The sequence below is a fragment of the Mchenga conophoros genome, linkage group LG15 (genome assembly GCF_057382185.1).
Source record: "Mchenga conophoros isolate Kocher_MC1m ecotype Shallow Benthic linkage group LG15, M_conophoros_male_GT1.1, whole genome shotgun sequence".
Lineage (NCBI taxonomy): Eukaryota > Metazoa > Chordata > Actinopteri > Cichliformes > Cichlidae > Mchenga > Mchenga conophoros.
In genome coordinates this window covers 7,501-79,363 of record NC_140540.1, presented here as the reverse complement: position 1 = coordinate 79,363, position 71,863 = coordinate 7,501, and the positions used below count along the sequence as shown (strand labels likewise).

The following is a 71,863-nucleotide window of genomic DNA, read 5'->3' as shown; positions in this document are numbered from 1 at the left end:
GACCAAGGAAGACCAACAGAGGGGCAGCTGCGCCACTGTCCCGGAAAGAGCTGAGGAGAGTCCCAGATGAGGGCTCACTCAGCAGCCGCGGAACAGAAGCCAGGGGGAGTTGCAGTGACGCGCCCGTGAGCTCCGCCGGCAGCCAGCTGCGCCTGAGTGACCGAGCCCCAGGCCGAGAGGCCGGGGGCACCCCACCTCCGAAGTGGCCCGAGCGAGCCCCAGGCTCCAGGCCCCGATAAGCGGCCGCCAAGGAGTGTACCGGTGTGTACCGGTGTGTATGCTAACGTCAAGGATGCATACAGCTCCTCCTCCCTCCCCCCACTTGGTAGGTCAGATCATAACCTGATTCACCTCACCCCCCGCTATGTGCCAATTGTGAGGAGGGAACCTGTGACCACCAGGACTGTCAGGAGGTGGTCAGAGGAGGCCTTAGCAGAACTACAGGGCTGTTTCGAGGTGACCGACTGGGAAACACTCTGTGAGCCTCACGCCGAGGACATCAATGGGCTTACTGAGTGTATCACAGACTACATAACTTTCTGCACCGACTCCATTGTTCCAGCTCAGACTGTTCATTGTTACCCAAATAACAAGCCGTGGGTGACTAAGGACATCAAAGCCCTCCTCAACAACAAGAAGAGGGCTTTCAGAGGGGGCAACAAAGAGGAGGTGAGGAAGATCCAGGTGTTACTAAAGGACAAGATCAGAGAGGCTAAGGACAATTACAGGAGGAAGCTGGAGTGGAAACTCCAGCAGAACAGCATGAGAGAGGTGTGGAGGGGCATGAAGACCATCACTGGATTCAGGCCAACCAACAGCAGGGGAACTGAGGGAGGTGAGAATAGAGCCAATGAGTTGAATCTGTTTTTCAATAGATTCGACACCACAGTGTCTGCTCCTACCCCCACAACCTCACCTGTAGTCAGCCTGGAATCCAGAGCCACACCACTGTGCCAGCCTCTCTCTTCACATGGCGCTGTTGCCTCCTGTGAGATTCCTGACACCCCTCCCCCACCCATCACCTTCACTCAATACCAGGTTGAGATGCAAATGAGGAGACTTCACTCAGGCAAGTCTGCTGGACCAGACGGAGTGAGTCCCCTTGTAAATGGTAAATGGTAAATGGCCTGTATTTATATAGCGCTTTACTAGTCCCTAAGGACCCCAAAGCGCTTTACATATCCAGTCATCCACCCATCCACACACACATTCACACACTGGTGATGGCAAGCTACATTGTAGCCACAGCCACCCTGGGGCGCACTGACAGAGGCGAGGCTGCCGGACACTGGCGCCACCGGGCCCTCTGACCACCACCAGTAGGCAACGGGAGAAGTGTCTTGCCCAAGGACACAACGACCGAGATTGTCCAAGCTGGGGCTCGAACCGGCAACCTTCCGATTACAAGGCGAACTCCCAACTCTTGAGCCACGATCGTCCTCAAGACCTGTGCCCCCCAGCTGTGTGGAGTCTTTCATAAACTGTTTATGCTGAGTCTGAGTCTGCAGAGGGTCCCGGTGATGTGGAAGACATCATGCCTCGTCCCTGTACCAAAGACGCCACGTCCCAGTGGCCCCCAGGATTACAGGCCCGTGGCATTGACCTCCCACATCATGAAGACCCTGGAAAGGCTCATCCTGGACCAGCTGCGACCCATAGTAAGACCACACCTGGATCCCCTTCAGTTTGCTTATCAGCCTTGTCTCGGAACTGAGGACGCCATCATCTACCTGCTCAATCGTGTCTACACCCATCTGGACCAGCCGGCGAGCACTGTGAGGGTCATGTTTTTTGACTTTTCCAGTGCTTTCAACACCATCAGGCCGACCCTCCTGGGTGATAAGTTAGCAGCGATGCAGGTGGATGCTTCTCTGGTGTCCTGGATTGTTGATTACCTGACAGGAAGACCACAATATGTACGTCTCCCACAGTGTGTGTCTGACAAGGTGATCAGCAACACAGGGGCACCACAGGGGACTGTCCTCTCCCCCTTCCTCTTCAACCTCTACACCACAGACTTCAGCCACTGCACAGAGACATGCCATCTTCAGAAGTTTTCTGATGACTCTGCGGTGGTTGGATGCATCAGCAGGGATGATGAGACAGAGTACCGGGCTGTGGTCGACTCCTTTGTCACGTGGTGTGAGCAGAATCATCTGCAGCTCAACGTGGCAAAGACCAAGGAACTGATCGTGGACTTCAGGAAGACCAGGAAACACTTGACCCCTGTTTCAATTCAGGGGGTCAGTGTTGACATTGTGGAGGACTATAAATACCTTGGAGTACACATTGACAATAAACTGGACTGGGCTAAAAACACCACAGCACTTTACAGGAAGGGCCAGAGTCGTCTCTATTTTTTGAGGCGACTGAGGTCCTTCAACATCTGCCAGAAAATGCTGAGGATTTTCTATGAGTCTGTTGTGGCCAGTGCGATCCTCTATGCTGTTGTATGCTGGGGGAGCAGGCTGAGGGTTGCAGATGCCAACAGACTTAATAAACTAATCCGTAAGGCCAGCAATGTTGTGGGGATGGAGCTGGACTCCCTCAAGGTGGTGTCGGAGAGGCGGATGCTGTCCAAGATAAAGACAATGTTGGATAACACCTCCCACCCACTCCATGACATGTTGGTCAGTCACAGGAGCACGTTCAGTGAGAGACTGAGATTACCGAAAAGCACCACTGAACGACACAGGAAATCATTCCTGCCTGTGGCCATCTCCCTGTACAACGCATCCACTTAACACACTGGTTACTGCTACAACTACACATGTTTCTTTTCCAACTATTTATTTATGAGTGACTTATGTATGTATGTATGTATGTATGTATATATATATGTATATATTGTACTATTCTTAGTTAGTGTATTGTCTGTCTTGTCTTAATGTTGGTTTAAAATGGAGCACTGTAACAAAAAATAATTTCCCCCAGGGATCAATAAAGTATTCTGATTCTGATTCTGATACCTGGATGCCCATCCCCGGACACAAAGAACCACCAACGCACCGATGTCTGAGGGGGTCCGCCACTGGCAGGGGAAGTGGTGGTAGGGGGAGATAGGCCTCCAAACCTTGGAGGGCCTGAGATGTCCCCAGAGAGGTGGCGCCTGACACCCAACCTGACATATAGACACAGAAATACAGGCACACACAGACACAAACATCCATTCCCACCCTCATGCTCTCATATGCACTTACTCCACACTCAACCAACGTGGAGACAGACATAAAGAGACGTTGTACACACGATCACACTCCCCAAGCGTACTCTACAAACCGGGTCTAGGTGCCCCTGCCCCTGGAGGGGGGAACTGCACCCAGACCCAGGTGGTGTTTCCCTTTTCCCTGCGGTGGGGGGAGGCAGACCGCCCCGACTCCGCAGCAGCAGGAAGGCTCCACACTCCAGACCGCAGTCGGACGGCCAACTCCTCCTCCTAGTCCTAGCCCCCCTGCTCCAGCAGGTCGCAGAGAATGGGGGTGAGAGAAGACTCCAAACCTCCCTCCACCCGCTCATTGTAGTGTTGATGCATGTGTGTTCTAAGGTGCATTTAAAACCCAGGAGGGCTTGGAGCTACCTGCCAGAGAGCAGCAGGTAAGCGCATGGTCCCTCCTGCTAGCCCTCAATGTCTACGTGTATTTAAAATTCCCAATTGGGAAATAACAGATGATGAAACTGACTCTTCCTGACTCTTGGTGGCGCTGTCACTTGGTGTTCGCTCGCTCTGTGGTAGAGTATCACTTCCTGTTCCTGCTCAAACACAGTGGTGTTTCTGAGTAGCTTATTTGCTTAGCGATTTAATTAACAACTTTTAAATACATTCTTCTTTCATAGTATAATCTTCACGTGCTTCCTCCGAAGCACACTTTCTGTGTACTCACTACCTAATTTATAGCCAAAGTATTCACTCACTGTCTCTGTACTGTCTCGCTAGCCTAGCCTAGCTCGTAGCCGACTCATTAGCACCATGGCTACTTCACCTGTCCCTCCTGCACTTTCTTGCTCATTGTGTCAGATGTTTAGTTACTCCTCGGCCTCCTTTAGCAGTAATGATATCTGTAACAAATGTAGCATATTTGCAGCGCTGGAGGCCAGGATTACTGAATTGGAGACTCGGCTTCGCACCCTTCATTCACCCGCAGCTAGCCAGGCCCCTGTAGCTGGTGCAGCCGAAAATAGCGTAGGCCCCGCTAGCTGTTCCCCGGCAGGTCCCAAGCAGCTGGGGAATCAGGGCGGCTGGGTCACGGTGAGGAGGAAGCATAGTCCTAAACAGAAGCCCCAGGTACACCACCAACCCGTTCATGTGTCTAACCGTTTTTCCCCACTCGGCGACACACCCGCCGGGGGTCAAACTCTGGTAATTGGCGATTCTGTTCTCAGACATGTGAAGCTAGAGACACCGGCAACCATAGTCAATTGTCTTCCAGGGGCCAGAGCAGGCGACATTGAAGGAAATTTAAAACTGCTGGCTAAGGGTAAACGTAAATTCAGTAAAATCATAATTCACGTCGGCAGTAATGACACCCGGTTACGCCAATCGGAGGTCACTAAAATCAATATTGAATCGGTGTGCAACTTTGCCAAAACAATGTCGGACTCTGTAGTTTTCTCTGGTCCCCTCCCCAATCAGACCAGGAGTGACATGTTTAGCCGCATGTTCTCCTTAAATTGCTGGCTGTCTGAGTGGTGTCCCAGAAACGATGTGGGCTTCATAGATAATTGGCAAACCTTCTGGAGGAAACCTGGTCTTGTTAGGAGAGACGGCATCCATCCCACTTTGGATGGAGCAGCTCTCATTTCTAGAAATATGGACAAATTTATTAAACCCCCCAAAATATGACTATCCAGAGTTGGGACCAGGAAGCAGAGTTGCAGTCTTACACGCTTCTCTGCAGCTTCTCTCCTCCTGCTACCCCCCCAAAAACCCATCTCCATAGAGACTGTGTCAGCTTCCAAAAAGACAAAAAACAAACTAAAAACCAGCAACAAACAACTTAAACATAAACAATCACAAAGAAAGAACAATACAGTATCCACATCTGAACCAAAGAGTAAAACAGTGAAATGTGGATTATTAAATATTAGGTCTCTCTCCTCCAAGTCTCTGTTAGTACATGACTTAATAATTGATCAACAAATTGATTTACTCTGCCTTACAGAAACCTGGTTGCAGCAGGATGATTATGTTAGTTTAAATGAATCAACACCCCCGAGCCATTCTAACTACCAGAAATCTCGAAGCACAGGCCGAGGGGGCGGTGTGGCAGCAATTTTTCACACCAGCCTATTAATTAATGAAAGACCAAGACAGACTTTTAATTCATTTGAAAGCCTGATGCTTAACATTGTCCACCCCAGCTGTGAAACTCAGAAACCAGTCTTACTTGTTATCATCTATCGTCCACCTGGGCCTTACACAGAGTTTCTGTCTGATTTCTCAGACTTTATATCTAATTTAGTTCTGAGCTCAGATAAAATAATTATTGTGGGTGATTTTAACATCCATGTAGATGCTAAAAATGACAGCCTCAACATGGCATTTAATCTGTTATTAGACTCAATTGGTTTCTCTCAAAATGTAAAAGAACCCACCCACCACTTTAATCACACTCTAGATCTTGTTTTAACATATGGCATCGAACCTGAACATTTAACAGTGTTTCCTGAAAACCCTCTCCTGTCTGATCATTTCCTGATAACATTTACTTTTACAATAATTGATTACACAGCGGTGAAGAGTAGACTTTATCAAAGTAGATGTCTTTCTGAAAGCACTGTAACTAAGTTTAAGAATATAATCCACCCACTGTTATCATCTCCAATGCCCTGTACCAACACAGAGCAAAGTAGCTATCTGAACGCTACCCCAACAGAGGTCGATTATCTTGTTAATAATTTCACCTCCTCACTACGTACGACTCTGGATACTGTAGCTCCTGTGAAAACTAAGGCCTCAAATCAGAAGTACCTGACTCCGTGGTATAATTCTGAAACACGTACCCTAAAGCAGATGACTCGTAATCTGGAGAGGAAATGGCGTGTCACAAATCTAGAGGATCATCATTTAGCCTGGAGAAATAGTTTGCTGCTTTATAAGAAAGCCCTCCGCAAAGCCAGAACATCTTACTATTCATCACTGATTGAAGAAAATAAGAACAACCCCAGGTTTCTCTTCAGCACTGTAGCCAGGCTGACAAAAAGTCAGAGCTCTTTTGAGCCAACCATCCCTTTAACGTTAACTAGTAATGACTTCATGAACTTCTTCACAAATAAAATTTTTATCATTAGAGAAAAAATTACCAATAATCATCCCACAGATGTAATATTATCTACAGCTACTCTTAGTACCATTGATATTAAGTTAGACTCTTTTTCTCCAATTGATCTTTCTGAGTTAACTTCAATAATTACTTCCTCCAAACCCTCAACGTGTCTTTTAGACCCCATTCCTACAAAACTGCTCAAAGAAGTCCTGCCATTAATTAATTCTTCGATCTTAAATATGATCAACCTATCTCTAATAATCGGCTATGTACCACAGGCTTTCAAGCTGGCTGTAGTTAAACCTTTACTCAAAAAGCCATCTCTAGACCCAGCAGTCTTAGCTAATTATAGGCCAATCTCCAACCTTCCTTTCATATCAAAAATCCTTGAAAGAGTAGTTGTCAAACAGCTAACAGATCATCTGCAGAGGAATGGTTTATTTGAAGAGTTTCAGTCAGGTTTCAGAGCTCAGCACAGCACAGAAACAGCTTTAGTGAAGGTTACAAATGATCTTCTTATGGCCTCTGACAGTGGACTCATCTCTGTGCTTGTCCTGCTAGACCTCAGTGCAGCGTTCGATACTGTTGATCATAATATCCTATTAGAGCGATTAGAACATGCTGTAGGTATTACAAGTACTGCACTGCAGTGGTTTGTATCATATCTATCTAATAGACTCCAATTCGTGCATGTAAATGGAGAGTCCTCTTCACACACTGAGGTTAATTATGGAGTTCCACAGGGTTCAGTGCTAGGACCAATTCTGTTTACATTATACATGCTTCCCTTAGGCAGTATCATTAGAAGACATAGCATACATTTTCACTGCTATGCAGATGACACCCAGCTCTATCTGTCCATGAAGCCAGATAACACACACCAATTAGTTAAACTGCAGGAATGTCTTAAAGACATAAAGACCTGGATGGCCGCTAACTTTCTGCTTCTTAATTCAGATAAAACTGAGGTTATTGTACTCGGCCCTGAAAATCTTAGAAATATGGTATCTAATCAGACTCTTACTCTGGATGGCATTACCTTGGCCTCCAGTAACGCGGTGAGGAACCTTGGAGTCATTTTTGACCAGGACATGTCCTTCAATGCACATATTAAACAAATATGTAAGACTGCTTTCTTCCATTTGCGCAACATCTCTAAAATTAGAAATATCCTGTCTCAGAGTGACGCTGAAAAACTAGTTCATGCATTTATTACTTCCAGGCTGGACTACTGTAATTCATTATTATCAGGATGTCCAAAAAACTCACTGAAAAGCCTTCAGCTAATCCAAAATGCTGCAGCAAGAGTCCTGACAGGGACTAGAAAGAGAGAGCATATTTCTCCTGTTTTGGCTTCCCTTCATTGGCTTCCTGTTAAATCCAGAATTGAATTCAAAATCCTGCTCCTCACATACAAGGTCTTAAATAATCAGGCCCCATCTTATCTTAATGACCTTGTAGTACCATATCACCCTATTAGAGCGCTCCGCTCTCGCTCTGCAGGCCTACTTGTTGTTCCTAGAGTATTTAAAAGTAGAATGGGAGGGAGAGCCTTCAGTTTTCAGGCCCCTCTTCTGTGGAACCAGCTTCCAGTTTGGATTCGGGAGACAGACACTATCTCTACTTTTAAGATTAGGCTTAAAACTTTCCTTTTTTCTAAAGCATATAGTTAGGGCTGGACCAGGTGACCCTGAATCCTCCCTTTGTTATGCTGCAATAGATGTAGGCTGCCGGGGGATTCCCATGATGCATTGAGTTTTTCCTTTCCAGTCACCTTTCTCACTCACTATGTATTAATAGACCTCTCTGCATTGAATCATATCTGTTATTAACCTCTGTCTCTCTTCCACAGCATGTCTTTATCCTGTCTTCCTTCTCTCACCCCAACCGGTCGCAGCAGATGGCCGCCCCTCCCTGAGCCTGGTTCTGCCGGAGGTTTCTTCCTGTTAAAAGGGAGTTTTTCCTTCCCACTGTCGCCAAAGTGCTTGCTCATAGGGGGTCATATGATTGTTGGGTTTTTCTCTGTATCTATGAAGCGCCTTGAGGCGACTTTTGTTGTGATTTGGCGCTATATAAATAAAATTGAATTGAATTGAATAGAGGTGGGCAACGATGCCAGGGGTGGGGTGTACACCCTGATGGTACTTTGGACTCCGTGTATCGTGCCCACCCCCAAGATCCTATATGTATGTGTAATGAGAGTGTGAGTAATGTGAATGTCTAAGTTGTGGGATCTTTCTTCAAGATGGCGCTGGAGTGACGGCAGCCTTTCCAAGTAGCTCTGCAACACCGCACCTTTTTTCTTAACTTTAACTTTTTTAGACTAGGCTTTTCAAAGTTTTTTTCACCTTCCTCTACTTATACCTCTTAGATATAGCGATACAAGATGGATAATGCACTTTTCAAAACTTCTGGAACCAGCTCCTTCATTTATTCGAGAGCGGAGCTGCTGGCACTAAAAACAAAGGGACAGACCGGCATGCGACACAACATCCCGGCCGAGCTAAAGAGGAGCTACAGAGGCTGCAAAGCTGGAGCGAGGAGAGCGGATCACCGGAGGCGATTCAAACCATCAATCCCGACAGTGATCATGGGCAACGTGAACTCGTTACAGAATAAGATTGACGAACTGTGCGCTCTGAACAACCACAGACTATACCGTGAGTGCAGCTTGTTTATCTTCACGGAGACGTGGCTAACCGAGCTAACGCCGCAGGCTAACGTAGACCTATGCGGTTTCACATCCGTGAGAGCCGATAGGGACACGCAGGCCAGCGGAAAAAGCAGAGGTGGGGGACTCATTGTCTACGTTAACAACAGATACTGTAACCCTGGACACGTCTCCGTTAAAGTTTCGGTATGCCGTCCGGACCTGGAGCTGCTAGCTGTTAGCTTGCGGCCATATTATCTACCTCGGGAGTTCAGTCATGTGATCTGTGTGTGTGTTTACATCCCTCCGAGGGCCGACGCAACAGCTGCCTGTGAGAAAATACACACAGTCACAGCAAGACTTCAGACACAAAACCCCGAGGCTTTCATTATTATATCTGGAGACTTTAACCATGCCACACTGGATTCTACTCTGGCTGCTTTTCACCAGTTTGTGAATTGTCCCACAAGGAGCAACAGGACAATTGACCTACTGTATGCTAATGTGAGAGATGCATACAGAGCCACCCCCCTCCCCCCACTAGGGAAGTCAGACCACAACCTGGTTTACCTACAGCCACAATACACACCCCTCGTCCAAAGGCAGCCTGTCACAACGCGCTCCATCTGGAGATGGACCCCAGAAAAGGAGGATGCTCTGAGAGACTGCTATGACACCACAGACTGGGATGTGCTCCTGAGCCCACATGGTGAGGACATAGAGGGGGCGACACACTGTCTTACAGACTACCTCAACTTTTGTGTGGACACAGTCGCCCCTGCTAAGACGGTACGGTGTTATCCTAATAACAAACCGTGGGTAACACAGGAAGTCAAAGCTGTCCTCAACATGAAGAAGAAGGCTTTCAGGAGCAAAGTGAAGGAGGAGATGAAAGCAGCACAGCGGGAGGTGAAACGCTGCCTGAGGGAAGCAAAGGACACCTACAGGAGGAAGGTGGAGCAGAAGTTGTAGAGGAACAATATGAGGGAGGTCTGGAATGGTGTGAAAACCATCACAGGCCACAACACCAAGAAAAGCACAGTGGGGGGGACTGTGGAGAAGGCAAACGAACTCAACAACTCCTTCAACAGGTTTGACCAGCCCACAACCCCCCCACCCTCACCCTCACCTTCACTACAGAGTCCTCTCCCCACTCTCCTGCCTCCCTCGCTTCCCCCCCTTCCTGACACCATGACACCCCCCTCCTCCAATCCCTCTCTCAGCAGCAAGACATCTCCCCCCCTCCCCTCCTCCCAAACATCTCCCAGTGTCACAGTGGATCAGGTCAGGAGGCAACTGAGGAAGCTTCGCCCCAGAAAGGCAGCAGGCCCAGACAAGGTGTGTCCTAGGATGCTAAAGGCGTGTGCTGCTGAACTTGGGGAGCCGCTACAACGAGTCTTCAACCTCAGTCTGCGACTGGGGAGAGTGCCCGCCCTATGGAAGACATCCTGCATCGTCCCGGTCCCTAAAAGGAACCGGCCCAATGAGCTGAATGACTTCCGACCGGTGGCACTGACGTCACATCTTATGAAGACTCTAGAGCGGCTCTTCCTCAACCTCCTCCGACCACAGGTACAACATGCCCAGGACCCACTACAGTTTGCATACAAGGCGGGTGTCGGAGTGGAGGATGCCATCCTGTACCTCCTACACAGAGCCCACTCACACCTGGATGGGGGAAAAGGCACGGTCAGGATCCTGTTTCTTGACTTTTCCAGTGCCTTTAATACCATCCGGCCCTGTATGCTTCAGGAAAAACTGAACAGGATGGAGGTGGACCCCTGCCTGGTGGCTTGGATCTCCGACTACCTCACCAACAGACCACAGTACGTCAGGCTGAAGGACATCAAATGGGACAACAAATTTCCCACGTGTGGGACTAATAAAGGTTATCTTATCTTATCTTATCTTATCACGTCTGACACTGTGGTCAGCAGCACAGGAGCACCACAGGGAACTGTGCTGTCCCCTCTTCTCTTCACCCTGTACACCTCTGACTTCTGCTACAACTCTGAATTATGCCATATTCAGAAGTTTGCAGATGACACGGCCATCATGGGGTGTATCTGGGATGATCAGGAAGAGGAGTACAGAAGTCTGGTGAGGAACTTTGTCGCATGGAGTCACACAAACCACCTGCAACTCAACACCTCAAAGACTAAGGAACTGGTTGTGGACTTCGGGAGGTCCAGAGAAGGTCCACTGCCGGTTCAGATAGAGGGGGAGGAGGTGGAGGTGGTCAACAAGTACAAGTACCTCGGGCTGTGGGTGGACAATAAACTGGACTGGTCATGCAACACAGAGCACCTGTATAAAAAAGCCCAAAGCCGACTGTACTTCCTCAGGAGGCTGAGGTCTTTTAACATCTGCAGGAAGCTCCTGAGGATGTTTTACCAGTCGGTGGTTGCTGGAGTACTTTTCTATGCTGTGGTGTGCTGGGGGAGCAGCACAGCAAAGAGGGACTCATCCAGGCTGGAGAAACTGATCAGGAAGGCTAGCTCTGTGGTCGGCATGAAGCTGGACACTCTGGTGACAGTGGCAGAGAAAAGGACATTAAAGAAACTGCTGGACATTATGAACAATGCTGGGCATCCTCTGCACACGGCCATAAACAATCAGAAGAGTCTGTTCAGTGACAGGTTGCTTCTCCCCAAGACAAGAACTAACAGACTTAAAAACTCCTTTGTCCCACACGCCATCAGGCTGTTTAACTCCTCTCTGGAGGGGAGAGGGAGGGGAGACAGGAGGACAAAGGAGGGGGGAACAACTAAGCTGTAGTGCCTCTTCACCTCACTGTACAATACTTTTGTAAATAGTCAACAGTGCAATAGACTCAATACTTGAAATGTGCAATTCACTTGTATTTTTATTTTTTATTCCTATTTATTCTATTTATCCCCTTTGTATATTTTATTTATATTTGTCTCTGTATTTATATGTGTGTGTGTGTGTGTGTGTGTGTGTGTGTGTATATATAACAATTCTGTAACTGTAACTTCGGTCGTTGCTGTGCTTTTTTTGGAAGTCGAATTTCCCAGAGGAACCCACCCGAGAGATTAATAAAGTTCTATCTTATCTTATCTTATCTTATAAAATTGAGGCAGAGGCAGCCAGAAGGGGACCGGGGGGGGTAGCCTCCTCTGCACCCTGGTAACATACCCCTACTCCAAGGCCCTGCATGTGTGGGTGGTTGTGGTGGAGCGGGAAGAGGGAGGCAGCTGGAGATGGGGAGGGAAGGAAGGGAGGGGCAAGTGACCCCTCCCTGGGGCCAGCTCCCCCGCTGACCCCAGTAGGCACCCCCACACTCCGCGACCCGCCAGGGAAAGGGGGCCCAGGCCCATCCAGACCGGGGCCCAGTGCAGCAGCGCCGCCCGGCCCCACAGAGCCCAGGACAGTCCACCCAACCCCACCACAGAGAAAACTGCACCCACCCCACCATCCACTCATCTTCCAGACTACATAAGACAATAAACACCCAGGCTGAGATCTTCCTCCACCTCTCCTGTATCTCCCCCTCCTGCAGAGGGAGCTCCTGAGGAGAGGAAAGCTCCTGCAAGATGTGACAATCTCCCCCACCAGTTGAAGAGCCCCCCAGGTGGCTCGACGCACCGGCGGCACCCTGCTCCAGGGCTGGGCCCCCATGCACCCACCCGCCCACAACCCCGGCAACACACCAACCAGGACCCAAGCCCCCGAGGCCCGGTCCGGGTCCCAGCCCAGAGACGGAGCGCCCCCAGAACCTCACGCCCATCCCGGACCCACCCAGGGGCAGCCAGGCTACCAGGTCAGTAACCCACGTCCGTCAGCACAGACCCTCCCCTAGCCCCGCTGCACGCAGCCGCGAGGAAACAGTCACCTGAGAGCCAACAGAGCCCCTAACCGGACATGACCGCTACCCCGGGTTGAGCCCCCCAAGGAAGATGCCTCCGGGGAACCCCCCGACGCCCTAAGCCTGTCCCTACCCCCACACCAATCACAACAGTGAAGGCGGGACCAAACTATGACCCCCCACCCCCACTAGGTGATGGAGCTGATCAAAGGAGCCCAGAGCAATTGATCTGATGTGGTGGCAGAGCCTGTATCAAGACTAATGTAATCTAATAGATAATTTCTATATTGGTTAGAATTAAGATTATTTTTATTTTTCCAGTTCATGAGGACTGTTTTCTTGGCTATGCATAGGGCAGTGAAAACCATATGGGCGATATTCTTTTCTGAAGTGACATTATCTAAGCTGCCCAACAAACACACTAAGGGGGAAGTTGGAATGTTACATTTCAGACACTTCGATAAGTCTTCACATATCTCGCACCAAAACTTCTGAACTGGTGGACAGAACCAAAGAGCGTGGATATAATTGTCCGGTGAATTGGTTTGGCAGTGTGAGCAGTTGTTGGTAGACGTAAAGCCCATCTTGAACATCCGATGACCTGTATAGTGCACTCTATGTAATATTTTGTATTGAATTAATTGAAGACTGGGATTTCTAATTAGATGAAAGGTTTTTAAGCAAATCTGAGACCAGAAGTTTAGGTCTAAGTTAACTGATAAATCCGCTTCCCATTTTGCAATAGGAAGTGATATTGATTCATCTGTTTTAGAAAGCATTCTGTATATTTTGGATAGTAATTTGGGGGTTTTAAGAGTAAGAAATTGAACCACACTTGGTGGTGTTTGTAGTTCAACTTGACCCGGTTTAAATTTCTTTTTTACTATGGATTTAATTTGTTGATATTCTAAAAATCTTTTCTTGTTGATCCCATATTGTGTAACTAGTCCGTCAAATGAAATAAATTCTATTCCTTCTAGTATATGTTCTAAATATTTGATTCCTTTATCACTCCAATCTGAAAAGTTTATCATATTATTGTTTTGTAATATGTCAGGGTTGTTCCAGATAGGTGTACGTTTGCATGGGATTAATGAAGACGCCGTCAATTTTAGAAACTCCCACCATGCTGTCAGAGAAGAGCTGATGTTGATGCTTTTAAAGCATTCATGTCGTTGGATGTTTGAGCTGATAAATGGTAGGTCTGAGATCTCTAGATTATTGCAGAGTGCTTGTTCTACATCTAGCCAAGGTTCATCTAAGAGGGTGTGTTTTCGCCATCCTGAGATAAACTGAAGCCTGTTGGCTAAGAAGTAGTGCTGAAAGTTAGGCAGTTCTAGTCCTCCTTTATCCTTGGTCTTTTGTAGTGTTTTTAAGCTTATACGTGGGGGTTTATTTTTCCAAAGGAATTTGGACATACATGAATCTAGAGATCTGAACCAATCTTGTGGCGGTTTAGTTGGGATCATTGAGAATAAATAATTTATTTTTGGTAAGACCATCATTTTTATAGCGGCAACCCTTCCCATGAGTGATATGGGTAGACATTTCCATCTAGCCAGATCATCTTCTACCTTCTTTAAAAGTGGGATATGGTTTAATTTAGTTAGATCTGCAAGCTTGGGAGAAACATTAATACCTAAATATTTTATATTTCCCGATTGCAGTGGTGTAGAAGAGGAATTATGGAAGGAGCAATTAATCGGTAGGACTGTAGATTTTGACCAGTTAATTGAGTAATCTGATATTCTTGCAAAAGAGTTTATCAATTCAATCACCCCAGAGATATTGGTTTGTGAATTTTGGAGAAAGAGTGACACATCATCCGCATAAAGGCTGATTTTATGTTCCACGTTCTTGCATTTTATGCCCTTAATTACTGAATTCTGTCTAATTGCTGCTGCTAGTGGTTCAATAAAAATTGCAAATAGTGAAGGGGAGAGTGGGCATCCCTGCCTGGTGCCCCTCAAGAGACAGAAACTATGTTTCATTGTTAATATCAGTTTACAGGTGGTTATCCTTGCTATTATTAGTTTGAATATGTTAAAGATAAGTTCTAATGTAATTTTGCCTTTGTTTATTTTATTTTTATACTTCTTATATTTATATCTAGTTGGTGGGGTCTGTTTCCAACCTTTTTAAACTACTTTAAACTACTTTAAACTACTTTGATCTCTAGTTTTCCCTTAATAAGGGATTTGTCAGTTGCTGCACTGTAGTGTGACCTGATGCTGATTTTACTATTAAAGTATCTTCTGAGAATTGTACTTCCTGTGGTTTTCTGTTCAAAACGGTTTTACATGCTCCTGTGTCACATAACATCTGCACTGGTTGGCCATTAACATATACTGTCAATGTAGGTTTGCCTTCTACTTCAGAAACTAATTGATGGATATTAAATACTTCTGTGTCACTTTTGTCCTTTTCATTTGGCTTTTTCTCATTTAGTCATTCATTTGAATATTGTCATTTGTCTGTTTTATGTCTGCAATCTCTGGCGAAATGCCCTTCCTTGCCACAGTTCCAGCACGTATTATCTCTTTCTTTACTTCTTTTGCGTAAGTCTGTCTGTCCTACGTATCTCTGGCCCTTTCCTCTAAATCCTCCTCTGTCCCTATCTGTTACCTCTGCCTTTTTCTTTTTCTTTTCTTGTTTCTTTTGTTTATTCTCACATCGTCTATCTGCCTCTCGCTTCCATACTTGGAAATATTCTAATTCTTGCGTGCGTTTTCCTTTTTTCTTTAAATCTTTTGCTTCTCCTACTTCTTTTAGTAGGGCTTCTTTAAGTTGTGTTAGTGCAGATGGGCTACCACTTTCACTACTGCCTGCGATTGGATCCTCCTTTTTATTTCCACACGGCTCATCTCACTCGCCGTGACAGTTTTTGAGGGTTTCCACTGATATCGCACACAAGGTTTTGGGGGATACTGGGAGTCCCTAACAAGTTATTGTATGGGGTTTAGCGGTGTGAGTTCGGGAGAAGCCGGAGGGTTTTTTCAGGAGTTTAACCTGCTTATTTGCCTAAAGGTTGGGTGGGAGCCGCAGTGAGCTTATGCTTGGGGGGATCGCAAGGGTTTGTGAATCAGATTTTGATTATCATTTTCTTTGTTTGGATTAAACAAATGCAAATAAATTGAAATAAGTTTTCCAACGGGGCATGCAGCCTGTATGTCTCACCATACAGAACGTTACAAAAGCACAAGTTTAACTAAGCACTTTTACTCTGGTTTAAGACATTTTTACACACACCCACCCACCCACCCACACACACACACACACACACACACAGAGAGAGAGAGAGAAGGGGCCCAGACACAGGCACACGCAGAGACACACAGGCGCACGCACACACGCACTGACCCACCACCAGATGGCGGGGTTTTTTTTGCCCATAAAAAAAAGTAAACTTTTTTTTGGCTTGAAAATAAAAAATGCTATTTGATATATAAAAACGTTATTTTTTCTTATTTTTGGAAAATTAATGAGTTATGAAATATGATAATTTTATGAATATGATAATTTTATGAGTGTCACTTGTCTTTGAGTGAAGATTTAAGGTGATGGGAAATACAAATAACTGCAATTTGAATCTTTACTGAAGCTCAGTATTTGACACAGTTCAAGCTCATTGCTGTAATAACTAATAATGATTAATATAATATTAACTTTAATATCGGCCATATTATATTTACATTACCAAAGTGAGATGACTTTAGTCTCATGAACAACATTAGCTAATTGTTATTTACTACCTAATCTTAAAATGACTGTCCAGTACAGAAATGAAGCCCAACAATCATGTTTTTACAGTCCTGTGGTCTCAGTCTCAGATACTTATCAAATCACACAAAGCTCATGTTGACACAAACAAACAAATGAACAAAAGATTTTCTCCTTCATTTCTGTCAAACAATGCTGTTAGAAATGTTTCCAGTGGTTAGTATCATGGTTGCTGGGCAACCTGGGCAGCGCGACGGAGGCTGGACTGTCCCATTTCACAGGCCTCGCACTTCCGGCCTTAGGGGTCTTTGAGTACGCAGCCCTTGTGGACCATTAAGGCTGCGTACTTTAAGGCTGCAGACCCTGAATTGGGATACAGCCACAGAGTGGCATGTGCTGCCAACCCCTGTTCCCAACCCCTGTTTTAATTGAGGAGTGTGTGTGGAAGTGAGGGGAAATCATCTTGCAGGTTTGTGATGGTCTTTAGAATTGCATACACCTGATCTGTCTTAGGCCATTTGTACCTTGCTCAGTTTTTATATTTGCTTTTATACTTTTATGACTGTTTATGTCTAAATGTTATCTTACCATGTCTGCTATCTCTACATTTTCTTATGTTTTTAATGGTATTGTTTATGTGTTACTGTAAGGTGACCTTGAGGGTCTGAAAGGCACCTATAAATAAAATGTATTATTATTATTATTAGTCCCTAAGGAAATTATGTGGGTTACAGTTGCTCCAAGACAGCAAAAGTAACAGACTAAACTATTTAAACAATACAATATGTTACAATTTTTAGAAATAGCAATAATATATACATACATTTTGGGATGAATATACTGTGTGGCATTATTAGTATGAGGTAATTTTTCCATTTCTGGGCTTACTGCTTTCCATAATATTTAATTTTATATTATAGATTTTATTATCAAAGGAATATAAATGGATGAGGTCAATGACACAATCTATAAGGCTGAAATCTTTATAAACATGCACATTTTTATTCCATTGCAACATCAGATCAATATCACCCCTGAGCCTGGGCATTAGAATAGAATAGAATAGAATTCAACTTTATTGTCATTGCACATGCACAGGTACAGGGCAACGAAATGCAGTTTGCATCCATCCAGAAGTGCTTTAGTGATATAGATATATTACAATATATATTAGCAATAGTATAGATATGTAAGTATATTACAGAAATGGGTCTATTATGGTATGTTATAATGTACACGGTATGAAGTATGTTGTGAATATTCTATAACTATAAGTATGTACAGGCTGTAGTGAGTACAAGCTATGTACAGGCTATGAACAGGATATAAATATGAAAAACTACAGAATATGAAATAAATAACTTTACAGAAATCTGAGATATACAGCTATACAGAAATGGGAACTATGCAAGTTGTAAACAGTTGTAGGATTAAGTTTCTACAGAGGCTCAGTCCATGTTATTATTGTGTGTTTGAAGGTACAGTTGTCCATTGTGGGTGTGTGTATGTTCAGTCCATGTGTTAACGTGGGTCAGACACAGTTTTAAAGCATGTTTTTAAGATACAGTGGATTGCTTTCATATTAAAAGGTCTGTCTGCTGCTTTTCAGGTGTGCAACAAGCCAGGCCAGATACTAGTGATGTGCGGATCGATCCTGAAATATCGATTCCTCCAATACCAATCATTTATGTTCTAGAATCGATTCTCACATTAAAATATCGATATTTTAGTAATTTACAGTAAATTTGTAGTTTATCATTAACAGTAACAGAGTGGAAAGAAACCATAACATTTGGATTGTCTACATTAAAAGGAACTACTTCCTCTTCCACCTTTCATAGTCATGTGCGAAATACGGCTGTATAAATGTCTCGCAGCCCCTTGGCGTGTGCAGCTGAGCGTAATTGGAGTCATGTGCGGACGTATTTTACCTCCACAAACAGCTGAGACGTGGTTTGCGATACATGTGGCAAAAAAGTGAGGTGTTGTGGCCATACTAGAGAGACATTCAAAAGGGCTGTTGGGGGGTGATAAATACATTTTACAGGGTTTATTTAAGGGATAAAATACGTTAAATGTCACCGTTATTATTGGCCGGCTCGGAAACAGCGGGGGTGTCCAAATTCAGAGGCTACTTCCACCTGAGGACCCGGCCTTCGCGGTCTAAAGAAAGCCGGGTAGTACGGCACGAGCTCCCTCGGTGGAGTGAAACTCAGCCGTCTGCTCCTTGCTATCTAAAATATAATCGGGCACTTGCATGAACTCTGGACTGTCTCACACTTTGTTTAATTAGTTTTCTGTTTGACGTTTATTCAGCTGTGTGAAAACCCTGGAGGAACCCTCCCGTTAAATTTTATTTAATCTTATAACTTTAACCTCAGCCAAACCGATTTACTCACAAACATATAAAACACCAAAAAGCCAAACAATAACATTTTTAAGTTATCAAAGTGACATATATATCATGTTTAACCCGAGTAGCGAAATACCGCGGGGGTTTGAAGACGATGTGTCGGTCGGCTCAGATATTTGACGTTTACAGAGCTACATTTTCACCTCAAAATATGTTAAACGTTTTTTTGCGACCCAGAAAGGGAAATAAGAGTAATATTAAAACTAAGTAGCTGCCGTCATTGTTGGAAACTGGAATTGGCTGGGCTGCGCTATGAATTCTGCAATATGGTTTTTCAATTTTGTTGTCCGGTTGGAAAATCGGGAGAAATTTGGGAGAATGGTGGCTCCGGGAGATTTTCAGGAGGGGCACTGAAATTTGGGATTCTCCCGGAAAAATCGGGAGGGTTGGCATGTATGGTTGTGGCAACATCACTAACCTTGTCAAACACCTCAGAGTAAATCATATCACAGAATATGACGAGCATATGTTGAGGCGAACTGAAGAGGAGGAGAGGGACAGGTGCTGCTAGGGCAAGACACACGTCTCTCACAGAGTCCTTTAGTGCTGCAGGCAGGCAAGGTGTTCAAATAGCCACAACTTCAGTTTTTTATTTCTATATGATGAACTCTGCAACAAGTAATCTGATGTCCTGTAATCATTATGATGCTATAATTTGAGATACAATAAATAAAATAAGTTTTTGTACAAAGTATCGGTATCGGATCAGTATCGTCGATACCACCCTGAATATTACTTGGTATCGGATTGGAAAGGAAATCAGTGGTATCGCACATCACTACCAGATACTACTCTGGAAAGATGTGTGAGAAGCTTAATATAGATAGAAGCTTCCTGGCAGCTGTGACTGGTGGCATAACAGGAACAGTAGTGCTGACCCTGGTTATTGTATTCATTATCAGAAGACCACAGTAACTTTCACTTGAGTGGATGACATTTTCTCTGCATTTGTTCATTAATGAAATCAAAACTGTCATCAGTACTGGAGTGTAATGTAGCTGAAACTTTAACTTTGAAATGTAAATTTGTTATATTAGGGCTCATTTGGGAGGGAGATGGATTGTGAATGTTTCCACCTGCAAAGATTATTGTATCACATAAACCTTTCCATTGATTTTTGAAATAACAAGGACCTTCTATTAGGCATCAGGATTAGAAGCAATATAAGGACCAGGAGTAAATTGAGCCACTCCACTCAAAGGTGATGTCCCAACATAACATTATAAAAACAATGATTTGTCTATTTGTATGTGACAGTGATTTTTTTTAAAGGAAAATGTAAGGTTGGAATTCAATTTCACAACAAAAAAAGAATGTTATTTATTTTTATTTGAACAGATTTCAGATACATACAGTGGCCACACAGGGATAGTATACAGGTTATAGTTCACGCCAAACATAAATTTAAATATACAGTAATTCATCTTAAATACAACCATTAAACAAGTCCGGACTTGTTAAAGCATTTACTTTGTTCTATGCACAGTGAGCACTTGCACTCTTGGTCTACTTAATATCCAAAATCCAGTTAAGTCGAAGATGTACACAGTTAGTTATCTTTAATTTTACTTGGAATGGAAGAAAACAAATGATTTTTGCATCTACAAAGATAACTGACAAAATCTACCAACCTTAGCTAATAATAATAGCAAGAAGAATAGCTAGAAGTACTATGTGTCATGTACAAATATCATCGGAACCTTAGCGCTAATCATTGACAACAATGCTCTATTTAAAGGTATAGTATGCTACATTTTTTGGTTATTGCTAGCAAACACAATTTTCAAACTCACTACCAGATTCACTTCAGCCAAAGACAGTATAAAAGATGTTAAGTGTTACCCGCTGGTTCCTGAAATCTCATTTGAAGCTTCACGATAATTCTTTTGAGTGGCATTTTGGTGTTTTGAAACCTGATGTGAAGAGTGAAGGGTAGAACTGACCATGAAACTTGTGCTGATGTAGATATCGTGGGAAATTCTCTTTTCTGGCAAGAAGAATGACCTAGATTTCCAAGATGACTGGAAACGAGTCACTGAAACCCTAACCCTTGCCATTCAGGCTGTCATTTATGTCAAGGACGGCATTTAGTAACGACTGCAAACAAAAGTACAAGCCTCACTTTTACATCTGGCAGGTACAGCCATGTTTTACACTATCTGTCAATGCAGCTGAAGTGCATTCTTCGTCCTGTTTGCTGTTATTGTCCTGTATATGTGTTACAGTCAAGAAACATCAGTTACATGGCAAAATAAGAATAAATAAGAAAGGCAGGGTCTCTGGAGATAAAGACACTGTCATGCACTTCTAATTGGTCATAAATAATAACTAGACAGGGGTTCTATTGCTTTTTAGGAAAACTACATATAACTATAGATAATGATATGATTATAAACAACATTTAGTTAAATCTCCTTAAACAACGCACTGTAAATGTCAATGAACTACATACTAACTTAATGCTAACTGTATTCTCCTGTAGAGGGGTAGTTGGACAGGCGAGTTGTTAGTTCAGGATTCACAGTCTGAAAAGCAAAAAAATTAAACTTTTAAAACTCAACTTTAATTCACAAAAGATCATTTCTGCTTCCATGTGGTGAAGAAGTAATTAATGCTGACCATATGGGTACTATAACTGTTTGACACGAGAGCCTCGTGAAAAACAGCACAACATTCAAATTGTGATCACAAAACCAGCAGAAAACAAGTATTCATATTGTTTCAACAGGTTCAGTGTGACCATGGTTTAATAACTCATTTTATTCAATTTGGGTTACCCAGAAATCAAAATGTCAATTTCTGCTGCTTAAAAAAAAGCAAAACCTTGAGAAATGTGTCTTTTCCACACTGTAGATAAAGCAAATAAACAGGGTTCATAACTTTGGCAATCCATGAAATGTTTATCATCCAACATAATCAAGGCAAAATTACAATTTCTTTCTTGGCTAAATTGTTGCAATTATTTGTAATTACCTTATCCCTTATCCCTAAACATGATATCTGCTAAACACCAACGTTATCATTTTAAGCATGCTAGTATGTTGATATTACACAACCTATGCCGTTCCACCGGAGTACAAGTGCAACCCTGCTACTCAGCCTTGTTATAGATTACTTTGTAAACACAAAACAACTTGTATTTGTGTGGTGGTTTACAGCAGCCATCAACAGTTAATAGATATAACCCTGAAAATGCGAGTTTAGTTACTGAAGGATCTCTCATCACTCAGGATTGATCAGTTCAGTGGGCTACCAAGTTTCAAGATAGAAATTTGGCATTATTAAAGGAATATTTTTAAGGACAATAGATAGAACTGACCTACATCTTCAGTGGTCTTTTGTGTACGTAGTTGAAGTGAATTTCTTTGTGCTGTCATTTCCTTTTGATTTTCCCTGAGGGAAGAGACCAGAAGTATTATCAACCATGTTTCTATCACTTTATCAGGCAATTCTGTATGTATCTCATTGTTGTGCTTACAGTTATGAGCTTGAACAGTTCCTCTCTGACCTGATAGTAACAATGTAGACAAATTGTTTAATACATTAAGTACATGGCAAATACTAAACACTTTCTTCTAACCATCAATTTTTTTTTTTATAAATATATCTAGAGTGATATCTGTTCCACTAAAATGATTAAACCTACCTTCTGCTCTGCAAAACACCCTGTGATCAAAATAAAAAAACCCTGGAAGAGAGAAAAAATATGTAACATGTCTAAAAAGACACAATGGTTTTCCTTTTGAATCAGGTTTGCAGTTTTTATCAGCAGAGACAAGAGTTTAAGGGAGTTATATGCCAATGGGAAAGTTAGATCTGTGCATTGCCATTGAATGAAGTTTTCTGATCATCATCAGAAACTTGGATATTGATAATTAACTCAACTTTAATACATGGCTTTATTTTTACTTTTAAACAATGAAATAATGAATGTTTTAAAATATGTTACTTCTACAATTGATCAACAATGAAAAGCAAAAAAATATAACTTTTAAAGAAAAAGAATTATAAAAAAAGACAATTATAATTTATAAACTATGATAGAGGGAAATGGAGATTTGTCCATTGTTGATTTTCTTATTCATATTTGTGAATGTTTTAGATCATCAAATACATTTTTTGAAATAATTATTACCTAAATTTGCTTGGTATGTGCTAACTGTGCATTCAAATTACCTGGAAGGTATTAAGGATGGTGAAAATGTAGGTGATAACGTTATAGATGGGGCTATCAGACATGATGAGTTGAATGAAGCCAACAATCCATGTCACTCCAAAGACAGGTGTTAGAACAATCACCACTTTGAGGATGCCTTTTGCCGTTTCCTTGTCATCGGCCTTGCTGCTGTCAGGGACTGAGGTCTTCATCAGTGTAACGATGACAACAATCATGGAAAAGAGATTTGCCAAAACAATGGTTCCCACAGGCAGGAGAAAAGCATGCATGGAGCCAACCAAGAGTTTTACATAAACTAGCCAGCATGTTTTGCTGTCGTAGTAGTCTTGGTTGGTGTATTTGCAGTACACATAGCTGGATCCCACCATTAGGATTGGGCAAACATAGCCTAAAATGCTGGAGAGGAACATGAAAACTCTTTTCCTCAGTGGGCTGAAGACAAAGATGAGCTGGTGGACAAGCATGATGCTCAGGCACAGCATCCAGCAGAACATAGCCAAGAAAAAGAGGTGCTTGCATATGGTCAGTACTAGACACCAGCTGTCAGTTAAAGTCTTGGGATTGCTAGAAGCCAAGAAACTGCAATCTGCAAGCAAGAGGAATGTGGCAATGTTCACTATAGCTGTGTGCCGAAAATGAGAAAGGTTAGTCTTGACCACAGCTGACCACACCAGAGATTCAATGATGAGAAAGATCACCAAGGAGCAAATGGACACACCAAGGCCAATATTTGAAATAAGTTCAAGGATAGGATCTTGTTTTCCTCCATCACCCTTGGACATTAGGACAGAGAATGCAGTTAGGTGGTTGCACTCACATATTGTGTGGTTTTTATCAGAAATGCTGATATTGCATCCTTCATCTGACCATTGATTCCTTGTGGTGTTCCAGAAGACACAGTGAGGTTGAGTGGGGTTGGTTTTCCCACTGGGGAAGTCCAGTCTAATTTGTATAGTTGAATCACTATTATTGTCCAGTGTGGCTGATAATATGAGGTCGGTACGTTCAGGTTGTATGCCATTAAAGCTGTTATTTAATTTACTCATTAGATTTTTCACAGCTACAGTTTTCAGTATTCCATTGGTCTTGTTCATATTCACACCAATGTCAAACACAGACACATTACAGTCATTACTTCGACAGAATGTAAGGTCTAGATTTGTACTGTTGATTCCGTCGCTCTGGTTGACCTTAATGTTCTTCACTAGACCTTCCACAGACTCTAGGTAGTTTGATGACATTTTATAACGAATTGTGTCATTTACCCCACTCCAGGTGCCATTCAACATATTGCTTGCTGCACTAACAAAATCCTGAAAGACAGTAAAATAGAAAATAAACTTAAAAAATTTATTTGACTGAACAGTGACTTTTCACACTTTCTCAGTTGATGCTAGGACCCCTATTCAGGCGTAATCCGCTTGGGTGTACAGTCAAGGATCTGTAAGTACTGCATGGTCTGTTGTTGAAATTTAAAGTGGAAGAGAAACTACATGTATAAAGGGTCATTTCCACTACAGAGCCCTGTTTTGGTTAGTTGTTGCTAATAGACTTACATCATTTATGTTAGCTAATTAGTAACAGAACAAGTAACATGTTTAGAAAGAGTTATATGTTGCTGTATTGACAGTTAGCTGCATCACAGAGTCGTGAAGGACATTATTTTAGCAATTCTTTTGTTATTCTATTATTTCTTAAAGGTCTTACTGTAGATTAAAGAAAATGTAACATATTTAAACTGATGAAACTGATAATCTGCCATATTAATCCATATTATACAGTTGGTGGACATTTTTTCCTGCAGAATAGGTACTTGTACATTTTTATTGACTTATTTCCATTGTGTTGTATTATTGGTATTATTCCTCTAACTATCTTGACGTGACATGAGTAGTAGAATGTAGAATGAGTATATGTTGAGGATTATTTGAATTTCTACTTCTAAAATGAAGTCTGAACTTTTATATTCAGAACTATGTATGTATAACAGAAAAGGTAGATGTGCTTACAGGAAAGATATCCTCTCCCAACACAGTTGTGTTTGATGCGTCGGCCATCATATTTAGAACACCGATGGAGGCGCTAATGTCAGCAATACTTTCACCAGATCCAGAACTTAATGTAGAGCTGTTCTTTAGCCCTCCAAATATATTCTTGGCCACCTCCGTGGTGGCCCCTAGTCCCTTCAGGAAGGCCTAGATAAAGGAATTAGTGTGTAAAGAAAAGAAAAATCCTATAATTCTATTTTATAGTTCACAACAGTAAGCACAACAGACACTTTATTTTAAAGTCTTGACATACTTTTACATTTGGATTTGTATGGGTTACATGCAAAACATTAAACAAAGCAGTAGTTTTACATATGCAATATGCTACGCTGTGTAATTGAAATCGCTCCAGATTTGACCATACTCCTTCTAAATGGTATGATCTACATAGCTTAGTTTTGGAGTTTATTAAATTTTACTTATAATGTTGGGTGAAAATGGTAACAAATTGCAACAAAAACCTCTTCGTGATTAGTTGCCAGCAGATATCTGTAGTTTACATGAAAAATGCCAACTTGTCTGTCAAACACTCACCATTTTATTCTCTTAGTCGTAGTGACAGTATGATGCAAACAGTAAACTGAAGACTGAGTTGAAATGTATTGGTTGCATTAGTAAGAAATACTTTATCAGTTTCTGGTTTGTGTAAGTGTATTTGGAGCCAAGTTAGCATCTATTCTGTAAACCACTGGTTATTGTGGGAACCTGCTGGTGACTAAAGCAATTCACTCTAGCTTCCGTCAGCAAACTTCCAGTTACTACTTAATACTGGAATACACTTTTTCCGTAGCAACTAGTGGTCACCGACCAGTCTCTAGGCCTGTGTGACTGAGACCTAGCCTCAGCAGAGAGCTGAGAGTATGAACTTTAAAGTCAAGGTGAACTAAGATGAAAATTTACAAACCTTTATCATTGCAGTTTCAGAAACTAAAAATACTGAAACACATACACAAATGCAAACGAGAGCAAACAAAAACGTATTATTGTAATGACAAATAAAGACACACTCACTTCAGCTGCATTTGAAATTTTGTTCAATTGTTCACTGACGCAGCTTGAGAACACTGCCTGCCAGGCTGGGCCGTTACAAGGTCGGGACTTATAGCCAACCGTGCCTGCTGGGCATGTTCGAATAATCACTGTGTCTCCAGCTGGGGTTTTTGGCCATGTATCTTTATCCAGTAGCTCCTCTTTACAAAATGGCTTCCCAGCTTAATAATAAAAAAATAAAAAAACATTAGGAAAAAGAAAATAATATTATTAATTATATTTATATCATTAGCTGGTGCAGCATAGGCCTTTGCAAACATATGCAATTCTAAAGCCTGAGAATATGTCATTATACTACACATGAAATTTACAATAAACAGATTAAAGTAGACCCATTATACATTTCAGGCATATATTGCTGAATATTGGGTAGCCAGTCAGTTGAAAGTTGGCTTAAAAGAAAGGTGGTATTATTGGAACTGTTTTTCAGACAAGATTGCACCAGCCCCTGGCATAATAGTAGAATAGAAATCTGGAGCTGGACTGAGCATAATAAGGCCCCTTTAAACGTATTTAAAATAATAGACAATTTAAAGAATCCTTACCATAGATAACTGGGATGTTCAATTGTGCACTTTTAATTTGACCGATTACATTCTTAAAACTGATATTAACATATGGTTCAATCGTTGGTTTGCAGAGGATGGCAGGATTGAATGTGTAGTTGACGTAACTGCTTGAAGCTGTAACAGAAGATGACATTTTTTTTAAGTGAATAAAGATTTTGTGCAGTAAGCTTTACACATATTTTGCATTACTGATTAATCTGAGTGTTTTTAATGACATAAATAAACAACAACAGCAAAAAAAAACTATGTATTTGTTTCTGTTAGAATACTGAAAATTCAAGGAAAAAATCTTACTTGTCATTTTTACATCAGGAGACACTTTATCATTGTAGCCCCACGAAATGGCATAGGTTGTATTGCTTGCTGGGATTATGGCACTGACGGTAATGCTTACACTTCCCTGATTTTCTGAACAGTCCACAGTAAGAGGCATGCTACTCAGGGTAATTGTATCAGGTAGGAGGGCCACACTCAGATGAGTCCTGCCTATGTGCCTGATTGACCCAATGGTAAATCCACACTCATATGTGCCTGCAGGGAACATAAGACAGTTACAATTATAATGGAGGGTTGGCCCTTTACACATTAATTGACATTTCAGTTAACAACACATGCAGGAAATGACAGGAGCTGAGCCACCAGTTGCCATATTACTGACCATAGTGGAAACAGCGCTGAGAGTATAAACAATATATGTCAAAAATATTACAATGCAAGTTTATAAAAAATCAGATTCTTATTTGTTATGAACAGGTTCAGAGCAGAGCTGATCAAACAGTTTAAATCCATTGTGCCATTGTGCTACCCACACAAAGGATCAAACCAGTTTTTTTGACCTGTCCCCTCATCCCTGTTGAAAATCAATAAAATATCGATCACAAAAAAGAAAATAAATATTCAAACCTGTTCAGAGGAAGTGCTTCACAGGATTAATTCATTATACTATCTTGTTAGTGTGAGTTTATAACTAAGTGTATTTTGTATACTGATTTCATATCAGAGATGTTTTATCTCTAATCAAGAAAAAAGTGTAAACACTTGCCTTCCCAAGTGCCTGTCACCTTGTTGAGGGTAACACCAATACAAGATTGGAAGGTATTTGTGCTACAGATCTTATTCAGCTGGACCACACTGCCGTCGTTGAGCTCAAAGCGCTGATTCCCTGTGGTTAGATTCCAGCCTGCGCTGTCTGTGGCCTCCTCAAGTTTGCATGCAAGTTGTGGCGTGGACTGATAGCAAACTTGAGTCCCTGGGGCCTCTACAATGACCATTCCTGTGTTAAGATAATACATGGAAATATAAATTATAAAAATGCTAAAAAGGTCACTTTAAACTTATCCAACTTTAAATTTAGCCAACAACATTGTTTTGGAACATTTATGAACATTTATTTTATTCATACTGAATGGTTAGAATAGATAATGTCACAGTTCTGGGTCATTTTGACCCAGCATTTTTTGTTTTTTATATTCTGGTGTTTATCTGTATTATGATTTATGTTCCGATTCTTGGCTGTGGCTCAGGTGGTAGAGCAGATCAGCTACTGATTGGAAGGTTTGTGGTTCGAGTCCTGGCTTCCCCAGTCTGCATGCCAAATATCCTTGGGCAAGTTACTAACCCCAAGTTGCTCTCCGATGCATTCATCAGAGTGTGAATGTTGGTTAAATTGCACTTGATCTTAGAAGTGATTGTATGAATGGTGTGAATGAGGCATGTTGTATGCAGCGCTTTAAGTACTCAATAGCCCTAATTTCACCCAGCTGTCTCCCTCCTGTTTTTCATTCCCTGATTACTATGCCATTTATTTAAACCCTGTATTTGCCTTTGTCGCGTTGTACCCTCTAAATGCTGTGTGTTTGTGTTCCAGCTCCTTTGTTCTGAGTTGAGTTTTGTTTTGCTTTTGTGACTTTTATTTTATGAGGTTTTTCCAGCAATAAAAGCTGTGTTTTGAGTTCCAGTCCCATCGTTGAGTGTCCTGCATTTTGGGTCCTTTTTTTCCTTCCTGCCTGCACACAGCCTATCATGACAGATAAATTGTAATAACCATGCATTAGTGAAAACTAAAATTAATTGGCATGGAGACAAATAATGGGGATATGGTAAGCTAATGTTACTGCAGCTAAATTGGTATGGTTAAATATATGTGGGCATAATATTTCATTTTGTTTTGTTTTTCCAATTTTTTCACATGTAGTTTTATTGATTCTGAAAAGACAGATCGACATATTTGACATTACTGGAATTAACTGAAGAACTCAAACATTTTATAGACAATAAAGAGTGTGCAGTTGGAATACCTCTATCTAGGGATTGAGATTAACGAAGTTTCTATTCTCTGTATGTCCTGTACATGTGGCAGAATTGACAATAAAGTTGACTTTGACTTTGACTCTAGATCTCAAAATGCTTTTGACACAATATATTAAACAAACTGGAAAAGTGTGGTATTAGATAGTTTGTGCTGAATTGGGTGATGAGACAGCAATTTGTAGATATAAATGAATACAAATCAACCTGCATGGATATACAATCTGGAGTTCCTCAAGGTCCGGTGCTAGGCCCGAAACATAAAATATTCATATGACATATGAGTCTCAAAAATAATAAAATGTTTAAGACTCATGCTACGTGTTCTCACTTTGTTGCACTTGTGGAAATATATGTTTTTCAGTGAGAGTTTACAGCAGCTTTGCTGAATGGTAAATGGCCTGTATTTGTAAAGCGCTTTACTAGTCCCTAATCAATCAATCAATCAATTTATAAAGCACTTTTCATACAAAAAAAATGTAGCACAAAGTGCTTTACATAGTTAAAAGCAGCCCACCCCACCCTCCAACTCACTCCCCACACTCTCATTAACATAAATGATGTGAATACACACATATCCCCCCCCCCACACACACACATACACACACGCGCACACTTAAAGAGTAAAAATTGGGCTGGGCTCGCATGAGCCAAGTGAGGAAACACTATAACAGGGAGCCGTCTGCACCGGGAGCCGGTCACAGACCGCAGCCTCCAGGCTGGGCACACAGCAGGAGGGAGGCCAAGGAGCCCCCCAGCCAGGCTGAGAGGACCCCCAGAAACCCAGCAGCCACAGTCGATCACAGCCCCGGTGCAGAGAGCGCCCTCTGAGGAAATATGACACAATAGGATATATACAGGGTAAAATGATATATACAGGGTAAAATGATAAAATAAATAAGAACAGGATACAATATAAATATAAATATAAATAGAGTAAGAAGATTAAAAAATGAATAAGAATAAAATCAATAAATATTAGGTAAAGTCTAAATTAATAATAGAATAACAGGATAGAATAAATAAGCATAAAATAAATAAACGTTAGGTGAAAGCTAAATTAAAAAGGTGGGTCTTGAGCCTGTTCTTAAAAACATGTACGTTCTCTGCGGCCCTGAGCTCCTCCGGCAGGCTGTTCCACAGACGAGGACCATACCACTGAAAAGCTGCCTCTCCGTGAGTATGTGTCCTGACTTTAGGGACAGTCAAAAGGCCAGTACCAGAGGACCTCAGGGTCCGCGAGGGTTCATACGGTAAAAGCAGATCTGAGAGATAAGAAGGCCCAAGACCATTAAGACATTTAAAAACCAATAAAAGAACTTTAAAATCGATCCTGAAACACACGGGGAGCCAGTGCAGCGATTCTAAAACCGGTGTAATGTGGGCCCGCCCTCTGGTCTTCGTCAGCACACGAGCTGCCGAGTTTTGCAAAAGTTGTAAAGTTGAAATATTCTTCTTAGGAAGACCAGAGAGCAGGGCATTACAGTAATCAATGCGACTGGTAATAAAAGCATGCATCAGCATCTCCGTGTTGGCCCGAGAGAGAATTGGGCGGACTCTGGCTATATTTTTTAGATGATAAAATCCAATTTTGGTTACATGTTTAATATGTGGGATAAAACCAAGCTCAGAGTCAAAAATAACACCCAGGTTTTTCACTTGTAGCGAAGGACATAGTGAAAATGCCTCTAATTTAGACAAGAGTTTCTCTCTCTGAGCCTCAGGACCGACGATTAAAACTTCAGTCTTGTCCTGGTTAAGCTGTAAAAAGTTTTCTGCCATCCAAGGACCTTAAAGCGCTTTACACATTCAGTCATCCACCCATTCACACAAACATTCACACACTGTTAATTAAAAAAAGAAGTGAGTAAATTTGGCTTGATATGAAAACTTTATGTAGCCCTGGCTATATAAATAGGTCATTTATTTAGATAGTTCATTTATATTGATAGTTAAATGCAAATGTTCACTGTGTTCAATAATGTGTATACAAATGCCTGTAAGGTATGTGATGTGTGTCACTTAAATGCACAGCCTTTTTATTTGTATTTTGAGGTTTATGTCATTATTTTTGAAATGTTATTGATATGTACTACAGCTCCAGTGAACCCTGAAGTAGTCTCTGGTAGATGGGTGGGAGTAAGTGGGGAGTGCACTCTGCAGGAAGCGAGAGAGATGAGAGCTGAACAACAGTGTCGAGTGAACGCAGAGTTCATAGAAGGGCGACAGACGTATTTTCGGGTTGACGGGTAGTTAACTGTAGTGGAAAACTGTTGTACTCTACTGTGAGTAGGAGGAGACGGACGTCTTGCTGGTGTGTCAGAGAGGTCCCTTCTGCTGGTGTGCTGAAGTTATGTGTTCACATGATAGCACGTGGAGACGACGACTGTGAGTGCTGCTGCCGCGGCCTGCTGGTAGCCTTGACCCAGTTTCCTCCACTATCCCCTTGAACTGCCTGGAGGTGTGAGTACTGTTGTTTGCACGTGCTTTTTATTTTACTACTTGGCAACAAGTGAAGCGACCATATTGTTTTAGGTCCCAAAGCACCCGAGCCACGACTCAGGCCTGCAACGAGGGGTTTGCTAGCAGAAAGACTGTAGCACTTGAGGTGTGTGTGTGTTGGTGAGAGTGCGTGTGGGCCCACAATATTATTTGATTATTTTGTTTCTGTTCAGGTAGATGGCTTACCATTGTTTATCAAACTTTATTAATTTTACTTATTTTCCTTTGTGTTGTTGTTAACCAATTATTCACTAAAGTGGAGTTAACTTTATAATTGACCTGCTTGTGTGTGGTTTATTTCCATATAGTGTAGTTTTATTGCATATTTTATACCATAAGCATTAAAAAGGGAGTATCAGTAGAAAAGTAACAACAGGAACCCAGGGCCCCTCTCAATAGAATGTGGGATGGGTGTTACATTTAACTTTGCATTAAATGTAAGCAAAACAAAGATCATGTGCTTTGGAAAATGAAAACTAACTCATTAAGCATTGTTGCTAATGTATGGATAGAAAATACACTTGGGGTGTGAACAAAAACAGCTGGACGGCTCATTTTAGACATAAAAGCAAAAGAGCAAAGACTGTTGCATTGTTGGAAACACAAGTCTCATTCTGAACCATACTGCTTACTTATTTTGTCATAGTTGAATTAGTGTGTGGAAATATGGGGTAACATATACAAAAACACAATACCCATAATGCACATTCCAAAAAAAAAGAGGTATGATACTTAATATAACTCCATATCTGGAGCACACAAACTCTATATTTTTAGGTCCAAACAAATGTCATAAATCTCTGGTACAGAGAAATATATAGATTAGAAGATCAAGTTGTACAGGAATTGAAAGAATAGTAAAAATAATTTTTTACTGACCTAAAGTGTCCACAAATATAGCTGTAGGTGTAAGCAGACTTGTAAGATTATTGACTATGTCTTGAAGTTTACTAGTCAGCACTCTGACACTGACAGCTACCTGAAAGTCAACATACTGCAGCGATGGGGATGTGGAGATGGTTCTGTAGAGAATGATGGAAAAATAACTTGTTATCGACATAAAAAAAACATTACAGTACAAACAGTAAGTTTTATTTACTGTGCATATCTAATAAATTTTGTCAGTCTCCAAAAGTGTCTAAAACCGACATTATATTACATATTGCAAGGTCTCCAAAAAGTATTTGGACAGTCTCTTTGGAATCCTAAGATTAATCTTTTTCGCAATCACTTTTGTGCACCATGAAATGCAGAAAAGAAAATTAATGAATGCAGTTTTCAAGTGCTGTCCCCTCTATTGCCAGGGAACAGCTATTGACACTAGTCATCAGGTATGCACAGAGTTACTGAAATGATGAGAGTTTTACATAGAATTCTTTGGCATGGTTTCAGGGTTTCCCATCTACCAATCAGCTTTGAAGCTCAGGTCTCTGAAACAGCCCTGAAGACATTAGCTAACTCAGGTAGAATCATTTACAAAAAACTCACCTATAATAACTAACAGTTTAGTTGGTGACTATAAGTGGTGTCACAATAATAAGTGATGTTGTTTAAAAAAAAAATAACATTGACGAAAAACAAACACAAAACCAAAAAGGTAACTTATATAACATATTTCTTTGTAAAATACAGTACCTTGGACCAGTAACGTTCACATACTGAATAGCATTCAGTTTTTGAAATTGGTTTCGAAGCTAAGAAAAGAAAAAGCATGACATCGTTGATATTTTTGTACTATGTAACAATAGAAAACATATTTATATTTATAGTTTATTTATAGAATAGTACAAACGTGAGGATGAGACATACCGTTGTGTTCTTGGTTGAATCCCATGCTGCAGTCTGTACTGATCCATTGATGAAAACTGTGTTCATTGTAAATATTACAGTTTGTTATTACTTTGGGTTTTATTTTGGTTGTCAAAGACAAGCATGCATATCAGCATGGGGACTGCTTTGAATGCACAGACTGGGATATGTTTAGAGAAGCTGCTACATACTCAGACACCGTGGACCTGGAGGAGTACACAATCTCAGTGACCAGCTACATCAGCAAATGCATTGAGGATGTCACTGTCTCCAAGACCGTGATCTGCAAACTATAAACCCTGGTTCTCTGCAAAGCCACGCAACCTGATGAAAATCAGAGACTCTGCCTTTAAGTCCAAAAATAGAGGAACTTACACTACAGCCAGAGCAGATGTATCACGGGCCATCAAAGACGCAAAGCGGCAGTATGCAGATAAGATCAACACACATTTCACAAGTACGAAGGACACTCGGCGAATGTGGCAGGGCATCCAAACAATCATGGGCTACAAGCCAACACCTCCAGCATGCAGCAGGGATCCCTCTCTGCCAGACCAACTAAATGACTTCTTTGCATGTTTTGAGGCAGAGAACAAAGAGCCAGAATAACAACCTGTCTCGCATTAGTCTTCTGAACATTTAGATGGTTGTTAACTTCAGGAAGACCTCAATGGCTCACACTCCACTGCACATCAACGGATCTGCTGTTGAGATGGTCAACAGTGTGAAGTTCCTCGGTGTGCACATCTCAGCTGACCTCTCCTGGAACCTGAACACCACCACCATCATGAAGAAAGCCCAACAACGTCTTCACTTTCTTAGGAAACTGAAGAAGGCCGGTCTCCTTCCTCCTATCCTCACATCATTTTACTGGGGAACCATTGAGAGCATCCTCTGCTGCTACATCACTATCTGGTACGGGAAATGCACCCTCGCTGAAAAGAAGTCTCAGCAGCAAATAGTGAGGAGAGCAGAGAGGATCATTGGAAGCCCTCTCACATCCATCTCCCAGCTCTATGACAGACACATCATTCGATGTGCGAACAGCATAGTGAAGGACACTTTCCACTCCTCACATGCACTGTTCTCCCTCCTTCCATCTGGCAGACGGTTTCGCAGCATTAAAACTGTAATGACCAGACACTGCAAGAGCTTCTTCCCCCATTCAGTCATAGCCCTCAACTCACTACCACAAAAGGACTGATATAAACATACACCTCTACAAACACCTTACAATAATCATCAAAAGACTCAAAAACAACAAAAACTACCACAAATCCACTACAAACTGGTCCTGGGAACAATATTCTCATTTGCACACTCAGTCACATACTTCTGAACACACACCTAAATTCTTTAGGCGAAATCTTTACATTTTTGCATTTCGTACACGTCTTTGTCATGTCTCATCAATAATATCCTGACAATAGCTTGAAACTGGTATTCAATACCTACTGCACATTCTCTCAGTCCTGTCTTTGTTTATCTTTGTTTATCGTACAGGTAATATTGTATAGTTACCATTATAGTATTGTATAGAATTGTATAGTTAGTAATTAGTACCTTTTTATCCCTTAATTTTTACCAAAACTTAGCATGTTATTTATTTATAATTCCTAGTTTTATATCTCTTGGATATATATTCTTTATATATTTATAAATGCACCATAGGGGGCTTATGGTGGAACAGCATTTCAGTACACTGTATACTGTGAATACTACTGTATTGACAATAAAGCTCTTGAATCTTGAAAAAGTAGAAGAGTGAAAAGCAAAGGATAAACATAGCTGTATTCAACAGATTTGTACACCACACTTATTATAGTTTATATTAATTTAGTTTCAACTGGAATCCAAGTACATTTTCTCATTTTAATTTAGGTGTAATTGTTCAAAATGTTCAAGTTGTTACATTACTTTCAGTGTATGCTTTGTTTTTGATTAATTTATTTGTAACATAGGTGCTTTTTTCATGACAATATTTTGGAAATTCAAAACAGTATCTTAATACTATTCAACAAAACAGACACTGTTGTCAAATTTGACCAAAGACATGTTTGACTATTGTTATATATTTTTTTTAAATAAATAATATTGTTTATTTGCAAAAAAAGTACTTCTATTTTTAAGTACTTTTAATGCTTTCAACACTCATTTTAATGCAAATAGTTTAATTTTGCATTAGTTCTCTATAACACTGGTATACACTAAAACTTATTCCATATCATTAATCAACAGAATAGAAAAAATAAAATAAAAATAATAAACAAAAAAACAAATAAAAAAGAGTTACACATTTCAGGAGATCTACCTTGAACTTTAGGAGAACAGAGGGGTGTGATGTAGGATACATTTTGTTTGCAAGTAGCATCCCCGCAGCAGCTGTAGTTGTAGCACACTTCATTGCTCCAAAGATAATTTGTAGAGCAGTTGCAGTTCGTGTCAGTTCCAACAATGAGGCATTCTAGAAATAAAAGAAAACATTCTTAATTCTCTGAGTTTTTTCTTTTTAGTTTTTTTATTTGAGGGTTAGGGCCACTCTGGATCATCAGAACTGTATGGGAAAATTTGACTGACACCTGCTTTCCTTCATAGTACAACAGTAGACAACATGTAATGTAAAAATATCTTGTCATGGTCCGTGGTCCTGTGTCTAAGGTGTCTGTGTGTGTGTGTGTTGGATGCCCTGGTGGCCACACCCCTGGGCTGGGCCATTACCGGCACACCTACTTTCCATCCGGGGCGATTACCTTTTTTTTTTTATAAATTAGTGTGAAAATGAAAATCACTAAAATGACCATTTAAAGGTAATTTTTTAAACACACATCTACATCCCACTTCTGGTTTGGCAGAATCTGCAGATGCAGCTTGTAGCAATGCTCATGCAAATTCAGACCACACACCATTACTTCCACAGGCATGCTGAAATGATCTGTATGTAAACATGCCATGTTTTTTCTTGCAGTTTCAGTACAAAACTATCCAAGGCCTAAAAACTCTGTTTGCATTAGGAGTGTGTGTGTTATTTTGATAGTCTTGTGTTTCCTGTGCTTTGTATCGGCTTTTACTTCCCCTGTCTCATTTCCTGATTTGTTGCAGCTGTCTTCCTTGGTGTTTCCCATCTTCCTAATTATCTGGTGTGTATTTAAATTCTCAGCTTCCGTATGCTCTTTGTTATGTCCTCTCTTGCAGTTTTTTTTTTGTTGAGTAGTTGTTGATTTGGTTTCCTTGTTCCTGTACCTGCATTATTTTGTATTATGATTAAAGGACATGGGAAGTAAGTAATGAAACTGCTTGCAAGTTTATTTCTTACTTTCCAAGTCCTGTGTTCCTGCCTGCTTGCCAGAATGGCAGGCAGGAGTCTGACCTCATAATTAGTTTGTGGGTTACTATGTTTTTTTTTCTGTTGTTTTTTCTGTTGTTGTTGTTTTTTGTTGTTTTTTTAACCCTGCAGTAGTTTTATGATTTAAGCTTTCTTTGTGTATTAAAGTCACCAGTGACCATCAAAAAAAAAAAAAAAAAAAAAAAAAGATTCTAGCCAATCATTTTACGTTTCCGAGGATAGTAGGCGGGGCCAGGTACGTGCGTTCTTTTAGAGCAGAGCTACAGATTAAAAATGGCCAAGGCGAAGCGGTCAAAAGTCTGGCTGTACTTCACAGCAAAATATGCAGACTCAGCAGCCTGCAACAAGTGCTTTAAGGTGATACTGTCAAAGGAGGTAACACCTGAAATCCGATGAAACACCTGGCGACGCATAGCGTTTTCTTTTAAAAGCCCAGAAATGCGCCGTATGATAGCTTGCTGCGAGACCTCACACCGAGCACATCTACTGTGCGTGGGTTGCCTGTTATCGGACCCGGAGTTAGCAATATCCCCCAAAAACCCCGAAGAGGAGAGTCCTGGCCCCTAGCCCTGCCAGTGTAGCAGAAATGATGATGGCAGCAGCAGCCGTTCTTCTCTGCGTGAGTAGCTTAATGTTGTTCATGTGTAATTTACGTTGCGTAGGCTAACCACGTTATTACATTAATGCATGTGAGGTGAACTAGCAAACACTATCATAGCTACATGCGGCTGTCTTCTTGTTTGATGGCAGATACTCCCTTCACCCTGGCCAAAAAGGCTAAAATGACCAAAGAAAAAGAGGGAAACAGATAAACATGAGAGGTTTTTGGACAAAGTGTATTTTCCATTGATTAAGCACTGCTTCCAGCTAAGAGTGATACCATATATGCCCCATAGCTGCAGAAAAGGCTAACTTTGTTATCTTTTTACAAAAAACCAGCTGAACATGAGAGGTTTTGGGACCAATTTTGTGTTCTCCATTCTTTAAGCACCGGTTTGAGCACCGTTTGAGCACCGGCACCGTTTCAAAAGTACCGGTTTGGCACCGGTATCGGATAAAACCTAAACGATACCCATCCCTAGTCTCCAAAGACGTTTCAGAGAATTTGGCAGTACATCCAACTGGCCTCACAACTGCAGATCATGTGTAACCACACCAGGCCAGGACCTTCACATCCAGCATGTTCACCTCCAGGATTGCCTGAGACCAGCCACACGGACAGCTGCAGCAACAATCGGTTTGCATAACCAAAGAATTTCTGCACAAACTGTCAGAAACCATCTCAGGGAAGCTTATCTGCATGTTTGTCGTGCTCATTGGGGTTTGAACCTCACTGCAGTTCGTCGTTGTAACTGACTTGAGTGGACAAACACTCAAATTCAGTGGCATCTGGCACGTTGGAGAGGTGTTTTGTTCACAGATGAGTCCCGTTTTTTACTGTTTAGGGCAGATGGCAGACAGCGTGTGTGGGTGAGCGGTTTGCTGATGTCAACATTGTGGATCAGGTGGCCCATGGTGGTGGTGGGGTTCTGGTATGGGCAGGCGTATGTTATGGACAATGAACACAGGTGCATTTTATTGATGGCATTTTGAATGCACAGAGGTACCGTGACGAGATCCTGAGGCCTATTGTTGTGCCACTCATCCACGACCATCACCTCATGTTGCAGCATGATAACGCATGGCCCCATAGTGCAAGGATCTGTACACAATTGCTGGAAGCTGAAAACATCCCAGTTCTTGCATGACCAGCATACTCACTGGACATGTCACCCATTGAGCATGTTTGGGATGCTCTGGATTGGTGTATACGACAGCGTGTTCCAGTTTCTACCAATATTCAGCAACTTCACACAGCTATCGAAGAGGAGTGGATCAACATTCCACAGGCCATGATCAACAACCTGATCAACTCTATGCGACGAAGATGTGTTGCCCTGCATAAGGCAAATGGTGGGCAACCAGACGCTGACTGATTTCCCCCCCCCCATAAAGCAAAACTGTGCACGTTTCAGAGTGGCCTGTTATTGTGGGCAGTCTAAGGCACAACTGAACATTATTTACGCTGTCTAATCAGTAGTGATGTGTGGATCGATCCTGAAATATCGATTCCTCCGATACCAGTCATTTATGTTCTAGAATCGATTCTCACATTAAAATATTGATATTTTAGTAATTTAGAGTAAATTTGTAGTTTATCATTAACAGTAACAGAGTGGAAAGAAACTATAACATTCGGATTGTCTACATCCAAAGGAACTACTTCCTCTTCCGCCTTTCATAGTCATGTGCGAAATACGGCTGTATAAATGTCTCGCAGCCCCTTGGCGTGCGCAGCTGAGCGTAATTGGAGTCATGTGCGGACGTATTTTACCTCCACAAACAGCTGAGACGTGGTTTGCGATACATGTGGCAAAAAAGTGAGGTGTTGTGGCCATACTAGAGAGACATTCAAAAGGGCTGTTGGGGGGTGATAAATACATTTTACAGGGTTTATTTATCGGATAAAGTACATTAAATGTCATCGTTTTTATTATCGGGTTGGAAACAGCGGTGGTGGCCTCCCTCTTCCCGCTCCACCACAACCACCCACACATGCAGGGCCTTGGAGTAGGGGTATGTCACCAGGGTGCAGAGGAGGCTACCCCCCCCCCCCCCCCTGTCCCCTTCTGGCTGCCTCTGCCTCAATTTTATCCCACAACTTAGACATTCACATTACTCACACTCTCATTAGACATACATATAGGATCTTGAGGGTGGGCACGATAAACGGAGTCCAAAGTACCATCAGGGTGTACACCCCACCCCTGGCATCGTTACCCACCTCTCAATTTTAAATACACGTAGACATTGAGGGCTAGCAAGAGGGACCATGCGCTTACCTGCTGCTCTCTGGCAGGTAGCTCCAAGCCCTCCTGGGTTTTAAATGCACCTTAGAACACACATGCATCAACATTACAATGAGCGGGTGGAGGGAGGTTTGGAGTCTTCTCTCACCCCCGTTCTCTGCGACCTGCTGGAGCAGGGGGGCTAGGACTAGGAGGAGGAGTTGGCCGTCCGACTGCGGTCTGGAGTGTGGAGCCTTCCTGCTGCTGCGGAGTCGGGGAGGTCTGCCTCCCCCCACCGCAGGGAAAAGGGAAACACCACCTGGGTCTGGGTGCAGTTCCCCCCTCCAGGGGCGGGGGCACCTAGACCCGGTTTGTAGAGTACGCTTGGGGAGTGTGATCATGTGTACAACGTCTCTTTATGTCTGTCTCCACGTTGGTTGAGTGTGGAGTAAGTGCATATGAGAGCACGAGGGTGGGAATGGATGTTTGTATCTGTGTGTGCCTGTATGTCTGTGTCTATATGTCAGGTTGGGTGTCAGGCGCCACCTCTCTGGGGACATCTCAGGCCCTCCAAGGTTTGGAGGCCTATCTCCCCCTACCACCACTTCCCCTGCCAGTGGCGGACCCCCTCAGACATCGGTGCGTTGGTGGTTCTTTGTGTCCGGGGATGGGCGTCCAGGTACACACCGGCTCACTCCTTGGCGGCCGCTTATCGGGGCCTGGAGCCTGGGGCTCGCTCGGGCCACTTCGGAGGTGGGGTGCCCCCGGCCTCTCGGCCTGGGGCTCGGTCACTCAGGCGCAGCTGGCTGCCGGCGGAGCTCACGGGCGCGTCACTGCAACTCCCCCTGGCTTCTGCTCCGCGGCTGCTGAGTGAGCCCTCATCTGGGACTCTCCTCAGCTCTTTCCGGGACAGTGGCGCAGCTGCCCCTCTGTTGGTCTTCCTTGGTCTCTTGTGTTCTGGGGGCCTCTGGATGTCTGGAGTTTTGATCTCCTCCACACCTGCTTCACGCCCTGGAGGACGGGGCTGTGGCCCCCCCACACCCTCTAGCAGATTATTACATGAAGGAACCTTTTAAAAAACAAAAAACAAGCGCGTCCATGCTCACAGGTGTACACACGGGTGATCACACCCACAAACTACACCCTTTTTGGCTCCTACCTCAAAGCACACTGTGTTCTGTTGATCTTATGTGCTGCACAATAATGTTTAACATTTAGTATTTACTGTCATATTCCCATATATCATTGTGATGTTGTTTATTCTATTACTCTTGTTCTCTTCTGCTTGCTTTCTTTTTTCTTTCTCAGCAGGTGATCCAGGTGATTGATATATGCATTTTTTTTTCTCTGCCCGTTCTGTTGGTTTTTGTCTTTTGCCCTTCTCCCCCGTCCCTCTTCTCAGCTGTTTCTCTTTCCCTCTTTCTTTCTCCCCTTCTTTCCCCCAGTCAAGTCTGTCCCGTATTCAGTAAGTGAAAATAAAATAAACAATAAAAGGTGAATCAAATGGACCATTAAGGCAAGGCTGGGATGGTCAGTTTGGTAAAGTAAATCCGTTGGGCATCTTTCTTTGCCTTTAGACAACAATTCTGATGGCAAAAGAGCCAAACGGGACAGGCCAAAAGAAAAAAAAAAAAAAAAAAAAAAAAAAAAAGGAAACAGCGGTGGTGTCCAAATTCAGAGGCTGCTTCGCGGTCTAAAGAAAGCCGGGTAGTATGTCATGAGCTCCCTCGGTGGAGTGAAACTCTGCTGTCTGCTCCTTGCTATCTGAAATATAACCGGGTGCTTGCGTAAACTCTGGACTGTCTCACACTTTGTTTAATTAGTTTTCTTTTTCGACGTTTATTTAGCTGTGTGAAAACCCCGGAGGAACCCTCCCGTTAAATTTTATTTAATCTAATAACTTTAATCTCAGCCAAACCGATTTACTCACAAATAAAACACTGAAAAAGCCAAACAATAACATTTTTAAGTTATCAAAGTGACTTATATATCATGTTTAACCCGAGTAGTGAAAGACCGCAGGGGTTTGAAGACGATGTGTCGGTCGGCTCAGATATTTGACGTTTACAGAGCTACATTCTCATTCTTGAGGCGAACTGAAGAGGAGGAGAGGGACAGGTGCTGCTAGGGCGAGACACACGTCTCTCACAGAGTCCTTTAGTGCTGCAGGCAGGCAAGGTGTTCAAATAGCACAACTTCAGTTTTTTTTATTTCTATATGATGAACTCTGCATTATTAAGTGATAAGAACAAGTAATCTGATGTCCTGTAATCATTATGATGCTATAATTTGAGATACAATAAATAAAATAAGTTTTTGTACAAAGTATCAGTATCGGATCAGTATCGTCGATACCACCCTGAATATTACTTGGTATCGGATCGGAAAGGAAATCAGTGGTATTGCACATCACTACTAATCAGCCCCTTGATATGCCACACCTGTGAGGTGGGATGGATTATCTTTGTAAAGGAAAAGTGCTCACTAACACATATTTATAAAGATTTGAGAACAATATTTGAGAGTCATGGGTCTTTTGTGTATGTAGAATAATTTTCAGATGTTTGCGTTCGGCTCGTGAAAAATGTGAGCAAAAACAAGTGTTGCGCTTATATATTTTTCCGTGCATTTATTCATCAATCTAAACTAGTAATCTCACATGAGTTTAGTAGAACTGACAAATGAGCACTTCCTGACAAAACCTGAAACAGTGCACATTGGTAATATTCTTTTATTAAAACAGAGTCCAGTCCAATAGTTTTGACTCTTGTAAGAAAAACATCAGTTATAGACAAATTGCAGTTAATATTACTGCAGCTCTGTTATGTTGAAGATAATGTTTAAGTAATCACAGCCTGATGATCCTTTTTTTTTTAAGGTTAGATTACACAATTTTATTTACTTGGGGATGCAATAATAACAGCTCTTCACACAACCCTCACACACCTGGACATTAGTAACTCCTATGTTGGAATGCTATTGGTGGACTTCAGATCTGCCTTCAATGCAGTTCAACCCCACAAACTGGTTAAAAAACTAAGCAACCCATGACTCAGCAGCTCACTGTGCAGCTGGATATTGGACTTTCTGAGCAACAGACCCCAGAACATCAGAATGGGAGAGCACACCTCCTCCACCCTCATTCTGAATGTAGGTGTCCCACAGTGGTGTGTCCTCAATCGCCTCTTATACTCACTTTTCACCCATGACTGTTCTCCAATCCACACCAGTAACACCATCATATAATTTGCTGACGACACCACCATCATAGGACTACAACAACGATGATTCAGCCTACAGAGAGGAGGTTCAGCATCTGAAGCAATGGTGTGACGACAACAACCTGCATCTGAACACAGCCAAGACCAGGGAGATGGTAATCGACTTCAGAAGAACAAAGCGATCGGGGCACTCTACCCTCTACATTGATGGGGAGGAGGTAGAAAGGGTAGAAAGCTTTAAGTTCCTCGGAGTCCACATCTCGGCCAACCTTACCTGGTCCATAAACATTTCCCACCAGGCAGGAAAAGCACAACAAAGGCTATACTTCCTCAGGGAACTACGTCAGGCCCAATTACCCCAGAGACTGCTAGTAAACTTCTACTGCTCCACCATCGAGAGCCTTCTGACCTACTTCTGCACACTCTGTTTCAACTGCTGCACCGCAGAGGACAAGAGGAAAATGCAGCGGGTGGTGAGGGCAGCAGGCAATTGGCACTTCACTAACCCCCCTCAGAGACATTTATACTGGCAGACTTCAGCAGAAAGCCAGCATCGTCATCAAAGACCCCATGCATCCTGGACACTCACTTTTCCCCCCTTCCCTCTGGTAAATGCTACAGGTCCATCAGGTCGAAGACAAACAGACTCAACAGAAGTTTTACCCACATGCTGTCCAACATGCCCTACCTCCACCCTGATTGGAGGATAACTGCACTGCCAACGCTCATGGACATTATCGGGGCGATTGTGGCTCAAGAGATGGGAGTTCGCCGGTTCGAGCCCCAGCTTGGACAGTCTCGGTCGTTGTGTCCTTGGGCAAGACACTTCACCCACTGCCTACTGGTGGTGGTCAGAGGGCCCGGTGGCGCCAGTGTTCGGCAGCCTCGCCTCTGTCAGTGCGCCCCAGGGTGGCTGTGGCTACAATGTAGCTTGCCATCACCAGTGTGTGAATGTGTGTGTGGATGGGTGGATGACTGGATATGTAAAGCGCTTTGGGATCCTTAGGGACTAGTAAAGCGCTATATAAATACAGGCCATTTACCATTACACCTTATTTATAAACCGTATTTCTATTTATACTTCGATGCAACCAACATCCCTACCTCTCTAAACTGTATTTATTATAACCTTATTTATTATAGTTGCAACAGCACCCCCCACTCAATGTGCAATATCACCCCCCACACACACACACACACTCGATGTGCAATATCACTGATCACACTGCACCTCTCAATGCACCTGCTCCTCAGATTATTCATTTATATATATATATATATATATATATCTATATATATATATATATATATATATAGCGCTTTACTAGTCCCTACATGAATAGGATGAGGGACCTATGGATTCTTCGATACCCAACATCCACAATGACGGCGAAACAACTAGTAGTTCAGTGTTCCAACATTCGAAAGAAGGGACTGCTCTCACAGCTAGAGATTGACGAGGTACAACACAAATGCTACGGCAAGGAGGAGTCAGGACGCCAGGTCAGGGAGGCGATATCATCACCCCCACCCGAGATTGGGTACATAGCCCCAAGTGCGATAGGAGAAGGATCGTTGAGTGCGAGAGGAACTGACCTGAAAAGTAGGATCATGGCCAAGCTTGAAACCTGGATCCCCCGTAGCCGGTTACCAAGATTACGTGAAGTACCCTCAGAAGGTCTGCTAGATGATGTTAATGCAGCACTACGGGCAATACCTACAACCACGATTACCGACACTAACAAGCTGATCTACAATACGGCAGCAGTGATCAGTGAGATGCTTGGCTACAAGTTGAACAGCCACAAGGGGCAGTACCCTCCATGGAGAAGGAGGCTAGAGGGCAAGATCAAAGTAGCACGGAGGGAAGTTAGCCAACTAACAGAGTTGCAGCAAGGTGCGACAAATAAGGTGCCTAAGAAATACAGCAAGCTGTCCATACCTGAGGCCTTGGAAACTGCCAAGCAAAGACTCAGAGCCTTGGCCAGCCGCTTGAGGAGATACACCAGAGAGATAGAAGGCAGGAGAATAAACCAGCTGTTCTCCACAGAACCAGCAAAGGTGTACTCTCAGTGGCAAAGGAACAATAAGAGAACAGCACCACCAAGGCTGGAGACGGAGCAATACTGGAAGCGCATATGGGAGAAGGATGCAACCCATAACGGCAATGCTCAGTGGCTAGAGGATCTGAGGGCAGACCACAGCGACCTCCCTGAACAGGGTCCAGTAACCATCACAGTGGCAGATATCCAAGAAAGGGTCTCCAGTATGAAGAGTTGGACAGCACCAGGGCCCGACATGGTTCACGCCTACTGGCTGAAGAAGCTGACTGCACTCCACGAGCGTCTGGCAGCACAAATGAACCAGCTGCTAGTTAACGAGAGACACCCGGAATGGCTAACCGAAGGTCGGACGGTCCTGATCCCCAAGGACCCCAAGAAGGGACCGGTCCCCTCCAACTACCGACCAATAACCTGCCTCAGTACTACATGGAAGCTCCTGTCAGGCATCATATCGGCTAAGATGAACAGGCACATGGGTCAATACATGAGCGGAACACAGAAAGGAATTGGCAAGAATACCAGAGGCGCAAAACACCAGCTACTGGTAGACAGAACAATCAGCCGAGACTGCAAGACCAGACTGACCAACCTGTGCACTGCCTGGATTGATTACAAGAAGGCCTATGACTCAATGCCCCACAGCTGGATACTGGAATGCCTAGAATTGTACAAGATCAATGGGACCCTAAGAGCCTTCATCAGGAACTCAATGGGGATGTGGCGTACAACACTAGAGGCCAACTCCAAGCCCATAGCACAAGTCACCATCAAGTGCGGGATCTACCAAGGAGATGCTCTGTCCCCACTGCTGTTCTGCATAGGCCTGAACCCCCTCAGTGAGATCATTAACAAGACTGGCTACGGATACCGACTACGGAACGGAGCAGTTGTCAGCCACCTCCTGTACATGGATGACATCAAGCTGTATGCCAAGAGTGAACGAGACATCGATTCACTGATCCACACTACCAGGCTATACAGCAATGACATTGGAATGTCGTTCGGACTGGAGAAATGTAGTCGGATGGTATCAAAGAGAGGGAAGGTAGTCAGAACTGAGGGGATTGAACTACCAGAAGGCAACATTGCAGACATAGAGGACAGTTACAAGTACCTGGGGATCCCGCAGGCAAATGGGAACCATGAAGAGGCCGCTAGAAAGGCTGCAACCACCAAGTACCTGCAGAGGGTCAGGCAAGTCCTGAGGAGTCAGCTGAATGGTAAGAACAAGATCCGGGCCATCAACACGTACGCCCTGCCCGTGATCAGGTACCCTGCTGGGGTAATAGGCTGGCCAAAGGAGGAGATAGAAGCCACTGACATAAAGACAAGAAAGCTCCTTACCATGCATGGAGGGTTTCACCCCAAGTCCAGCACCCTGAGGCTGTACGCTAAGCGGAAGGAAGGGGGCCGGGGACTGGTGAGTGTCAGCACCACAGTCCAGGATGAGACAAGGAACATCCAAGAATACATTGGGAAGATGGCCCCAACTGACCGAGTGCTCAGTGAATACCTCAGGCAGCAGAAACCCAAGAAAGAGGAGGGAGACGAGGAACCATCATGGAAGGACAGGCCCCTGCACGGTATGTACCACCGGCAGATAGAGGAGGTGGCTGATATCCAGAAATCCTACCAGTGGCTGGACAAAGCTGGACTGAAAGACAGCACAGAGGCACTAATCATGGCAGCACAAGAACAAGCTCTGAGTACAAGATCCATAGAGGCTGGGGTCTATCACACCAGGCAAGACCCCAGGTGCAGGCTGTGTAAAGATGCCCCAGAGACAATCCAGCACATAACAGCAGGGTGCAAGATGCTAGCAGGCAAGGCATACATGGAACGCCATAACCAAGTGGCCGGCATAGTGTACAGGAACATCTGTGCCGAGTATAACCTGGAAGTCCCGAGGTCAAAATGGGAGATGCCCCCAAGGGTGGTGGAGAATGACCGAGCTAAGATCCTGTGGGACTTCCAGATACAGACGGACAAAATGGTGGTGGCTAACCAACCGGACATAGTGGTGGTAGACAAACAGAAGAAGACGGCCGTAGTGATCGATGTAGCGGTTCCGAATGACAGCAATATCAGGAAGAAGGAACACGAGAAGCTGGAGAAATACCAAGGGCTCAGAATAGAGCTCGAGAGGATGTGGAGGGTGAAGGTAATGGTGGTCCCCGTGGTAATCGGAGCACTAGGTGCGGTGACTCCCAAGCTAGGCGAGTGGCTCCAGCAGATCCCGGGAATAACATCGGAGATCTCTGTCCAGAAGAGCGCAGTCCTGGGAACAGCTAAGATACTGCGCAGGACCCTCAAGCTCCCAGGCCTCTGGTAGAGGACCCGAGCTTGAAGGATAAACCGCCCGCAGGGGCGTGCTGGGTGTTTTATATATATATATATATATATATATATATATATATATATATATGTTTGTATATATGTGTGTGTGTGTATATATATATATGTATATATATGTGTGTGTATGTATGGTATGTACGCATGCATACATGTGTATAGATATATGTATGTTTGTGCGTGTATGGGTGTATCCGTATATTTGCAGGTGTATGTATAACTTGTACATATCTTTCTTGTGTAAATGTAAATTTGTCTGTTATTGTGTAAATACTTACGCTATTGTGTACTTCACATACATGGAAAAATGCCAAACAGCCTTTCACTATTCTTGTAACAGTGACTATAAAAGCTATTCTATTCTACTTCAAAAAAATTACAACTTAACAACAAATTCAAGAAAATGTTCCAGAAACATACCTGCTACCAGTTCAGTGTTTATGATTTGTACTGTTTGTTTGCTCAGTGGGAGGTTTGTTGAATTGATAGCTGACAGGACAGTTTGGGCATCCAGTGTGACATTACTCTCCACCATTATCTCAGCGCTGTAGATATCTTAAATAGGAATAAGATTTGATATATGTTATTATTTTGTGTGATTAGCAACTTATTTGAATAGAAGAGGTATTTGAGAAATAGAATAAATGTAAAAATTATATTAACTACATGATGAATTATTGTGTTCAATTTAGGAATTCAGATTTATTGGGATAGTAAAAGGTAGATTTTGGTTCTCATCATTACTTGTGAAATACCTAAGGCTTACTAATAAAATAAACTAAAATACATTATTAAATAAACTTAGCTTAATCAATGTGATCACCTTCAACTCCTCCTTTTTACCTTACTGGCTTACCTTGTGCAAGGACCTGCAATGGCAAAACCAGAAAAATGACAAAATAACGCATTCTCAAAAACTAACAATTCAATGTTAAGATAAATTAAAGTACACAAATCATATCTCTGTCCATAAACGTGAATATATGGATATACTGTGGAGTTGAGATTTGGAATAAAACAGGTTGAATTTTCTACATTAAACTAGTATATAACACACAAGAGTAAAATATAATTAACATTTAACTTGAACCTTGATTGGTAAACTGTACTCCTATACAAAAAAGTACCCCATTAGACTGAAGAGGGTTCTCTACCTGGTAGTAGATGTACACAGCTCCGGTCAGAAAAATGAAAACCTTGGAATACATTTTCATCACCTGGAAAAAAACACAAGTTATGACAAGCTGAGAAGAGAGATACTCAATGAAGAACATACATAAAGTACACAATTTATCCAAGGTACAGCACATGGATGCATAAAGAAATACTGGTCCTATTTGTAAGGACATTAACACTCTCACAACTATTATTGTGATTTGCTATTATAAATAAAATGGAACTCAATTGAAAGTGTCAGAACTTAAAGTGTCGGGAAGTATAATCACTAAGCTAGAACTCTGTTTTCTGAAGCCAGTAAAAGCACCGGATTCAAAAGTGTGCAAAGGTAGAGGTTTTAAAACCAAAATACTGAGCTGAAATGCAGTATAAGACTTCACCTGTTTCTATTCCTACATGTGCTTATTGAAATCTCACTATAAAGTTTTGTCTTTTTATGAACTGTGTCAGCACTGGGTCTCCCATATATTTAACTATGAGTCTCAAACTATCTTGAACTATTTTTGTCTTTAGCTTCCATAACACTCTTATCAGCTGCTATCTGCTTTCCATTCCAAAGTACAGGAAGCTTGTATTTAGCTAGGAAAAACCTGTTTGCATCATTTTGCATGTTGGCTATGAATACAAACAACAAGTTGGTGGTTTTTCTTTTAACAGTGCACTGTTCATTCCTGTCCACACCAACGGTAGGATAGCACCACTGTGTACACAAAGCCCGGTGATGCGGTATAGCTTATGCCCACATTATTTTCTTGTTGTGTCAAAGACACGGCCGATGTGTTTGGTTCAGCAATCGTAATGTATCATAAATATTGATAATTTAAAAACACATTTTTTTTAAATCCAGAAACAGAAATGTATGCACCAAACCATGTTATAAACTAAAAAAAAAAAACCTAAACTAATCAGTGAACTGAATAGATATAAAACACAACTTGTTCACCTACTGTGATTCTACTCAACTTGATGAAATCACAAAGTATTTTCAGTTCTGTTATTTGGCTTGTGGAAGGGAAGATCCTGTTAACAAAACAGAGGTTAAAGGGTTTCTTATCATAGGAATAGCATATTGTGATACTGAATGGTAATGTATCTCATGACAGCCATAGCATGCTGGGGGCTTCTATAGCAGAAACATAAAGAGATTCACATTTAAAGGTTTAACTATTACAGGATTTATGACTTTTTAGATTATGTTAAACTATGATTATTTAACATCTTAAGAACCACAAAGGTCAGGGATAGTGTTTTGGTAATATGCATTTTTTAAAACTGATATATCCAGATGGAGACATTGACAACATAAAACCTGAAAGGCTACAATATATGAAACTTAATTTGAAATGTCAGAAACTTTTAACTCCAATAATTTAATACAAGAGGCAGACTTGTGTGTAGTTCAGTCAGGTGGTAGTGAGAGCTCACCTCTGTTATTTTCCTTAAAAAGATACAACAATCTAAAGAAAAACACAAATAAAAGATTCTTACCTTTGCTGCACTCTACACAAAAATGATTGTTAACCCATTAACTTTGCTTCAATTAACAAACAACACTCCATGTCTATCAGACACCGATCAGATTTCCAGTCAAAGTGAGTGAGCGAATTGCTTATGAACACTAAGTTACACTGAACAGAGGGTGTGTGTTAAGGGTAGTGCGTATGCGTTTGGTTGGGAGGGGATGTGTTACGGGACACATTCCCTCACAGATAGTGCTGTTCTGGCTTTGGTTTTGAAAGACCATTTGCATTGATGGCATCTCTCCATATGTGTCGAGCCTTTTGACTTTCCATGAATATTTGTCTAACAAATCGAGCATTCTCCTTCAGGAGGTCAGAGCGCAACTGCCTGCCTCATAAAAAAGCTCAGTGTGTGTGTGTGTGTGTGTTGTGTGACAGGGATGATTCTAATGTATATAATATAAAACAAGCATTGAACAAACTAATAAATGCTGTAGTGAGAAATGTCTTTTTTCAGCTATCTAGAGTTAAGCCTTTGATCTTTTGCCTTTGGCAAGAGATCAAAGAGATTTTTGCAATGCACTTTATGTTGGTGTTGATTCAAGCCACCACTTTAATGCTGCTCCCCATTTGATGCAGGGACACAGAAACATTACAGTGGTTTCCTGTATGGAGTACCATAATGTGAAAACAATATGTTAGAATATTACACAGTAGCACATTCTTTTGGGTTGTAAGAGACATAGTTCAGTTTTGGAGGATGGTTAATTTTGTCACCAATATCCATCGATTTACTCATCCATCCATCCTTCACTTATCCAGTTTTACATTGGTAAAAGATGTAAAGATATCACTCACAGACTGTGGTGTTATGGCAGCAGCAAAGTTTACTTACACTAAAAGGAAACTAGACTCACCAAACCCAAAAGGCTAACCCTTGAATGCAAAAAACCCCCAGTATCATAGAAACATTTCAAAAATTGTACTATTGTATTATCCAGCTAGGGTTTACAAAGTTATCTATGTATTTAAAATCTATAAATGTTCACATTTATGGTTTTCTTCATTAAAAATCATTTAAATACATCTATTAAGCTTTTGCAGGGCAACAAACCATTTTACGTCATACCTGAAGAAGTGGGTGAAATTCATGGAAAGTTTCTTTTCAAGTGTGCACACAAGGTGCGTGCATACAGTCACACATCTGCTTTTTGCATTTTGTTAAGACTTCCTCACTTATTTAAATATTTCAAATTAAGTGGGAGCATCCATCATGCCAAGGGCGAGCCAGAGGATGATACACAAATTAAAGGTGATGATGTATCCAAAACAGGAAATACCTCTGATCTTATATCAAAAGCGTAAAGACCAGTCATAATCTGTCTTTTTCACTTTTTATATTTTCCTGCTGTTCTTCAGGATTGCAAACTAATGCATATTGCGTATTTGCACATCAGCAAACATGATGTAATGAGCTTTGAGTCCCTTTTAGCACATTTGGGACAATTCCCAAAGAGATCCTAGCCTAAATCTTGCCAGAAAGAAATGACAGGAGTGTTTACATCATTTGCAGGAGATGAACCATGAATGAAAATCATGTGGTTGTGAAAATGCCATCTCCAAAGAAGGGAAACAGAGAGAAAAGACTAAGGCATGAAACATTTTAAAAAGAACTGCAGTATGGCCTTATGGACTGATTAAACCAAATTTGAAAATTTTGGAGTCTTTCTCAGTAAGTACAGTGGTGGTCAGGAGAACAGTAAGCCTAACTAAAGGCATCTGCTATGATGCTCACACCTCTGATAAGGTTTCACATGTATCAGTACTGATAAATGATCAGAATTATAATATTTCTGACTGTCTGAGGCAAAATTGAATCGAATCGGGACCTTGTGAATCGGAATCGAATGGCTTGTAGAAATCAGTGATGATACCCAGCCCTAGTGAGCAGCCTAGGCCCAACAGAAGTGGATATAGCTGTGGTTAATAAGAAAAGATGAAAAGGACTATTGATAAATTTTTTGATCCTTCTGAAATTCATAGCCAGTGCTCTGACACGGAGCCATCAATCGTTGAACGCTGAAAAAGCAGTGTATCCAGAAAATACATTATATGCTGCAATAAACGCACTGCCCAAGTGTCCCCTCTCTCCACTGACTTTAAGCGGCAGGCAGCAGCAGCAAACAGGTCATCAGAGGAGGCTGATGTGATGATTAAGTATAACATTGCCTTACAATATTGTCAAAGAGTGCCAACGCACTTTAAGCACAAGCAGTTTTTCAGTAACTTATCTTTCTGGTAGAAATGTGCTCCAATTTTGCATTGAAAAGATTGTTAGGTTAATCATTTACAAATTAATAGTGTCTGTATGGACAGCAATTTCTCCCCCTTAAATGTGCACACGTAAAACTGGGCACAAAACGTGTTAAGCGATCGTGCTGAAAAATTTTGGTGCACCTAACCATTGTGCTGGTGCGCCTAAGGAAAAAAGTTAGGCACACCAGTCCAACCATGGCAAAAAGTTAGTCTAGAACCCTGACTTATGTAATAAAATCTGAAAAGCATCTGATTGGCAATAGATAATGGTAGGTGCTACATTTCTTATCATATTGGCATTAAAGCAATTAACATTAAGACAGACAACAACACTGGTGAAAGGTACGGGTCTGATCAGTGCTGTATGCCACAAGAAGTATTTGACATTCAGTGAAGCACTGGGATGAGTAGAAATGGCTGTTTTTTCAATTTCTGATCATTAAGGAGGGCAATTCCTTATTTTACATGCTGGGGTTCAATTTCACTGGTAGGCCCACCCAAGTCTGTTTGTCATTGTGATGTTAACCCTTGAATAAATAAGTTCACTGATCCTTTTCAGAAAAGCTTTGCCAACTGATTTGTTTTGCAAAGCAAAACAAAAGAAGATCAGTTTTGCATGTACTTCAAGGACAATGTTGTTTTAGAGTTACATAACGAAGAACATTATCTGTAACATGCATTTAAAAACAGAAGAGTGTTTGTGATACTATGAGTATGAGAGCGTTTGTTTGAAAATGCATCGCTTTCTCTCTGTTCTGTCCTCCCGTCTACACTGAGATGTCGTTTTCCCCAAGGAAAAATGCAGTGTTTTGAAAACGCATCATGTGATGCAGTCATGTGACCAATTTCTTCAAATTCTTTAATACTCACTGCCTTTTGCACATGTGCAGGACTGGAACGTAAGAGTTTTTGGCTGGTTCGATGTGGACGCACAACTGTGTGAAAAAGACTGAAAATACTAGTGTGGACGTGGAGCGTTTTCAGACGAAAACACAGTTTTCGGGGACATTACAGTGTAAACTTGGTTCTTTTAGTGAAAGACTATCTCTCCACACTGTTACATATTCCATATGTACGGGGGTACGGGCCGGTTAGGGGAAATCAAATTTGGGGTTAGGGGGGGATCTCAAATTTGGGAGCACGGACCCCGAAGGGGGCCGGGCTCCGATGCACAGACCGTACCTGCTCCCGTCTCAGGTGTCCAGGATTCCCGAAGCATGACCCAGAGGAAATTTAAAGTAGAATCCCGTGGATGGGGGAGGAGAGGTAAAGAGGAGCAGGGAAAGGATAGGGGGAGGGGACTGAGCCTGCCACCTCTGTGAGGCAGGAAATGCACGGGCCATCCCTCCCGAAGGAAACCCACCCTGCTGGTTGTCACGATTACGGGAAAGCCTCCACCTTTTCCCGTATCGGATGACGGTCCAACCTGCGGAGGTCATCCGGTCCTCAGTCTTTGGCTACTTTTTGCATTTATGCTGTTGTGTTGTATGTTTTGTATATTGTTATAGTTTTTGTGATGTCGGTTCGCCTTTGTTATCTAAATAATTATAACTCTTATATGAGCTTGTCAGCCGGTGATCGGCTGTGATCAGCTGATCACGGGGCCGGGGTTAAAAGAGAGACGCCACCCACCTGTTCGCCGCTCAGACATCAGTATCTTCGTGTCAGGAGCTCCGAAACTCTGCCGACGTCAGTCTCCGCCTGATTCAGCAACTGTGAGTTACAATCCCTTTCAATCCTTTTTCTCTTCCCGGCTCCGCTCGCTCTCTGTCTGTAACGACCGTTCCGAAGCCACGCTTCGTGCTCTGGTCATTACTAGAATAACTGCGTGTCTGCTCCAAACCCACCGCTAGCCTTCGCCGCGCTTGGGTCTAGCCAGCACGCCACACGGGCACGCCGAATCACTGTGTGTGATCCGCCCGGCCGTGACAGGATGTCTGAGCCGCATATAGACCCAGCGGAATTCGAACGGCTGAAAGCCGAAGTGTTATATCTTCGCGGTGTGGTGGATCGGATGAGCACAAAGATGGAGTCTCTCACCGAAACTGTCCTCCAGCTTTCCTCTTCCGTCACCTCGCTGCAACGTCAGCCAGCGCCGGTGAGCGCTGAACCCCGGATCGGACTACCCGACAAGTGGAACGGAGTAGACGGCCGGCCTGATGGATTGCTCGCCACCTTAGACATGATGTTTGAATGTCAACCCACTAAATACGCCACTGCCCGTGCAAAAGTGGCGATGCTCACCTCTCTCTTGTCTGGCCAGGCTCAGGAATGGGCCGCGGCTCTCTACAACAATAAGTCTGCAGCGTGTAATGACTATGCTCTGTTTGTGGAGGAGTTAAAAAAGACTTTCGTTCCCCCCAGCAGTGAAGTGGAAGTGGAGTCACAGCTGCTTCATCTACGCCAGGGCAGCCGACCAGTCTGTTACTTCGCCTCCCAATTCCGCACCCTGGCTGCTAAGCTTCAATGGGGAGATGCTTCTCTGCGCTCCATCTTTCTAGAGGGGCTGGCTGATTACATCAGAGACGAGATGGCCGGCCGTGAGGCCCCAAAGACCTTGGATGAGGCCGTGGACCTTGCCCTGAAGATCGACCAACGTGTGATGTCGCGGCCTCGCCATGCCCCTCGGGCCTTAAAACCCTTCCAGCCTCAGCGGACCACGTCGTCGCGACCTCCTCCCCCCTCTGATGGAGCCACGGCTAGCCCGAGCAGCACATCCAGCGAGGAGCCCATGCAGCTGGGTGGCCTCCCCAAAGAGGAGAGAGAGAGACGCTGGCGTGAGGGCCTCTGCGCCTACTGTGGATCAGCTCGACACCGTCGTCCCCAGTGCCCGCTACGGCCGGGAAACGACGACGCCAGGTAGACTGCGGGGGTGTCCCACCTGGCCCTTCCCACTCCTCCGATCCCTCTCGTTTTCTGTTACCGGTCACATTTCACCTGAAACACCAACAGCTCTCATCCGAAGCCCTCCTGGACACCGGAGCTGCCGAGAACTTCATCGACCAAAAACTAGCCTCTCGGCTTCGCATCCCATTGACTTCCGTCGACCGATTTCTCCCGGTGACCTCAGTAGACGGGCGACCACTCCAACCCTACCCGGTCCAGTTCCAGACCCAGCCAGTCCGCATGTCTGTCGGGGATCATCAGGAGGAGATCCGGTTTCTAGTTGTCTCGGCCTCTTCCTCTCCTCTCATCCTCGGATACCCCTGGTTCCGTCGACATGACCCCCACGTCTCCTGGTCTTCCTGCCAGATCCTGGACTGGGGTCCCCGGTGTTCACGCCACTGCCTTCTCCTCCGGACTGGACAGGACTCAAAGTCAGAAGAGGCGTCACCCCCGGAGCCCGTCGATCTGGATAGGATCCCTCCGGCTTACCATGACCTGTCCGAGGTCTTCAGTAAGAGGCGAGCCTCCGCTCTCCCTCCTCATCGCTCCTACGACATGGCCATCGAGCTCCTCCCGGGAGCAGTCCCTCCTCGTGGTCGCCTGTTCTCGCTGTCAACCGCAGAGAACAAAGCCATGGAGGAGTACGTCGCTGAGGCTCTCCAACAGGGCTTCATTCGCCCTTCTACCTCCCCTGCAGCTGCGGGGTTCTTCTTTGTAAAGAAGAAAGACGGCGGGCTTCGCCCCTGTATAGACTACCGAGGCTTGAATAAAATCACCGTTAAGAACCGCCATCCTCTTCCTCTGCTATCCACCGCGCTCGATTCCCTCTCCCAGGCCTGCATCTTCACCAAACTAGACCTACGCAGCGCTTACAATTTGGTGCGGATTAGAGAAGGGGACGAATGGAAGACGGCCTTCATCACCCCTAACGGGCACTGGGAGTATCTGGTGATGCCCTTCGGCCTCTGCAACAGCCCTGCTGTCTTCCAACACCTGATCAACGATGTCTTGCGGGACATGCTGGGCCGATGGGTGTTTGCCTATCTGGATGACATCCTGATCTACTCCCGCACCGAAGTGGACCATATTCGCCATGTGCGGGCCGTGCTAAGCAGGCTGCTCGAGTACCAGCTGTTCTGCAAACTGGAAAAGTGTGCCTTCCATCAACGGTCCACTACCTTCCTGGGCTTCACCATCTCCTCCAATGGCCTGACCATGGACCCGCAAAAGCTCCAAGCCGTGACCCAGTGGCCTCAGCCTTCCAGCCTTAAGCAGCTACAGAGCTTCCTGGGCTTTGCCAATTTTTATCGGCGCTTTATCCGCAATTTCAGCACCATTGTCGCGCCACTGACATCCCTCACTAAACCAGCTAACCTGCCCAGGCCCTTCTGCCTCCCCCCTGGTGCGAAACTGGCCTTCCGAGACCTTATCCGTCGGTTTGCTACAGCTCCCGTCCTGCTCCACCCTGATCCTGCCGGAGATTTTGTGGTGGAGGTGGATGCCTCCGATGTTGGCGCTGGCGCCGTCCTCTCTCAACATGGCCCGGATGGAAAACTTCACCCGTGCTGCTATTTTTCAAGGAAGTTCTCTGACACGCAGCGACGGTATGGTGTCGGCGACCGGGAACTCCTGGCCATCAAGTGGGCCTTGGAAGAATGGCGGCATTGGCTCCTGGGAGCGAAAGAACCATTTCTGATCTGGACTGATCACCAGAACCTGATCCATATTCGTTCTGCCAAGCAGCTCAACCCAAGGCAGGCCCGTTGGGCCTTATTCTTCGAACCGTACAACTTCCACCTCGCCTACCGCCCTGGCTCCAAGAACACCAAGGCAGACGCCCTCTCCAGGCAGTTCGCCCAGGACGACTTCACGTCAGACCCTGGACCTATCCTACCGTCTCATTGTTTCGCTGCCCCCCTTCGGTGGCCCTTGGAGGACTCTATCCGGGACGCCCTGACCGCCGAACCGCCTCCGCCGGAGACCCCAGCTGGGCGGCTCTATGTGCCATCCCGGTGCCGTCAGGAGGCCTTGCTCTGGGCTCACTCCTCCCCGCTCTCTGGTCACCCAGGGCCCGACAGAACCCTCCAGCTCCTCCGTCGTGCCTTCTGGTGGCCCTCTATGACTCGGGACGTCCGTGACTTCGTTTCCGCCTGTGACACCTGTGCTCGGGCCAAGTCCTCCACCCAGCCGCCCGCTGGCGACCTTCACCCTCTCCCGGTGCCGAGACGTCCCTGGTCCCATGTCGGCCTCGACTTTGTTACCGGCCTTCCATCTGTGGACGGTCTTGACACCATCCTCACCTTTGTGGACCGGTTTTCTAAGGCGGTGCACCTGGTCGCCCTGGCCGGCCTCCCCTCCGCCAAACGGACGGCCGAGCTCCTCCTGGACCATGTCGTCCGGCTTCACGGATTCCCCAAGGACATAGTCTCCGATTGGGGGCCACAGTTCACCGCCAGGTTCTGGAAGGCCTTCTGCCGCCTGATTGGAGCGTCTCCCAGCCTCTCGTCCGGCTATCACCCTCAGACCAATGGGCAGGTTGAACGGACCAATCAACAGTTGGGGCGCTTCTTACGGTGCTTCGTCTCCGCCCAACCGTCGCTATGGCCTCGTTACCTGGTGTGGGCTGAGTTGTCTCATAACCTTCACATCTCTTCCGCCACCGGTCTCTCGCCCTTTGAGGTCTGTCATGGATTTCAACCTCCTATCTTCAGCCATCAGGAAGCGGAGGTCGACGTGCCGGCTGCTGAACGGATGGTCCGCCGCTGTCGCCAGGCCTGGATCAAGGCGCGGGCTGCCATTTCCCGGGCCAACGCTCTGTACACCCGGCAGCATCGTCGCCGCCACCGCCCGGGTCACCCCTTCCGGCCGGGGGACCGCGTCTGGCTCTCCACTAAGCACCTACGGCTGCGCAGTGAGTCCAAGAAGCTCGCTCCCCGGTTCGTCGGCCCGTACGAAGTCACCGTCCGGCTCAACCCCGTGGCTTACCGTCTCCGGCTTCCGCCCGCCATGAAGGTCCATCCGGTTTTCCACGTCTCGCAGCTTAAGCGGCACGTCGCTTCCCCACTGGCGCCCCCCTCCCGGGCCCCGCCCCCGCCCAGGATCGTCGATGGGGGTCCTGTCTACGCTGTCCGTCGGATCTTGGACTCCCGTCCCCGGGGCCGGGGGGTCCAGTATTTGGTGGACTGGGCTGGCTACGGCCCTGATGAGCGCTCCTGGGTGCCGTCCCGCTTCATCTTGGATCCTTCCCTCATCTCGGATTTCCGTCGCCGCCGTCCTGGCCCGTCGGGTGCCGGTCCTCGGGGGGGGGGTCCTGTCAGCCGGTGATCGGCTGTGATCAGCTGATCACGGGGCCGGGGTTAAAAGAGAGACGCCACCCACCTGTTCGCCGCTCAGACATCAGTATCTTCGTGTCAGGAGCTCCGAAACTCTGCCGATGTCAGTCTCCGCCTGATTCAGCAACTGTGAGTTACAATCCCTTTCAATCCTTTTTCTCTTCCCGGCTCCGCTCGCTCTCTGTCTGTAACGACCGTTCCGAAGCCACGCTTCGTGCTCTGGTCATTACTAGAATAACTGCGTGTCTGCTCCAAACCCACCGCTAGCCTTCGCCGCGCTTGGGTCTAGCCAGCACGCCACACGGGCACGCCGAATCACTGTGTGTGATCCGCCCGGCCGTGACAGAGCTTTTATGAGGCGAGATACAAATGCAGAAAATGAAAGGGAAAAAAAGGAAAAGAATAAAGAAAAATTAAAACAAAAGCTTTTATTAATTAAAAACGTTCAAAAAAATAGTGTGCCATATGCGCAACGTTTCGACCCCTCAAGGGTCTTCTTCAGGTGCTTGGCACACAAAAAAACTGCTGCAAAAATGTGGCTGTAATGCACAGTGCTGCGGCTGGTAAGAGATGTTCACTCTTCAATGCTCCAAATCCGAATGAGCTCCTGGCTGACTCCACCTCCCTTTATACCCTTCTGTCTGTGAATGTTTTTTCTTTTGTCAATCCCTTTCCAATTCTGTTTTGTAAAATTTGTATTAACCTTCTGTATGTGAATCCTTTTCACCATTGCCATTAAATATGAACTGGAAACATTGTACAATAAACCTTTTAATATTTAATATTTTTAACTGTATTTGGTTTTTGAGTAAGAAACAGGCCACCAGCAAGCTGGTAGATTGGCGTGCACGGACCATCGATGGGGCTGGTGTCCCTGCCCTGGTTCAAAAAATTACCCATTTCTAGTGTTTAGTGCACTTCATTGGGCCTTCGCTGTCACGGTATGGCATGGCAAACCGTGGAAGGAGTGGGGAAGGAGGACCCAGGCGCGGTGCTCTATGTATAAACAGTGTGTTTATTTACAGTGTGCAACAAAGTAACAATAAATCCTCGTGTTTTCCCAGACTCCCGTGTCGTGTCTCTCCGTGAATAGTCCGTGTCTCTGTGCTCTCCGCTCCCGTGTCAGCATCCCCCGGTGCTCGCTGCTCTCGTGTCTTCCACGCTCCTCCTGCGGGAAACAATAGACACAGGCGTCAGGACACATACAACTGCGGGCATACACACACACTAACTCAATCAACGGGACGACTAACGTGGAGCCTCAAGGAAATGATCCCGCATCGGTGGGAGCTCCAACTCTCTCCTAAGTAGCTCCCCCGACGAGGCCTGATCAGCAGCAGGTGTGTGACTTCGGGTGTGGCCAGTCCCTCCGCAGGGCCACACCCCTCAGGCCTGCAGGTGGCTGAGCTCCATCCTCCAGGCACACCCGCAGACATACACACCCATACCTCGCCCAGTCCCAGGACCCTGACATTCGCGACGTTTCGGCGTAGTTTCGCCTTCCTCAGGCTGGCCCAATGTGTTTCTGACTGGGGTTAGGGAATGAAGACTGACTCCTCCCCCCTCTTTCGAAGGCAGAAGGACGTGCACGGTCCATCCCCCAGGTGACCAGTTGCTGCTGGAAGTTGGACCGCCCAGGACGCCGCTGGCGCCTCCCGCGACGGACCACCGTCCAACAATCCTCATTATCAAAAAACGCCATCGAGCCCGATAGACTTTTTAATGTCTTTTTGTTTTTGTTTAGTTATGTAGTGTGTTGACTTTTATTATTGTGGTATCACCTTTGTTATATATTAATAATGTCGCCTTTGGTATCTAAGTAATCAAAAAGTAAGAATGGTAAAGAAGAAAATAAAATGAAATAAAAGCTTTTTGTTTTTCTGTTATGTATTAGTTTTGTATTTATGAATTTAAAAAAAATGAATTAAATTAAATTAAATTAAATCAAATTTCAGTTTGTGCCGCCGCGACGTTTCGGCCCTGAAAAGGGCCTTCTTCAGGCTATGGCACAAAAAACAAGCAAAACAAACTTTTTCAATTGCTTTTAATATTTAATCCATGAGGCTGTTTGGTATCTAGCCAATAGATCCAACGCCTTTCTAATTTCTTTCTCTCTACTTCCGTCCAGGAAGAGTTGCTTTGGATTCCCGACACTCTGACTGATTGTAAGCCATGCAAAACAAAATGATGAACTAACGGAATGTGAACATTCTTTTGGTTTCTCACATTAAATCTATGTTGGGTCATTCTAAGAAGGATTGAATTTTTGGTTTGTCCAATGTATTGCTTACCGCATCTTGCACAAAATATGAGATAAATGCAATTGGTTGTGTGCGGTGAAAAAACTTGTTTGATTTCAAAAACAGTCTTTTTCACCCTATTTCGCACAAATTTGAGTCTCACAAACATTCCCGAAAGGGTATTCCTTTTCTGAAATGCTTGTACAGATGGTAATCTTGCTCTTACCAGAATGTCTTTCAAATTTTGATGTCTCCTACATGCCGAAATAACCGAATAATCCTGTAATAGACCCGAATTTTTGATGATCAATTGGTAATTGTTCTTAAATTTGTGATGTAACCTTCCAGTCATGATTGCAAAATCAGTAACTAATGGAATAATGTTCTTCTGTTCTCTTTGTTTAGAGACCTGGAAGGTTTTAAGACATTCTCTCAAAAAGGGCCTTGAGTAACCCCGGCTCCTTAGAGCCCTGAAGAGAATGGTTACAGCTTCCCGAAAGTCCTTGTCCTTCGTGCAAATCCGTTTAAATCTTATTAATTGTGATTTCACCAATCCTCTATAGATGTGTTTGGGATGGAAACTGTTTTTAAATAATAATGCATGTGTATCAGTGTCTTTAAAATAAACTTTGATGTCCAATTTCTGGTCCGAATTGAAGGATTCCCCTTTATACACCGTCGTATCCAGAAAATGGATAGATCTTTCACCTATTTCGTACTTTACCCGAATTGACGGATCATGGGCATCTAAAATTTGGATAAAATCTGCAAAATCCTCTTTTGAATAAGTCCAAATTCCAAAGATATCATCGAGATATCTGAGATAATGGAGAGGTTTCTTATGGCACTTGTCTAGGGCTTTCTCCTCCCAGTCCGCCATAAAGATGTTTGCGTAGGCCGGGGCAAAAGTTTTGCCCATGGCCGTGCCTTTAATTTGTAAGAAATACTCCCCATTAAACTCAAAATCGTTTTTGGTCAAATTGATTTCTAGAAGCTGTAACAATTCCGTGTCCGGTCTGTCCGGATCTGGATACTTCAAGAACACATTTTCGACAGTAGACAGTCCTGACCTAATGTCTATATTCGTGTATAGACTGTCTATATCTATGGTGAAAAAGAAGGACTCCACTGGAATTTTTAATCCATGAATTATGCTGATGAAATGATATGTGTCTTTGAGGTATGCCGGATGCTTCATCGACAGTGGAGTCAAAAAGAAATCAATAAATTTGGCGGTCTGATATGTCTCGCTTCCGCAATCAGAGACGATGGGTCTACCCGGAGGAATTTCGAAGGGCACCGTCCACTTTACTGGAGCCTTATGAATCTTGGGCAGGATGTAGAATCTACGTGGCCGGGGTTCACAATCACCCTTCAAATATTCTCGTTGTCTGTTATTAATGTATTTGTTATTGTACAAATCATCAATTATCCTATGAACTTCAGGAACAGTTTTTAAATAAATTGGTTCTTTTAATTTGGTGTAATATATTTTATCACTTAGTTGGCGATCGACTTCCCTTATGTACTGATCCCGATCGAGGATCACCACCACACTGCCCTTATCCGCGGGTTTGATCACTATGTGCGTATTTTTCATCAATTGTTGTAATTCGTCTTGTTCTTCTGGTAATAAATTCGGTTTCTCTGTATAGTTTTTAAAGTGTTTATTAAAATCTTTTTGATCTTGTTTAACCAGGAAATTGATTTCTGGCGGCAGCTTCTCTGCAGGTGGTGTCCAATGGGATTTAGCCATGGGAAATGAGGCCTTATGCTGTTTTGTCGAATTCCTGAAGTACGCAGCCAATTTGAGTCTCCGGTGGTAATTTTGCATGTCCAATTCAAATTTAGTTCTCTGATTCCAATTAAAGTCCATCGTCGGAACAAAGGTCAACCCCCTGTTTAGGAGAGACTTTTGCGTGTCCGACAAGGTAAAGTTTTTGGCTAAGACCATTACATTTTGGGAGAGAAGGGGCATTACTCCCTCATTCCCGTCCTGTAAGGGGCTTAACGGGGGTTCAAGTTTAAATAAGTCGCCCAATGGTCCAACATTGCCCGGCCCGTATCCCTAGTCCAGTGCACACAATCACTTTCGGTGCGGAAGTGGTTGTAGTCCAAGGCTGGAATGAATGGCATATTCCGTTCAATGTGTCCATTCAAGATCCGGAGATTGGTCCGCTCCTCACTGGACAAGAGAGTGGAGAAGTTGATGACCGGAACCCATATCTCAGAGTAAGGGAACTTTCGTTTGGCTGCCCTTACTGCCGCCTGCATCTGTTTGATGGCAGTCTGTTTCGGTTTCTGCAACCTACAGTTGATCCCAAATGCGAGGACCACCTTTTCCACTGTCACTTGGGATGTTGCGGTCGAGATAAAGGCTTGTGCGTGTCTGAAATTACCCCCAGGATAACTATCTACCTGAAGGTCACGGATTGTGAATGGGGGAATCCGGGCGAGGTTCGAATCCCCTACAATCAACCATTTTTTGTTGACACTCAAGGTCCAGTCGACCATTTTCCTATCAGTGTTAATGTGTCGCGTGACTTTGTTTTTGAACTGCAGTGGGGTACATGTCACTTCCCCTGAGCCATCATCAAACAATGGACTCCACTCCAGGTCAGGTGAATCCTGGTGCGCAGTGGGGTCCAGGTGCACCATCGCCGACACATGAATGCTATTTCGGTTTCCCGGTTGGGGACTTGTGCCAGCGACAGCGGGGAGGGGTTAGGGGTTAGGGGTTAGGGATTATTGATAGCAGGTCCCCCTTAGGGGCCTGAGTGCACTGTCCATCAATGGGGGCTGAGTAGCCTCTGCCCGGCGGTTCCAAAAATTACCCATGTCTAGGGTGTAAGAGCAAGTGGGCTGTCGCGACGTTTCGGCATCGTAGTGCCTTCCTCAGGCGAGCCCAGTTAAATGAGAGAATTTCCTTTCTACAAGCTTTTTTATACAGGTAAGTATTTTTTCATTTCTTTCTTCCTTTATACAGGCTTTTTTGTTACAGGTAAGTATTTCTTTTTCTCTCCTTTAGGTTTTTTATACAGGTAAGTATTTTTCTGTCCTTTCTTCCTTTATACAGGCTTTTTGTTTTACAGGTAAGTATTTCTCCTTTCTTTAGGTTTTTTTTCTGGTAAGTATTTTCCCCTTTCATTTCTTTCCTTTATACAGGCTTATTTTTAAACAGGTAAGTTTTTTTCTTAGGGTTTTTTCTGCTCTTTTTCTCTTTTTTTAAGGTTTTTTAATTTTTAATTAGCCCCCCTGGTTAGGGTTAGGGTTAGGTGTTGAGAAAAGAATCAGGCCACCAGCAAGCTGGTAGCCTGAGGTGCACGGGCCATCGATGGGGCCGGGTGGTGGTGTCCCTGCCCTGGTTCAAAAAATTGCCCATATCTAGGGTTTTAGTGCACATTTAGCATTCACTGGGCCGTTCGCGACGTTTCGGCATATTTTTGCCTTCTTCAGGCCGACCCAGTGTGTCTTCTGTTTTCTGTCTGCCTCTCTTGGCCTTTTATACTTTTGTTAGCTCCTCCCACTTGGGCTTTCTTAAGTTGACTTCTTGTCTTTTTCTTTTTCTGCTTAGCTTTCTTTCTTTTACGTGACTGCTTGTCTTTTTCTTTTTCTGACTTCTTGTCTTTTTCTTTTTCTGACTTCTTGTCTTTCTTTTTTACGTGACTTCTTGTCTTTCATATCTTTAGTTTTCTTACTATTTTTTATGGCACCCCCTGTCTTTTTTGACATCCCGTCCTTTGTTCACTGTATTTTTGTTTATGGCACCCCCTTCCATTAAATCCTTTCCGTGTGTTTGTTTACATTATTCTCTTTGTTTTATCTTACTCGGTTTCTTTACCTTTCTCTCTTGTACGTGACTTCTTGTCTTTTTCTGTTTCTGCTTATCTTTCTTTCTTGTACGTGACTACTTGTCTTTTTCTTTTTCTGACTTGTTGTCTTTTTCTTTTTCTACTTGTTTTTCTTTTTTACGTGACTTCTTGTCTTTTTCTTTTTCTACTTGTTTTTCTGTACGTGACTTCTTGTCTTCGTTTTTTGTTTTTTGTTTTAGGGACCCCCCTATGGTTAGGGGAGATCAAGTTGGGAGTCCGGTCCCCGAAGGGGGCCGGGCTCCAATGCACTGTCCATACCTGTTCCCATCCCGGGCGTCAAGGTCCCCCATAGCATGCCCCAAGAGGCTGTGATCGTCCAACGGACTGGTATGATGTCCTTGTCCCGTCTCCAAAAACAACCCGTAGGTAGGTTATTATTATAATAATTTTGTGTTTTGTGTTTTGTGTATTAATCATGTACTTGTGTGTCATTGGGCCGTCGCGACGTTTCGGCCGGTTTAGGCCTTCCTCAGGCTGGCCCAACGTGTGTGTCTGTGTGTTGTCTGTGTGCCTCTCTTGGCTTTTATAGTGTGCTGTCTCCTCCCACTCTTGGGTTTTCCGTTTCATTCTTTTTCTGTTTAATATTCTTAATGTCTTTGTCCTTTCTTTTCTTTGGCTTTCTTTGTTTTTATATTTTTTAATGGCACCCCCTTCTTAAATGTCCTTTCCAGTATTTGTCTTACGTTATTTATGGCACCCCCTTCTTATTTGTCCTTTCCTTTGGTTTTTACGTGACTTTATGATTTTATTCCTTTCTTTGTAACCATCCTGTCCCACCTTCCTTTGTCCTTGTTATGTCCTCCTCCGTGACCTTTTGTGTTGAGTAAGAAACAGGCCACCAGCAAGCTGGTAGCCTGGAGTGCACGGGCCATCGATGGGGCCGGGTAGTGGTGTCCCTGCCCTGGTTCAAAAAATTACCCATTTCTAGGGTGTAGTGCACTTCATTGGGCCTTCGCGACGTTTCGGCGTAGTTTCGCCTTCCTCAGGCTGGCCCAATGTGTCTCTGACTGCTTGTTCTCTGTTCTGCCTCTCTTGGCTTTTATACTGTCACTTGACTCCTCCCTCTTTTAGGTTTTCTATTTGTGTTTTTCTGCTTTCTCTATTTCTGCCTCTCTTGGCTTTCATACGTGACTTCTTATTCTCAGCTTTACCTGCTTTACTTTTCTTACGTTTTTCTCTGTTTCTGCCTCTCTTGGCTTTTATACTTTTATTACGTGACTTTATCTTGTCTTACGTTTTTCTCTGTTTCTGCCTCTCTTGGCTTCTATACTTTTATTTCTCTTACGTGACTTTATCTTGTCTTACGTTTTTCTCTGTTTCTGCCTCTCTTGGCTTTCATACTTTCATTTCTCTTACGTGACTTTATCTTGTCCTTTACGTGACTTCCTTAACTTTTTCTGTTTCTTTGCTTTTCTTTCTCCTTTCTGACTTTCTTGTCTTTCTTAGGGACCCCCCTGGTTAGGGTTAGGATTTGTTAGTGGGCAGGGGCACCCCCAACCCCACGAGGCACTGGCTGGTTAGGTGTTGAGTAAGAAACAGGCCACCAGCAAGCTGGTAGCCTGGAGTGCACGGGCCATCGATGGGGCCGGGTAGTGGTGTCCCTGCCCTGGTTCAAAAAATTACCCATTTCTAGGGTGTAGTGCACTTCATTGGGCCTTCGCGACGTTTCGGCGTAGTTTCGCCTTCCTCAGGCTGGCCCAATGTGTCTCTGACTGCTTGTTCTCTGTTCTGCCTCTCTTGGCTTTTATACTGTCACTTGACTCCTCCCTCTTTTAGGTTTTCTATTTGTGTTTTTCTGCTTTCTCTATTTCTGCCTCTCTTGGCTTTCATACGTGACTTCTTATTCTCAGCTTTACCTGCTTTACTTTTCTGACGTTAGGATGAGTGTTTGGGCCCCTCCTCCAATTGGAGGCGGGCGGTGCACGGGCCATCCCTCGGTAAGGGGCCTGGACCTTGGATTGTCCACGGCGTCCGCCATGGCGCACCAGGGTCCAGTCAGAAGTCCATCCAACCATGGTGAGTTGGATGGAGGCGAGTGTTTTTTTTAATTGGTGTTTCTACCAAAGTTTAAATTAAATTTTTAAAGTAAATTTTTAAAGCTTTAACTTAAATATGTAATTTTTAACTTAAATTTTTAAAGAAATAAAATAAAAAAATGAATTGGTTTTGAAAAAAACCTTTTAGTTATTAAAGAAAAAAGAAATCAAATTGTAATAGGCCAAATAAATGAATTTGTGTGCCTATGTGGCAACGTTTCGACCTGTGAAGGTCTTCTTCAGGCCAGGCACACAGAAAAACAAATGAAAAACAGGCTTGCTCTCAGAGGTCTGCTCTGTCCGATGGCTTGGAATGAAATGAGCAGCGAGTGCCTACCCCTTCTATTTATACCCTCCCACTTTTTTTCAGTTTGAATTTAGTTTTAGAAAGCCAAATTAGTGTTTTTACCCTTTCGCTTTTAATTTTTCGAATAGAATTTTTACAAATGTATTTTTTAATCACTCCTCACTGGCGAAAACATATTTTTAGAAAGATTTTAACTTTTTAACCATGTAAATAATTTATAATCGTAGAAACAATTTTTTAACCACATTTAACCATGTCTACTGTATTTTTTTATTATTGTGTATGTAGTATTTTGTTGTAAGTCATGAATTGAGTGTTTTTAATTAATTGTAAATAATTTTTATCCAGTAATTAGGGTTAGGGCCAAATCAAAAAATATTTAATTATGAATTATGAACCCAATTAATTAGGGTTAAGGCCAGAACATCAAGTGGTTAGGGTTTGTCACGTGGGTTGGGTTAGGGTTAGGGTTAGGGTTAGGGGAGAAATAAGTTGGGAGGGTTAGGGTTAGGGGTTAGGGTTAGGGGTTAGGGTTAGGGTTAGGGTTAGGGGTTAGGGGGGTTAGGGTTAGGGGTTAGGGTTAGGGTTAGGGGTTAGGGTTAGGGTTAGGGTTAGGGGTTAGGGTTAGGGTTAGGGTTAGGGTTAGGGTTAGGGTTAGGGTTAGGGGTTAGGGTTAGGGTTAGGGGAAGATAAAGTTGGGAGACCGGTCCCCGAAGGGGGCCGGGCTCCAATGCACTGTCCATACCTGCTCCCATCCCGGGCGGCAAGGTCCCCCAGGGGTTCTTCCTCTTTATTATAATCCTTATTTTATTGTATTATCCTATTATTGTCTCATTAAATTGACATTATTGTATATTTTAATTATTTTTAAGGTAATATTTAAGGACACATCATCAGTAGTGGACCCTGGAATCATCGGATGTTTCGGCCATTAACACTAGACATCCTCATCCAAGGAAGGCCCTCCCAAGGTTGATCACGCCTTGGAGTGTGTCATCAATTAGATAAGATAATAGTAATTAATTAATGCCTTTCTGGGCTTTAATTTTTAAAGGTCAGGTTCAATCGCCTTTTAGAGAGTTAATTAGGCCCTATTTGGGTTCATGGCAATCTAACGTATGTCCGTGACTTTGAGAATTTCACTCAAGAGCCACCCCGGGCGGTCTGCGCTTGGGGGGACGAAGGCAGTGTCCAAAGGTCGCCTGCGAATGCCCCAGCCGCGGAGACGTGGAGGTCTCCGATTGATTGCATGTCTGCACTTGGGGGGACGAAGGCAGTGCCCGAAGGCCGCCTGCGACTACCCCAGCCACGGAGACGCGGAGGTCTCCGATTGATTGCATGATCCATATGTCCTGCTCAACTCACAATTATTAGCTTTTAGCTTCTGCAGGTTTAAAGTACTAATATCATCAGGTTCAATCACATTTTAGAGAGCTAATGAGGCCCTATTTGGGTTTATAATTTCACTCATTAACTCACAATTATTGACTTTTAGCTTCTGCAAGTTTAGAGTATTAATATCATCTCATAAATGCTTCTCCTTCAGTCGTTTCCTATATTTTTTATCATGTATTCTCACATACCTGCACCTTGTCCTTCGAATGAGGTTTCCTCCCTGGTCTGTCTGCCACCTGCTCCCTGTGCTCCATGTGCTCTGCCTGGTCTGACTTCCTGGTTCCCATCATGCACTTGATCGATCTCCAGGGCAACCACTGTTGTGTCCCTGAACTGTCATCATTAGCTTTAGCCATAGCATAATGTTAGCTTCCATATTAGCATCCATGAAACTCAATATAAAGATGACTAGTCCCATGTACAAATTGTACTTTATCATGTGTCACTGTCATACAATTATTAGCATTAGCTTAGCACCTTGGCTTTCTTGTTAGCATTAGCTCAGCACTTTAGCTTTCTTTGTTTTTATCGTTTTAATGGCACCCCCTTCTCACATTCCTTTTTTGGTTTTCTTTGTTTTTATTGTTTTAATGGCACCCCCTCATCATATTTCCTTTCCAGCATCAGCTAAGCACATTGGCTTTCTTGTTAGCACTGGCTTAGCACTCTAGCTTTCTTTGTTTTTGTTATTTTAATGGCACCCCCATCTCACATTCCTTTTTTGGTTTTCTTTGTTTTTATTGTTTTAATGGCACCCCCTCATCATATTTCCTTTCCAGCATCAGCTAAGCACCTTGGCTTTCTTGTTAGCACTGGCTTAGCACTCTAGCTTTCTTTGTTTGTTTTTATTGTTTTTGTTGTTTTAATGGCACCCCCATCTCACATTCCTTTTTTGGTTTTCTTTGTTTTTATTGTTTTAATGGCACCCCCTCATCATATTTCCTTTCCAGCATTTGTCTTTCTCAAGTGGTTAGGTTTAGGATTGGGAGGGGGTCGGGACACCCCCAGCCCAGTGAAGGAAGCCCCCAGGGAACCCCACACTACCCAGGCGGGTGGTCAGGCGGCACTGGCTGGTTAGGGGAAGATAAAGTTGGGAGACCGGTCCCCGAAGGGGGCCGGGCTCCAATGCACTGTCCATACCTGCTCCCATCCCGGGCGGCAAGGTCCCCCAGGGGTTCTTCCTCTTTATTATAATCCTTATTTTATTGTATTATCCTATTATTGTCTCATTAAATTGACATTATTGTATATTTTAATTATTTTTAAGGTAATATTTAAGGACACATCATCAGTAGTGGACCCTGGAATCATCGGATGTTTCGGCCATTAACACTAGACATCCTCATCCAAGGAAGGCCCTCCCAAGGTTGATCACGCCTTGGAGTGTGTCATCAATTAGATAAGATAATAGTAATTAATTAATGCCTTTCTGGGCTTTAATTTTTAAAGGTCAGGTTCAATCGCCTTTTAGAGAGTTAATTAGGCCCTATTTGGGTTCATGGCAATCTAACGTATGTCCGTGACTTTGAGAATTTCACTCAAGAGCCACCCCGGGCGGTCTGCGCTTGGGGGGACGAAGGCAGTGTCCAAAGGTCGCCTGCGAATGCCCCAGCCGCGGAGACGTGGAGGTCTCCGATTGATTGCATGTCTGCACTTGGGGGGACGAAGGCAGTGCCCGAAGGCCGCCTGCGACTACCCCAGCCACGGAGACGCGGAGGTCTCCGATTGATTGCATGATCCATATGTCCTGCTCAACTCACAATTATTAGCTTTTAGCTTCTGCAGGTTTAAAGTACTAATATCATCAGGTTCAATCACATTTTAGAGAGCTAATGAGGCCCTATTTGGGTTTATAATTTCACTCATTAACTCACAATTATTGACTTTTAGCTTCTGCAAGTTTAGAGTATTAATATCATCTCATAAATGCTTCTCCTTCAGTCGTTTCCTATATTTTTTATCATGTATTCTCACATACCTGCACCTTGTCCTTCGAATGAGGTTTCCTCCCTGGTCTGTCTGCCACCTGCTCCCTGTGCTCCATGTGCTCTGCCTGGTCTGACTTCCTGGTTCCCATCATGCACTTGATCGATCTCCAGGGCAACCACTGTTGTGTCCCTGAACTGTCATCATTAGCTTTAGCCATAGCATAATGTTAGCTTCCATATTAGCATCCATGAAACTCAATATAAAGATGACTAGTCCCATGTACAAATTGTACTTTATCATGTGTCACTGTCATACAATTATTAGCATTAGCTTAGCACCTTGGCTTTCTTGTTAGCATTAGCTCAGCACTTTAGCTTTCTTTGTTTTTATCGTTTTAATGGCACCCCCTTCTCACATTCCTTTTTTGGTTTTCTTTGTTTTTATTGTTTTAATGGCACCCCCTCATCATATTTCCTTTCCAGCATCAGCTAAGCACATTGGCTTTCTTGTTAGCACTGGCTTAGCACTCTAGCTTTCTTTGTTTTTGTTATTTTAATGGCACCCCCATCTCACATTCCTTTTTTGGTTTTCTTTGTTTTTATTGTTTTAATGGCACCCCCTCATCATATTTCCTTTCCAGCATCAGCTAAGCACCTTGGCTTTCTTGTTAGCACTGGCTTAGCACTCTAGCTTTCTTTGTTTGTTTTTATTGTTTTTGTTGTTTTAATGGCACCCCCATCTCACATTCCTTTTTTGGTTTTCTTTGTTTTTATTGTTTTAATGGCACCCCCTCATCATATTTCCTTTCCAGCATTTGTCTTTCTCAAGTGGTTAGGTTTAGGATTGGGAGGGGGTCGGGACACCCCCAGCCCAGTGAAGGAAGCCCCCAGGGAACCCCACACTACCCAGGCGGGTGGTCAGGCGGCACTGGCTGGTTAGGGGAAGATAAAGTTGGGAGACCGGTCCCCGAAGGGGGCCGGGCTCCAATGCACTGTCCATACCTGCTCCCATCCCGGGCGGCAAGGTCCCCCAGGGGTTCTTCCTCTTTATTATAATCCTTATTTTATTGTATTATCCTATTATTGTCTCATTAAATTGACATTATTGTATATTTTAATTATTTTTAAGGTAATATTTAAGGACACATCATCAGTAGTGGACCCTGGAATCATCGGATGTTTCGGCCATTAACACTAGACATCCTCATCCAAGGAAGGCCCTCCCAAGGTTGATCACGCCTTGGAGTGTGTCATCAATTAGATAAGATAATAGTAATTAATTAATGCCTTTCTGGGCTTTAATTTTTAAAGGTCAGGTTCAATCGCCTTTTAGAGAGTTAATTAGGCCCTATTTGGGTTCATGGCAATCTAACGTATGTCCGTGACTTTGAGAATTTCACTCAAGAGCCACCCCGGGCGGTCTGCGCTTGGGGGGACGAAGGCAGTGTCCAAAGGTCGCCTGCGAATGCCCCAGCCGCGGAGACGTGGAGGTCTCCGATTGATTGCATGTCTGCACTTGGGGGGACGAAGGCAGTGCCCGAAGGCCGCCTGCGACTACCCCAGCCACGGAGACGCGGAGGTCTCCGATTGATTGCATGATCCATATGTCCTGCTCAACTCACAATTATTAGCTTTTAGCTTCTGCAGGTTTAAAGTACTAATATCATCAGGTTCAATCACATTTTAGAGAGCTAATGAGGCCCTATTTGGGTTTATAATTTCACTCATTAACTCACAATTATTGACTTTTAGCTTCTGCAAGTTTAGAGTA

The 71,863-nt window shown here is 43.6% G+C and overlaps 1 protein-coding gene and 1 pseudogene across 3 annotated transcripts; both read right to left on the bottom strand.

Moving 5' to 3' along the window:
• Nucleotides 1-20,199: 20,199 nt before the first annotated feature.
• adgrf3b (adhesion G protein-coupled receptor F3b) lies at nucleotides 20,200-49,917 on the bottom strand. 3 transcript variants are annotated; one of them, XM_085246509.1, is made up of 19 exons: nucleotides 49,809-49,917; nucleotides 49,264-49,340; nucleotides 48,299-48,361; nucleotides 48,001-48,013; nucleotides 47,565-47,699; nucleotides 35,649-35,801; nucleotides 33,338-33,393; nucleotides 33,164-33,222; nucleotides 32,408-32,550; nucleotides 27,762-27,992; nucleotides 27,014-27,250; nucleotides 26,696-26,833; nucleotides 26,112-26,311; nucleotides 25,062-25,247; nucleotides 23,052-24,365; nucleotides 22,522-22,563; nucleotides 22,354-22,383; nucleotides 22,195-22,268; nucleotides 20,200-21,400 (listed from the first exon to the last, which is right to left on the bottom strand). In XM_085246509.1, the coding sequence occupies exons 3-18, from the start codon at nucleotides 48,356-48,358 to the stop codon at nucleotides 22,203-22,205; spliced, it is 3,063 nt and encodes a 1,020-aa protein (XP_085102635.1). In that variant the 5' UTR covers nucleotides 48,359-48,361; nucleotides 49,264-49,340; nucleotides 49,809-49,917; the 3' UTR covers nucleotides 20,200-21,400; nucleotides 22,195-22,202. The 3 variants fall into 3 exon arrangements, with proteins under 3 accessions (XP_085102635.1, XP_085102634.1, XP_085102636.1); XM_085246508.1 differs by having other exon boundaries at nucleotides 49,268-49,340; XM_085246510.1 differs by having other exon boundaries at nucleotides 22,199-22,268; nucleotides 49,268-49,340.
• LOC146557399 (uncharacterized) lies at nucleotides 37,504-38,562 on the bottom strand (annotated as a pseudogene).
• Nucleotides 49,918-71,863: the final 21,946 nt, after the last annotated feature.

Excerpts from the sequence above, each read along its gene's own strand:
- adgrf3b (XM_085246509.1), bottom strand. The coding sequence starts at position 48,358 with ATGAAAATGTATTCCAAGGTTTTCATTTTTCTGACCGGAGCTGTGTAC. Across the intron at positions 33,223-33,337 it reads ATTCAACCAAGAACACAACG|CTTCGAAACCAATTTCAAAA; the intron begins GTATGTCTCATC and ends TTCTTTTCTTAG. Across the intron at positions 26,834-27,013 it reads TCCTGATGTAAAAATGACAA|CTTCAAGCAGTTACGTCAAC; the intron begins GTAAGATTTTTT and ends CTTCTGTTACAG.